The following is a 72,089-nucleotide window of genomic DNA, read 5'->3' as shown; positions in this document are numbered from 1 at the left end:
AATTAAAAAGAGTTTGCCTGAGGCATACGTTAATCAGACATGACGTCTCATCAGAAACTGCAGAAACAGTGTTCCTCATGAAGTGAAAGCAAGGCGACATTTTTCAGCTTTCCCCAGGTCATCCAGTATAATTCTATCCAAAAAGTGGTACGAACTACACAAGTTTTCAGTTTTCGCTAAAAAGCCGACACTGTTGGCGAGGTAATCACTTCGATCGTCCCCAACATCATCTTAGCCCTATACCGACCAACGTAGTGTGTTTACGTTTAGTTCTCTGGTGGCGTTGCTCGCCCTTTTAACTTCTATTTTGTTGACAATCTCAAGCCTTTTTTGCTTCCATAATACACCTTTCTGCAAATTTGACTTTTTCCCTTGCAACTTCAGCAAAATCCACTTCGCTTTGAAAGAAAATAATACACACACATGGTAACATTAGCATCCTGGCCTCAAAAGGCAACATTCTAGAATCTGGACTGAACTCTGGGATGCGGAGGACCACGGTACATTGGAACAAACAACTGCTTTTTTTGATTCTATAAGAGGATTTATGTAAAAACAAACCACGTATTTCAAAAGTAAGGTAACGGGAGTTTCGTTCTTAAAAGATTTTTTCGCCAAAAATGCTCATATTTTTTAATTTCCAACCAGAGGGCTCTTTATAAATGCGATGAAATACCACAAAACCTTCTTTGATTGAACACAGATTTAATACGGGATTCACAAGTTCACTTGTCTGCCGTGGCTCTCGGGTCGAAGATTCTCGTCACGTGATCTACTGGAGTCGGGCAGGGCTATATAGCACCAGCTTCCCTGAGTGGGTGTGACGAGCCCTAAAATTAACCGTCGAACGGTTTAAAGGTCTTTCATATCTCTGTTTCAAGCGTTTGCCACGAACCGAGTTTTATGATTACTGCACAGTCCCCAACGACATTTACTCTCCCTCTTCCTGCTCAGCTTGCAAGCCCAGTATGCCTCTCCAATCAGTTACTTTAATGGAACTCCCACAAACAGACGGGAGCCCATTACTCGATTGGAGTGAGCAACTTCCAAACCACATCTGTGAAACGGTGTTTTCACAAGTAGATTTATATTTGAACAAGACTCCTGCAGATTGGTAACGGATAGACAATGAGACCAAAGGTTGACGGCCGCAAAGGAAAAACAACTTTCTGGAGGTTGATCTTCACGTAAATTTAAAATCTAAAAAGTTAAGCTTATGCCACAGGCCTGGATGTTGAGAAATTTATGATCGTGAGACGTCTCATTTCTGCATGCCCTCTGGAGAGAAAGCGTGCACTATATACGCTCGCAGTAGGAAGTGTGAGAAAAAGGTTAGAGTCTGGTCATTGTTCTGGATTGCTGAGTTCCGATGGTTAGATTTGACTGAAAATTATCGCTCCATTTCCTGTGAAAAAAAGTCGACACTAATTCCAGGTTTCATCAAGGCGAGAGAAAGCGATAAAAAAGGTATCGTAATTCCCTTTTGTCGTGTATAAGACATATCAAAAAGATAACTTTTACGGAATTAGGCAATTTATAGAGTCAAGTTTTGTTGAACGTAGAACTGCCGGAATCGATCCCTGATTGTTGCCATACACTGGATATGACTTCACTAGATATGATAATCACACCGTCCGTACGCGTTTGTTATATGTCCACCATCTTGGGATCTGAGACCGTTACGCAATACTACTGGAAATTTTCATTTAAAATCTGTCTGCATGGTGCATCTGACAACTTCAGAACTCGATCATTTTGTATACAATAGTGGAAAATGCTCCTTAGCTTAAATAACTTCAATTGACCACACGATCCTATAATCATAGAGAAAATTACTTAAAGCAGGGCTACAAATTACTTTGGCGCACTTAAAGGTGAGAGACACTCAACTAAGGTGATTCACCGTACAGTAGAAAAGTCATTTTCGTCCGATATATAGCTGACTTATCTCCCCAAAATATCTCAGCGATATGACAACGAGCGCTCAGCACGTTTTCTCGACGTAAGCGAATTATCTCTTAAACCCGAAAAGAGACCCTAATAGAAACACATGGACTGCGACACGGAGCTTCGACTATTTCTTGATTTTATTGACAATATTTAGATTGGAACGAATTCCAAATGCTATTTAGAGTCAATGGAAACTCAAATTGACGACCTTATGAATTTCATAACTCCCTCCATTGCATGATGGCAATCCGATCATTAAAAGGAAAAAAAGGTGAATTCTGTTTTATTTAAATGATTTCTAGTCATTTAGGTCTATTTTCCTTTCCCATCTTGATCGCTATCTCAGAAATAATTAAGTTCGTGTGCAGTACGAATACAAACTGACAGTGACATCCATTGAAATGTTAGACTGGGTTTTAAAGATCAGAGTATGCGCCATTTATTTACATTTATGTAAGTCTTTCTCACAATGTTATCGACTGCCATTTATCTAGCAACACATTCGGACGGAAGCGATTTGAAGTTGTAGAATAAAAAGATCCAAAACGGCAGCCACATTATCCTTCATAATACATAAAACGCCTGGTTTTTAAATTGTGGCTGGGTGACCCCCGGATCCTCAGTGAAATATTATTAGGAGTTTCTTGTTTGCTCAAATCAGCAACCCCGCAAAAACAATCTTGCTGATTCTTGGAATTTGTCCGTCATTACTGTTTCGGCTTTGGAGACTAGTGTTTCGTTGCTTATTATCAAGGAGCCATAGTGCACCACTCCTATTCCTGAGGAACGAATCTGAGTGCTAAGTTGTTTTGGAGACTCTTCTACTTGCTATTTCACCACTGGCACAAGCCGATGATAAGCAATTTCTTAGCTGGCTATAAACCTTCCAGAAAAATGACGAACATTTAACTCATGTAACCTGTTCAGGTGTCCATAGCATGATGTGGTATTTGTGATGATCTAAACAATAAGTTCCAGGAAAGCAGGTATAGTTCAAAGTACCTTCGCCCTGCCACAGTTTTTTTAAGAGTCGCGAATACATTCTCTTTGTCATAGTTCTCTCATCATGTTCACAAGAGGAAAGCTTTTTTTACCATCATCTCATGTTATTTCCCGTTTCTAGGACACTTTTCTCACCACGGAAACTGAAATTAAACATTCAAGTTTGATTTTAGTTTTACAACGACTAGCCTCAGAACTCTGGAATCATCTCTTTTTAACTCGTTGTTTTTAACCACTGCAATGTGCTGTTGACACGTTGACGTTCCACATTTTGTGAGAGCATTGACTGTGCGTTAATTATTGAAACTATTATTATTGAAATTATCTTGTTTTTGGCAAGGCTTTTTTCGATGACATAAAGACAGTTTAAAATTGAAAGAACTTCCTTTTATATTTGCTAGTCCATGATATGTAAGTTTGTATCTTATTGTACCTAAATAATAAAAATTTTATAACGAGTCGCTCTCGCCTTCATACCAACCTGCAGTGTTGTTGAGAAATCTTTTGTCCTCTTACTTTTTTGAGACTTTTCATTGCTGATATCGCTGTTTTTATTTTTAAATAACATGCAAAAAGTCGAAGTTCAGTTTACGATGATAAATTTTCCAAAGCAAAACGGCAACATTCTCGGGTGAGGGGGGAGGGGGAAAGGGGATAAGCGAAAGCCGGCTGGTCCACAGCTGCACGATGACATCAAAATCTGTGTTGATCCACAAATTCAGAGACGTTTTGGATTATTTCCAAATGTAATATTTTTATCACATAATTTTATTTTGACCATATGCATCGCGAGTCCCACTTGATTTTTTTATAAATACAAAAACATTCCGTTAAACCTAATCAAGCAATCTCATTTAGCGTATTTCCTCGGATAAGCACCGGAGCGCCATTCTATAATTTCGGCTGAAAGGAGAGGCGCTTATTGGAAGGAGGGCGATTATTAAGAAATTATTAACCTGCACTGATTCAGCTGTAGTTGAAACTTAAAAAATTACAGATAAAGTGCCAAAGAAACAGGTTTTCTTTGTATCTAGGAAAGTGAGGGAGGAGTTGGGGAAGAGCTTATTCCATGGGGGGGGGTAGGGGGGCGCTTAAAACGCAATAAAGCAACCTTTCTCCCGGTAGGAGTCATTTGGAGTTTTAAACTTCATCTTACAGCGGACATCTAGCTATCTGTTTTGACTATTTCTTGTTGACAGGGACTTATCCCATAATCAGTTACAGGACTTACCCCCAGGAGTTTTCAGCAGCCTTTATCGTCTCCGAAGACTGTAAGTACCGACTAACATAATCTTTATTCATCACGGTAACGTCCACACGAGTGAGTTGAGGGCCCGAAACAGTTTCACGCAGAATTCCACTACTTGCAAATGAAAACGTACAATCGGTCGAGAAAAAAATAAAGGCGAGCAACAAAACACCGTCTAATTCTTCACACCCCCCCCCCCCCCCTTCTCCTCAAAAACCCCAAGACCCGCCGTGCTAGGACTAGAAACTGGCCTCAAAATCAAACTTAACCTTGTATCAAGGGTGGGGTAGGGAAGGCAAAGACCAGGAAACCAGGTAAGTACAAGTTATACAAGACTTTTTGCCACCTTATCTTAGGATTTCAGCAGTTTGTAGCCCCCAGGAGCAGTTGTTATCAGAGCCCAGTTACGACTAGAAAATCTTGTAATGGGAAATTCATTTGGTTTCGGGTTCGGGTGCATTAATCATTAAGTGACTCGGTAGTTCGTTCAGTTTAGAAGACATAATTGTTATTTATGTAATGTAAATAATACGGACCAACCTAGGCTGGTGAAAACCATTTGTTTTAAAGAGTTAAACAAATGTTTGCTAAAAGAGCCTGTATAACTAAGAGCTACGGTAAGACCCTCCCGGCTATAAACTGAAAAAAATTTCTGGCGAGTAGATAGTATAGAAAAAAAAGAGGTGATGCAAATTAAAGAGAGAGGCTTCACCCAAACAGTTTTATTTGCGTAAAGATAAAGGTAATTTAAAGGGCTTCCAAGCAATCTTTGCAACATGACTATCACGATGATGTTTTCTTTAAAAACAATCAGTGATGTTAAGGAGAGTATTATTCAGTTCCATCGGCGATTAATCCACCTAGATTTACCTCTGTTCAATTTTAAGTGACAAAGAAAGTCAGTGTCACCATTTTTTAATGTATGTTTTGAAGTTGTAAGAGTCTGTTAGTTTGTTTGCTGCACCGACTTGCGCAAATCTTGTCCTCCTTGCACCGAAAAACTGAAGTCAAGTGAGACACTATTCAGACACAAGAGATTTAATACTGCATTTATTCATGCCATGAAAATCCCTCGGTTTCTGTTGTGCAACTTACAATAGAAATGTCCAAATTTCAACGGACTTGCCAAAAGTGTATTTGTAGTAGATCGTAGAACTCAAAACATCGCTTGGCGTTTAAAAACAAGTATGTTGCTTTCTGAGTTGTTGTTGGTAAAGGATTTTTAAGTTGCAAACGGTTTTTAGGCCGCGTGTCAACCCATTTCATAACTCATAATTTGCAACCACAAATTTGTCATTTGGATCCGCCCTTAGTCTTGCTACTTGAATTATTACCCTTCTCTGAAAGTTGTTTCACTATTTTATGACGGGGACTGAAATTCTTTGAAAACTACCTACATCGTAACAGCATTTATTTACGTTAACTTAGCGACGCAATACATCTGAGAATACAATCAATAAGTAAAATTTTGGCACCAAACGTGCAGCTTCGCTATAACTCGATCATCATTCTGGTGATTCATTATCAAACTCACTCCGATCCATATACCAAAAAAAGTTAATTTTTCGACATTTTTATTGAATCCATTCATCTCAAAACAAGAGGTTGTTACAGATATAACACTTATTGAAATTCTACAAGTTTTACGCACTTGTTACTGTAACTATTCATTTATAAAGCCTAAAAATTTCCACTCTATAAAAATACCAAACCTGATGTTTCGATCGAGCGTTAGCCCTTCATTATTGGCTCTGACGAAGGGTAATAACGCTCGAAACGTCAGCTTTGAAACTCTTTATGATGGCTTATTTACGTTATCATCCCTTATTTCCAACGATTTCGCAGAGAGGTATTGTGACAGCTCACCTGTAGACATAGACAATAAAGAGAGGGGTCAAAAGCTTTTCCTGTAACTTTTAAAATGGTGTCAACCTCAACACCAATCTTTTCAATCAGTTCACTGATTCCATATACATCACCCACGAACAGCTGTGGAAACTGATGGGAGCCACACAAGTATATGTAGAGTAAAGAAAACCTCTCTTGACAGGGTACATACATGTACATTTTGAATGGATTAACACACCTTAGAAGCAAATTATTATGAACACGTGTCGGAAACATTGTGCCCTTACCAAAAACAATATGCACTAAAAACTTTTACCAGATGAGGGTAAATTTTACCCGAGTGGACCAATCAGAGCGCTTTGTTTCCATAAGTTTCGCACCGGGTAACGTTTACCTGACTGGGGTAAACTTTGTCACAAGCAATTCGCGAAACAGAGCACCTATGTGGGCTGTAACGGCGCAGAACTATTATATTCTTTCAATTATAGCTTCCTAGAATCGAATTTCGCGATTAAGAGGTGAAATAAGGTGCAAAACCCATCAGCTTTCGAATAGGATGGCGCACTTTTGGATTCGTTGAGATTCATGTCATGAAAGTCATGTTTGTTTTGGCGTTGTATCAAATATTGTTGACATGAAGGTGTTTTATTGAAAGGTTCTAGGTGATAAGTTTGCACATCAGCAAATCAGACGTGTAATCTAATTCTGCAGCAATCCTAGCGTACGTTAGCGACCTAGTTGGCGGCATAACTTACAAGTTCGCGATCGTTCATCGAGCCGCCATGACAATGTGCTCCATAAGTTCCCTTTCCAAAATTCATTTTTCTTTCCAAAATGAAAACAGCCGACATTTCGAGTAGTAATGTAAGATATGCAGCGTTTCGCTCGCCAAAAACGTGACACGTGTAATCTGTAAACATCTAATCCTCCCTCCGAGTAAATTATGTTGTTATTCATCTTGGTTTAGTTTACCCGAAGTAAAGTTTACTCGGAGTAAAGTAAACGCGGAGTAAAGTTTACCACGAGTAAAGTTTGCTCGAAGTAAAGTTTACCCGAAGTAAAGTTTACACGAAGTAAAGTTCACCCGAAGTAAAGTTTACCCAAAGTAAAGTTTACCACGAGTAAAGTTTACCACACGTAAAGTTTACCTGGAGTAAAGTAAACGCGGAGTTGAGTTTACCACGAGTAAAGTTTACCCGAAGTAAAGGTTACCACGCGTGAAGTTTACCCGGAGGAAAGTAAACGCGGAGTAAAGTTTACCACGAGTAAAGTTTACCCGATACTAAATAGTAGCTTTCCCGCGACATCCGATTACCAATGATTGATATTATTGAAGGAATACGTTTTTTTTTTTTTTTTTTTTTAATCGAATCCCAAAGAACACCCTGAAGAAACTTTTCCCTGAGTTAAGTCAACTTTTAATCACTGCAAAATCTATAACTTGAGGAAGAGATAAACTTGAAATCATGGATGGTTTGGTAGCAGTACTGACAAAGACTCGTTTCGTAACATTTTTATTATGTTGATTTCTAATTATATTTATAATATTTTTCCCAACTGAAATTGTGACCTAAATAGAGAAGAGTCTGTTGAGTCCATTCACTAACGTAAGCTCTTTGCTTATGCGGTGCCTGGAAAAGAAGCGAACGAAAGGATTAGAGGACATTGAGCTAAAACGTAAATATAGTTTCAAACCAACCCTCCTTTAATTAGTAAACATCACAATCATACTCACATCAAAAGTCTATAATTTTTTACATTATTTTCCGGATCTTCAAGGAAGAAGGGCCGCAGGTTTTCATCAATCAGAACCACCTTACTGTCTCTTCCGTGCCAGAGCAATGCTTCTTTTTCGGTCAAATACCAGATAAGGAAATTTACTACCTGATAAAGAACAGATTCGATGTTTTAAGGGTGATAGCTAGAGATTATGTTCAAAAGAATAGCAGTTACTGTAATAAACCGGTCACAGAAGAGTGAGTACTTAAGACAGGAGTGCCTCTTTAATTCGCTACAAAAACGCACCCGTAAAATTGATTATCTGTCTACATGCTTTTGCTACCATTTGATTGTTCTAACATAATTTAACTTTACCTTACAAAACACTGTATATTTTCCGTATATTCTGATACGAGTCGGTGCGATAATGACCTCAATAACGCCTAGCAGTTTGGGACTAAGTCTTACCTGCAAATGAAAAAGGACAACTTAGCCTCGCAAGATTTACCTCTGCTAGAGTGCGATCGTGTTTCTCAAAGAAAATCCATTAGAGCGTTCTTGCAATAACAACAACAACAAATAAATCTTATTACGAATTTCAACTTGCGTTTTAAAAATGTTTCATCTCCACTTGAGGTCGCTTGCTTCCAAAAGAAAGAACACAAAGGTATTTCTCTGCGAAAATTAATCGATTCACTAGTAAAGGTTCGAAAAAATATGTACGTCCTCGCCAGTTCTTTTTCCCTCCCAGTGACAATAGGCATGATAAGTGAATCGGTACTTACCACACGATGGGCCGAACTCACCGGGTAAAGATTCATACTCTCCAAAGGCATGACGCTCTACAACTGTTATGATTCTTGATTTCACAAGATGAAATAACATCACAATTTTCATCAGGGGCTATTTAACTTAGCGTTGTATGTTAAATAGCCCATCCCCCTTCCTTATTGCACAGAACGAGTACTGCGGAAGTTTGATTCCCAACGATAGAAAGTGATTCATACACGCTTTTTAAAAGTTGCGGTATAGAGGTGACACTCACAAATTTTTTTGCTCGTAAAAGGCTAATTGTTTTAGCTTAGGAGCACAGGATATGGGATAGTTTGATTGACGCTCATTAGGATGATAAAAAAAACCGTGGGAACGGATGAGATTTCGTGGTATATCAACTTAGCGCATAGGTGCTAAAAGCATTGCTCTTTACGTAATCTGTATTCGCACTATAAGTAATCATATTGAGTTCATATCCAGTTATTTCTAAAATGGAACGTTCATATCAGTGCCTCCTTTGCCCGCGATCTTTTGCAAAGTTCAGGAGATTACGCCGATACGTCCACTATGGTCATTATGTTAAGAAGGGACCGGCTTGGTGTGGTGCCTGCAATCAAACGCTGGAATAATTACCGTTACTCATGATGCACACGCTTAATCAATGTGAGGGAAGGCCCAAATGCATGAGGTAATTGGGGGCTTGATTTACCTCATGTCCTCACCTCTTCCTTGATTTATTTACTCTTGTTTTAACGAAATAAAATTGATTTCAGAAATACCAGAGAACGTTCTGTTTTTCAGGAAATACAGTTCTGGCTTTTAGTTCCATGAGCTGAAGCCCTGTGATTAATTATGTTAATTAACTCAATATATTTGAGAAATATTGTTTATGAGGGCTTTACACTCCCCATTACACAAACACTAGACCTCTGGATAAACACATTAAATAAATGGCAACTGTTCCAAATTCTTGAAATAAATGAATAGTTTCGTCATTAATGGTGCAAGTCTCGCGTGTGTTAGACTCGACCAGTCGGTTTAATGATGAATATGCTCAACCATTTTTCCCCTGCAAGTAGTTACGAAGAGATTGAGTGGGAGAGAGGCAACCAATGTGTACGCCTTGGTTAAACAGGCATCGGTCATACGATCAACATTTTGTCACGTACATAACAAAGAACAAATTTTACGGAATTATGTAGTAACAATCACTTGGAAACGTAAAATCAAGTTGTATTAAGTCGAAAGTTATCATTCCTCACTAAAGTTCCATGGTGGAACTTTATTGACCACAATCTGACACTCAGTCCACATGTACTATAAAAACTGTTTTTTATTTTAATTTGTTTCTACAACAACTTATAACATTAAAAACTCAATAATATACTTTGATTAAGGCGAAGCGTAAAGAAAATGTCTTATTTCAGTTCTGCCCCGGTAAACCTTACGTCAAACGAACACGAAAGGCTTAAGGCACTTCAAGTCCAACAATTCTTAAATCGCTATGTTCTTTTATTTAGACTAAAAGGCAAAATTCCACCAAACTCGAAAGCTGTAAATATACGATTCATTCGTGGGTAGGAATTTGTGCAAGATGTTTTGTTTTTACGTCGCACTATGGTAATATGCTAAACTAGCGAGGACCAATCAGAATCAGTTTTGCACCTTGGGTATATTTATCTATATATAAACATAACCCACGTACCAGAGAATAAACACAGATCAATAGGCCATAGTCTGAAAAGTTTCAGTTTTTCTAAAAATTCGTTATTTAATTTTTGGTAAGCATTACATGATGTTGCCTTATTTTCTTTGTACAAAACAAAAGCAATATTGATGGGTTTGTAATCGCAATATCGAAAATGGCGGAAATAAAATTTCTAACGGAGGAGGAGGTGGCTTGTGAAATTGAAGATGACCTCTAATACAGTCACAAATTCCTTATTTGCGCAGTTATGTAGAAAAGTCGTGGGTGAGGGGGGTGTGTTAATCCATAAATTCAGAGAATCAGTCTTGAATTATTTGAAAATTTTGGGAGCCCATTTTAATGGGCTCCTGAAAACGTAATATTTGTATCAAAGAGCTTTATCTTGACCAGTTGCATCGCGAGTTCCTATTTGTTTTCAATAATAAATCCCTTCCGTCAAACCGAATTAACCAATTTTTTACAAAGCACTTCCTCGAATAATCGCCCGAGAAAACAAACCTCACCACCCGCCAAACGAGGACTAAAAGCGCTAGCATCATAATCAAACTCAACTTTGTATCGGGGGTGGGTAGGGAAGGCAAAGATCAGGCAACCAGGTAAGTACAAGTCAAACAAGACTTTTTGTAGTTTTTTAGCCCCTAGGAGCAGCCATTATCAGAGCTCAGTTATGATATGAAAATCTTTTCAAAATTGCTCACCTGAGGCTAAACTTTGAAGCAAATTAACGATGTTGATGAAAACACAGTGCGTGAAAAGATATGCGTCGAAAGCCTTACGAAGTATTCTCACTTCTTCGGCACGCGGTCATATTACAAGTACTGCGGTTTGGATTTGTGTAATTGTTGCCCTCCATGCTATGGGCAGTTCATTTGGATTCGGGCGCATTAATCATCACTTGCTTCGGTAATTCATCTTGTTTACTCGGTTGGAAAACCTGTCACAAGAATATCTGTTTTACTGAATATAATCGTTAATTGATATAATACATATACTACGGACCGACCTAGGCTGGTGAATAACATTTCTATTTATTTTCAAACACCGAACGAAATGCTTGCCACAATTTGAAAAATTTCTAAGGGAGTAGATAGTATAGAAAAAAGAGGTTATGCAAACTAAAGAGAGAGGCTTCACAGAAACATTTTTATTTGTGTTAAGAAAAAGTAATCTAAAGGCTCCCAAGCAATTTTTGAAACATAACTATCATGACGATGTTTTCTTCAAATACAGTCAGTGATCTTACGGAAAGTATTAATCACTTAAATAATCGATTAATCCACAAAGATTTACCTTTGTGTAGTTTTTAAATGGCAAAGAAAGTAAGTGTAGGTAAATTCAAATCTTTGTTTTGTGAGTGGAAATGGTGTTGTTTTCGAGCATTAAAATTAGCCTGGGGCTTTTAATTTCCGCACGGAAAGACCAGACTTAACTGTGTGAAAATTGTAACATCGTCATTTACGTCATGACATAATATAATTAGGCACCCCATCGTTAAATCCAGAATTCCGAAAAATCTTTTGCAGTTAGTACCGTGTTCGATAAGGAAATCAATACAGTAAGGTAGCCTTGCGTAGCTAACGACGGCGGCTGGTGATAAAACCCGAATAATCACCGAATACTGCGAATAGTCGCGAATAGTAACGAATAGTAGCGAATATTGATATATACATTGATTGCCGGTAAGCGACTAAATCAAGTTCCCCTATTTGTCAAGCGCCCCTATATGTCATGTCGCGTTACCAACTCCAGTCTTCTAGTGACCTGACTAGGCCGTTTATTGTACAAAACAAGACACTCTATAAAGTGCACGCTCGTCCCTAACTCTACTGCGAATGAGCTTTGGTATACATATACTGTGCGCTTTGCATGGCTTTCTTCTCTAGTAGCTTGTGTGACAATAGCGTGACATTTCATAGGTGTCCGAGGTCAAGGCGTTCAAGAACATATCAATCAAGTTTTATGTTTTTCATTCTTGACGTCATAGACCTTCATTGGGATTCCTGTGCAATTCATCGTTGTTCACGGCTGTCATCGAGGGGATTAAATTTCTCGAAGTAGGAATGAAGGTCACGAAATGTGAGTAAGAGTTTTCGGGAAAGGCAACGTTCCTTTACAGGTTAATTTGCGTGTTACTATTCGAATTGAAGACCGTCTACGGGCTGAATTCAGGCCAAGATAATAAGTATGATATCGATAAATTTTCTGGTGAATTGTAAATGGCCGAGGCACGTACTGACAAATGTAGTTCAACAGCAGTGTCAGAATCTCTGTAACAGATTACAATGTAAAGTGTCTTATATTTATCAAGTATATTTTTTCCGCCGCAGGAGAATTTGAAAACATATTCGACGGTAATTTTTTGTAGTATGTTAATTGGTATCTTTATGAACAAAAGTTACTGTCCTCGATAAGTTGTTGTGTATTTTGATATCTCACGGAGTTGGAATTGAAGCTCGTGTACGGGCCGAATAAATTCAGCCCAAGATATTGAGATATCTGACGGAGTTTGAAGGAAATTAGAGTCATGTTTTGCGGAGTTAGTCTAATTTTGGTTCTCCTAGTAAAGAAAATGTTCGTTGCGTGTGTCTTAAAATTGAGTCGTTTCCTTTAACTTAATACCACAGATCGAGAGCATGGAATGCCTTTGCCCCAAGTGAATTTTGGTCTTTTTGACTGGAGGAACCTATCGACGTCTTCGTAGCAATCACAACTTGAACTTTTTTCAAATATGTTGATACCTGATCCAAGTATTACGATATACGCGCAGGTATGAATTCGTCAGTTAGAAAGCGTCGTGTCCCGGTTGCCTTATAAGCTCATATAGGGCTTTCATTTTCCCTTATTCTGGTTTTTCATTGGCCAACGACGGCAGATTGGTTTTCAATCCCAGCTTTCGTTTCAAATTCTCATCCATTTCCCATGGCTAAATTGTTTATAATAACATATTCCGTAAGCTAGCGGCAGGTGTCTGTTTTTCTTTCAAATTCGAACACATTTTTTAAAAAAATTCTTCATTGTGGACTTGAAGGAGAAAAATTCAATCATCTTCGCCTGGAGGTCAGCAGTTCTGTGCCAAAGACGTTAAAGACGGACCGCAATCGGATACCAGTGTAGATGTAACACACTCGGGCGTTTCTCACTCAAGACTGAAATTATTTCAATCCGTGCGGAAATGAAAAAAAACCTGAACTAATTTTTAAATCCTCGAAAATAACACTATTTCCACCTATCATGAGCTTAACCTGAGCCGATTCTGAGTTATACCGCATGGGTAAATTGTTCATTAAAAATTTGTTACGAAATGCAACATTTGTATTTTGAAATATTGGTGATTTTCAAAAGCTTTCCGTGAGCTCCAAATGATATGAAATAGTCCCGTTTTAGACTTGAACAATTCCCCATCCCTCCGATACAAATTTATCAAATTGATATGAGCTTGCTTCCTTTTGCTCTTTTCATGCGCTAATTTCAAGTGCCCCTAGCAACTCGGGGCACTGATTTCCGTCATTTTACTGCTACCGACGCTCGTTTCGGTTTTCACAAATTTACTCGAATACAGAAGCAAGTCCTTTAAGAACTTTACCACGTTTCTAAGTTCACTATAGTATATCTCTGGGGAAATTATGAAGGTTTTCAATTTGACGACCATGTGCCACAAATTTCGATTTTCACTTCGTCCACTCAGACATTCGCTCATAATTTGCTACCAAAAAATTTATTCCGGAACCGTTTTTTTAACCCTTTAACTCCCAGGTCAAATTCGTCATTCTCCTTGCAATCAACCATACAATTCTTATAATCTTAGTTAAGAGAATTTAGTATTATATCAACTAATTATCCCCGAATTAATATGTTTCTTTATTTTCATCACTTATCTAGTTGATACTGTGTTGCTATTGTAAGGAGAAATTCTATCTTGGTCACCCATGGGAGTTAAAGGGTCAAAGGAAACCAAAGTGATTTAAAAGAGAGAGACATGGGGAGAGAGAGGGAGAGGGAGAGTTAGATTGATGTGGGTATTTGCTACGCTATGTGGGTATTTGCTGCGCTATGTGGGTATTTGCTACGTAGGTTGGTATTTGCTACGGTAGCAAATGCGGAGGGTGGGTATTTGTTACGTAACCGTAGGTATTTGCCACCGCAGCATATACGCATTTTGAGTATTTGTTACGGTTTCAATTACTACCCAGACTGAAGGTATAGCGACAATAGGAAGGATATGCACAACAATAGTCAGGAAATCCCTCGTTACTGAAATGCACGCACGTATGCCTGACGTCGTCTTAAAGCTCCGGCGAATAAGCGCGGAACAAAGAAAGGACATCCCACTTTCCAGTGAGAAGATGACAAGCACCGAGGTTAGTAGCTTTTTTCGACAAGCACCGAGAAGGTTAGTAGCTTTCTTTCCTCGACAAGGTTCGAGGGTAGTGTATTTGATTCAGTCAACGCCCCCACAAGCTTCGAGAGTGATGTGTATGGTCCAGTCAACATTTCCGCCCTACAGTCTGATTCCTCACAATTTTGGAGGAAGTTTACCGACGATCAAAACAGTCATTTACTTAGCCTAACTAAAGACCTGATGGAAAATGACTGTGAAGAGGGAAATCGTCTGGGAAAGAGAGCGAAATGTTTCAAGATCACAGGAACTTGGGCTTATAGCTAGTAAAGAGGACCAAGAAGAATTAGAGAAATGCAAACAACGAATAACTAAAGAGGTGCGTCATGAAATGCGTCGCGCGAGGCAAGGCACGCGGAAAAGGAAGTGACGCCATAAAAGACATTGCCTCTGTCCCTTCTTTGACGCCAATTGAGAACGTTTAAAATGAAGGTGCACAAATGGAAGTGGAATTTAAAAGAAAATCCGCACTAACCGCACGCACAAGCAATGCACTTCTAGTGAAGCAAGCTCAAGGAACCTAACATGTACAGGCGCTGTTAAATAGGAGAAAAAAAATACGTCTAGCCAATAGATCGTGGCACCGATACCTTTTTGAAGCGGAAGCACTGAACTGCGTGTGAACAACCGTGACGCAAACAAAAGCACAAGCGCAACAGAGTAAAAAACTTTCCATTCCTCATGTTTTCATCTGGCATTTACATTAGTTAGTTGTTTTTGCGCTTGCATTTACTCTTTTGCTTGGTTTACACTTATGGACTTCGCTAAACAATGACAATGAAGACCAATTCTCTTCGATTTCTTGAAGCATTTAGGTTGGAAGAAGTTCCTACTACAAAGCGCAAAGTTTTCCCCGAGGAAAAAAATGGCCGAAAGCATTAAGGAATTTAACGAGGCAAATTCAGATTCCATTTATTCAAAATTTTAAACTGGTGGGCAAAAACAAATAGCAAATGCTGACTCGAGAATCTAAAGAGGGAGAGAGAGAGAGAATAGAGAGGGAAGAGAATTTATAAATTGTTTATCGGCTAAATGTCGTGACCGAAATATTTGCTAATAAATGCTGCTAGGCGCACTAAGCGACTCGACACGCAACGGATCGGATACCGCCCATTGTGAGGGGGCCGGATGGGAGAATACTGCCCACTCTCGGTACCCATCAGATAGCAGGATTTATAGAACACCGCCCGCTCAAGCACCGAGAAAAAAAAAATGTCATTTGATCTAACGCGTTAGCTTTACGTGCACTCTAATGTTATGTCTATTGCTTTTTGTCATCCGGATCCGCCCTTAGTCTTGCTACTAAGATTATTACACCTCTTTGAAAGTTGTTTCACTATTAGAAGACCAGAACTGAAATTATCTTAAACCACCTACAACGTATCAGCATTTATTTACGTTAACTTAGCGACGTAATACTTCTGAGAATACAATCAATTAGTAAAATGTTGGCACCAAACGTGCAGCATCGCTGTAACTCGACCATCATACAGGTGATTTATTATCAAACTAACCGATCCATATACCAGGAGAGATCATTTTTTCGGTATGTTTATTGAATCAATTCATCTCAAAACAAGAGGTTGTCACATATATTTAATACTAATTGAAATTCTACAAATTTTACGCACTTGATGAAATTAGGAGATCCTCGCAGCTAAGAACACTACTGAAACTAGTAGTTGTAAATAGGACCTGAAAAAAATTCAGGCCCGTACGGGATTTGAACCCATGACCTCTGCGATACCGGTGCAGCGCTCTACCAATTGAGCTAACAAGCCAACTGGGAGCTGGTCAATGAATTGGGTACAAATAAACATACGCACTTGTTAGCTATCCATTTACAGTCCGTTAAAATTTTCACGAAACTTCAGCTTTGAAACTCTTTATGGTGGCTAATTTACGTCATCAACTCAGCCGATAATACTTAATTATTTAATTTCCAACGGACTCAAAGAGAGGCATTGTGACAGCCCACCTGTCACAATGTTGTAATCCTTTAGCAGACGATAAAGAGAGGTGTCAACACCAATCTTTTCAATCTGTTCACTGATTCCATATACATCACCCAGGAAAAGCTGTGGAAGCTGTTAAGAGCCACACACATATATATGGAGGCAAGAGAACCTCTTGACTGGGTACAGGAATGTACATTTTAAATGGAATAGCACCCACACACACCTCAGCAGTGATTATCAAAATAAATTATTGTGATACTGTACTTTCTTTCCTGTCGATGTCTCATCACAACCGAACCTCCTAGTTAACACATTCACAAACTGCTAATGATGTACACTGTTAAATAACCTCCTCACCACATTTTTCATTTATTAATTTTGGTGGTATATCAGTATTCCTGCTGAGAATTCTCATCTGTCACATTTTCATTTCTTGTGAGCTTCTGTGAACAGTTTGAAATTGTAAGAAGAAGTCACATATCAATCACTCAGGGAGTAAATGAGTCAACAAAAGGAAAGAAAGCATTGTGCATTCCAACAATGTGCTCATGTTAATGATTTTTGTTGATTACATTAAGAATTTTGTTCCATTATTTGACTGCTACACCCTGGCACTTTGAGGAAAGCCTAATTTTTTAAATACCTATTGAGGACAGCACAAACAATTCCATCATGAAGCCCTTACAAATGAAAGCATGTTAACAGTTACAAAAGATAGAAGGAATCAATGGCTACCAAGACTGTTGCTGGTCAATGAAATTGATTAACTCTTTATTAATCATTCATTTTCCATAGCAAATAACGGCATACAATTGAGCTGGTGTCAAGATAAAGGTTTCAACCACACATAAATCAAACTGTTGTTGAATTCACAGTAATGTTCATGAGGATGCCTCAGTTCCTAGAATAAAAAGGCCACAATGATTTATAAAGGATTATTAAATAACACCAGATGCATAAGGGGAATAGAATTCTGTTTCTTCAAACTCTTATTGTGTTTGGAAAGGTAAAGGTATGCATAAATTCACCAGCAGCTTTTGAAGTAACAAAGTAGATGCAAATTGTTGATTTGAGACTGAAGCTCAAAAGGAAGTGAACTGAGATACCCTGGGCATATTTTAGTTTACTGAAATCACTCATTGAACTTTGTAACCATCTGTTGGACAAAATTACCAATTGCAGCCTCATTAAAGTCAATATCATTATATAATTCATTAATAAAAGACCTATTAAATGATCAAGAGAAACATATATTGGTTTGATTGTAACTTCCTGCTGAACATATACATATAGCATACAAAAGTAATAACAAGTTCAAACTTAGCACTAATTCTCAAACTAATTGACTCAAATTTTTTCTGATTTTTTAACTTAAACAAAGAGAAAAATATATATATATAATATGTATTTGAACTAAATTTTAAAAAAAAAGTAACTCATAGTTTGGTGCAAAATTTGAATAACTTTCTATTTGGATTTGCTTAGGGTGAAAACATCTTTAATACCATTATTTTTTATTTAGACTGATATTAAGATACAAAATGTAAGCCTCCACCATAATTTCCAATGATTAAAGACAGCCATTGTGTTTCTTATTCGAACAACTTATTGCATTGGACACTTTCTTATTTTGAATTGAATTACAAAGAAGCCATTAACTAAAGTTAGTATGCTTGAAAGTTGAATATCAGCTGTGAGCAATATTTTTACCCCAGTCTTCAGGATTGCTTATCAATAAATCACAACCTGTCAGTCACTTTACTCCATTTCATCAAATCCTTCATGATAGGAATTAAGCACATTCACTGCCAGAAAAAAAATTAATGGAATACAATTATTTTTACAAAAAAGAAGTTTTCTGCCTTTTTGTTACATTATGTTAGCAATATAAAACATGCCCTCTAACTTATGTATGATTAAATTTATTTTAGATTTTAAAGGGAAAAAACAATGGTTTGCATAATTTACCTTGATTTTTTTTCCATAATTGCCAGGACAATGCTGCCAAAAAACTGTAAATATAACAATTAGTAGTGTTGTTTGGTTTACTGTTTGGATAAAAGGGAATTGACACACAAGCTGACTTGGAGGCAAGATGCAAATTAACCACTCAGCTATTAACACAATTCAACAAAATGCAACATAAGTCATAGTCAGTCATTAAATCAGTTAGTTTATTTACATTGGCTAAATTTAGCTCCCAGCATACAATACCAAGTCCACAAGTCAAAGAAAACTTTGAAATTGAATGCTTTTAGAGATGCATGTAGGTGGCAGTCATTTTTATGGTCTACTAACAATACTAAATTTTGTTGCGGAAGAAACCGAACTTTTATTACCAGGCAGTAAGATCATCATTGGAAGAATGCATGTGCAACATCCTAAATTCCCAAAGTTTGGAAAAGGTGTATTCTCTGCATGCACTTTACAAAGACAGTAATCTGTACTTCTCACCTGAGAGAAAGCATATAAACCACCAGCTGACCAAAAGACTGATCTAAAGGTATTTCATGTAGCAGCTTAATTATCATGCTTTTAGCTCAGCTACCTACACTGATCCAGAATGGCAACTTTTTCTCCTACACCTGCTTTCTTGCTTCAGACAACAGATGGGACCGATAAAACACTCAAGTCATCATAGTATGATCCAAAACATTTTCTCTTCTCCTTTTAAATAATAAAGAAAGTAATATTAATGATAGTCATAAGGTATTGACATTGAATAAATGTCTGTGAATCAGAATGGAGATCACCAGCAATATTTGATGCACATCAACAGAAAAGAGGATATTTGAGAAACCTTCAACACAGCCATCATTAACATCAGGTACATGTACCTAAAACAGTTATGCTTCAGAGGCCAAACAAGTTTATAGAAGAAACCCAAAGGAGGGGGAGCCACAGTGACTACTCATTGAGTGCACTCCTTCCTCAAAGTCCTCCAGCAAAGCATTCTTGAAAAATACTTAAGGATTGAAAACATATATCAAATTACAATAGAGACACTTGCAGAATATGCAAGTTTGGCTAACCTTGCCCATAGTTGCAAGGCAAAGGATTAACAAATAAATATTGTCTTTCAATGTATGCATATACACAAAGTATTTTCTTGGTCCACTTTGCCTTTTTCTTACTCTTGGTCTTCTGTTCATTAAAAGCAGTCCATTTTCAGATGAAACACCCTTGTAAGGAATCTTTTTTGGTGACATTCTTGGTCAGTGTTTTTGTAAATTTTCATAATGGTGGCAAGTGTCACAGGCATCCTAAATGCTCTAAACTGCATTATGAGCCTTTAGGTTCCCAACAAAATTCATCCTTGTGTGCCTGATGAAATGAAAATCACTCATTTTCATCATCACAGCCATTTGGCATATTAAATCTCCATGGCAAACTTAGGCGGGAGCCTTTGTAATACCCCTAACACCAACGAATCTGGAATTATTTTTCATGGTGAACAAGCCACAGATTTTGCAAATAACTTTCTGGTATGTTCGTCAGCATTCCCAGCCGAGATAACAAGTCCTATAAGGCATTGATTAGAACGATTTTTCTTTCAATTACTTTGCTCTTCGAATTCACCTGCACGATAAATTAAAGGAAATAACCTATCATTTTCTAATTTAAATCTTAATGGGTTAGCTTCTTCATTGTCATGTTGTGCGAAAATTTCAATTTGCTTACCTGAGGCACATGTTGCACGGGTATGCATGTAACTTTTCCTCAGAGACTTTTGAGACTTTCCATTGATACCAGACGATACAATTACGCTTTGTCCAAGTCATCCAATAAACTTCGAAATTCCATCCAAAGAAGTGGGATGAACTGCACAAGTGTAAACTTTTCGTTAAAAGGACAACACTGTCGGCTTTGGACTCCGTTCGTCCCCAACATCGTTTTAAAGCCCAATACCGACCAACGTGGTGTGTTTATGGTTCTCTGATGGCGTTGCTCGCCCTTTTAGCTCTTTTTGTTTGTTTGTTTGTTCGTCTTTGTCTTTTTTCTTTTTGGTCACCAACCTCAAGCCTTTTTGTTTTCATGATATGCCCAATTCTTACTCACTTTGGACGACACATTTGTAATCAAATGTCAATAAAAGCCACGGGGCTTTGGCATCCTGGCCTCAAGAGACAACATTCAGAAACCTGGAATGAACTTGGGGATTTGGAGGACTTTGGTACAGTGGAACACAGAGCTGCCCAGAGGGAAATGATTATTGTTAATGGCTGGTTACCACAACAACTGCGTTTTTTGATTCCGCAAGAGGATTTACGTTAAGACTAACCACGTATTCCAAATCTAGACAGACATCTTAAGGTCTTCTTTAAAAAAAATTACAAATATCAAAATTCAGGTCTTTGGAAGGAATATTAAACAGTAGCAACTCTAAATCGGCAGCAAATCCCTATTTTCAAAGGAAGTTACCGGAATCCGCCCCAACACACATTCGGAATAACTTGGCACATCACCTAGGCTGTAATAAGGTCAGCAATCAACAATGGTCTGCATATTTGGATTTAGACTGTCCGGATTGTTTGAATATTTTTGCCAGTCGGAACAAAAATCTGAAAAGAGACCGATCCGTACAGCAACTGAACAGCCTGAATAAAACAAGATGGCGGTTTTTTGTAGATTACCTTCAGCCTTTTTACTCCTTGCTGGAAGAACTTGATAAAGAAAATACAGAAACAAGGAAAAACATCAGGAAAATGAATGACTTGCTCATTTTTATGATGCTTGAGAAGCATAAGAAACTCACAGAAATGTTGCAGTTCAGAAGGATGCTTACGCCGTGCAAAAAAATTAATTGCTTTTTACGGTATTAACTTAGCGAATTTCCATCTTCTCCGTTTTATTCTTAACATTCAAGTCCAACTTCTATAATCCTAAAGATTTCTGGGGGAGTACAGCGGTGTGCAAGAACCTGGGCTAACTTGAAATGTCAATGGCTCATTTCCCATTTTTTGAACTACCATGTTAATCGCTAGTGTCCATCACGTAATCGGGATCAAAAGTGATATACCGACCCGTGCGATCCAAGTTTCGGAGGTAGATCGTTCGCTCTGATTACAGTCTTAGACTTGTTTTGTCCATGATGAAGCACAAAATTGTATGTTGATAGGAAAATCAGGATTTAGATTGGCTAATAGAAACGCAACCTAAATCATTGTAAGGGAAGGACTGAACGGTGCTTCTTACATGAGGTTTATACCAGAGATTATGAGGTTTTGAAGAGTGTGCTTTAGTATTTGAATGAGGGAGCGACTCTCTGTAAGTAATGTGCATCGGCGCCTCAGCTTAGATTCGTGGGTAAGGGCGTAAAAAATTGCCTAGTGTCAGCTGAAAGATACTTTATTACATCATACCGTATTTGATAACTAGGTAATTCCCACACACCAGTTTGATCACGAATATATCATTACACCCAGTGTGACATGTGGTGCAGCCATCCGAGGTTTATTTTTTTGGAAAAAGTTCAAAGAGAAGCTTCGCTAAGCTAGAGTGTAGGTTGCCATGGACTTTGGTTTGTAATTCAAGCCGCAATACTCGGACCAAATATAACATTCCCAAAACGTATAACACTGTTCTGACTTTATACAACTAACTTACTGGGACTTGTGGACGATCCAGAGTCAACTCTCTGGTGCTGGAGTGAACGGATGGTAAAGCGCGCAGTACCACGTGTGTTGAATGAACTTTCAAGCTGGGAGAGGCTGGAAAGCTTATGTCATAAAAAGTTGACTTATGTATAGTTCTCTTCAATAGAGAAAATGGACCGTTAGGCTATAATAGCAGTACAAGGATTTCTGCAACCTTTTTTATGAAAGGACTCGTTCATATTTTTGCGAAGGAGAGACTTACTTTTGCAACGAGTCATAGTGAAGTGTGGCTATCTGTGCTCACCTACTCCTTTTCAAACATATGATACATCATGTGTGACGATAATGTGTTGAAGATTGATGTATAGAAATCTTGGAAAACGGTGGAGAAAATGGGATGATTGAAGAAAGAGCAATCGCCATAAGTCATTCAACTAGGCTTGTTTCTTTTTCTTGTTGTTTGCTAGTCTTTTCAAATCGCAATTTTTTTCACCCATTATTTCTCTGTTTTTTTTTTCAACTATTATTTTGAATTAGCTTTAGTCATTAGATAACACATCAGCGATATGGTCCAATCGTAACTTATCTCGTAGGCGGGGCGTCTTTTCTTTTTTCAGCACACTTAATGTCTTCATTAGACATGATTGTAACGCATCTACTCCAATCAAATTAAATTATTTTACAATATTTTTTCCTTAGTTTTTGAGCATCATTTTCTAGCGTTTTACTTTTCGTGGGCAGCTTAGTTCCTGCAGTTGTATATAAAATTCCATGATCTAAATTCTTTTCAAAGTTGAACTTAGGCATTATGGCTGAGTTTATTTTTACACCAGTCAAATTCTTCTTCTAGTTATTAATTCCATCCCCTTTGGTGGGGCTGAAAATACCTGCAAAAATCCAGTGACAAATGCCTTTAAATTCTGGAGTAGGATTTTCCTGATTTCAGTAAGCCACGCACAAAATTGGTCAAAGATGTAGAGTTTCAGCTCTAACCTATGTTCCTTTCGATGCCTGTTGGACCCTTTGTTTCAGTCACAGGAAGCTAGCGACTACTACCCTTTTTTTCCAGAATAAAAGGCCTGGCATCAGGCACTGAAATGACAGGGCGCGAGCTTCATCAGTTCTTTGATTTCGACATGCCACCTTACGTAGTTATTCTTCTCCTTTTAATAAACATTGTTGTTGTTGTGAACAAATGCAATAAAAGGTCGTTTTTACTGTTTTGGAGGCAATAATAAGTCAATCAAAGAAATATTTCTGTGGAAAACATGTGTTATGTTGGGTATTATTTAGTCATATAAGCTCTTCGTATCAATTAGGACCACGCTTAGTTAAACTTCGTAACAAGCTCGCTCAGTAGTCTTGAAGATTCACCACTCCTCCATGAATATATTCAAAATAATTTTGCATTGATGGGAAAACTACATGATTTCTATCAAGAGAGCAAATGAAGCTTTTACTCAACCTTTGTTATTTATCAGCATTACAAGATCTAGTGGGTTGGAGGTGGTCATATGTAGAAATGCAACTTTAAAGTTTCTTGAGCCCGAGAATATTTACTCGTCAATGTTGATTTCAGGCTTAGAGTCACATATCCCTGATCTCTCGTTACTGGGTTTACTTCATTTTCTCTCTTTTAGTGACTTGTCCTATAATGAACTGGAACAGCTGCCTCCAAAAGCTTTCTATGAAATATTTCGACTTGAAGAACTGTAAGTAGCTATAAACCACTTTTGCTACAACTGATATAGGGCTACTGTTTCTTTTACTCTCCTTGACTGAATCTTGTGATGATGTGTTTGAAAATAACTGTTTCATCGTATGGCAAGGTGTCAAAAGGACTGTATAACTAAACGGAGGGGTATGATTGGCTAAAAGCAAGAGATTATAATCATAATCTCTTGTTAAAATCGATATTGATCGGGGTTTAGATTTTTAGACTTGTTTACCGACATCAAGATCGATATTTCTTTTACATTTGTTCTTAAAATATAGCAAGCAACAACAATAACACCCAAAAAAACAAACAAACAAACAAAAAGATAACTTGTTGCCACTTAGGTATATTGATGAGACGATATAAGATATAGCGATGTAGGACACACCTAATGATTGTATGAAGTTGATCCTTTCTATTTCACACAAGTTCAGATGGAATTAATTTTGTCGTCTTACAGTCGATGGATGCCTGAATGGCGATCTTTTCTCAGTTGAATCACCAAGATTTCAAAACAATTAGCAATCTTATCCCAGCCCTACTAAATTTTTTCTGGATACTTATCACGGGCGAAATTATTTTTTTAACGCAAACTAGTCCAGTTCACATAAACTTTTTCTCTCAGTAACCAGTCGTTCTACCTGACTAGCAACCTGTGAAAAAATTTCCGTTTCCATGCGGATATAAAGTGGCAAATAATTAAGAAGATAATAGAGCAAATTAAAAACAGAAGTGAATATCGTATAAACGATGAAAGAAGTAAAGCGAATTTAGACGCGCAGATGGTATTGTCTGCATCAGATATTCATTAAAAAAATAGCACTAATCAAAACTCCTATGTTAAGGAATTCTTTCGTTAGCATGTTAGACACTTTTAACATCCAGAAAGAAAGGATTGCCAAAAGGTTTATAGTTAATTCCTTTGTCCTTTCTTCCTTTCTTACTTTGCTAGCTAAAACCTCTTTTGTTAATTTTACGTAGATTTCATGTTGACTTTATCACCCAGGAGAAAAGTCAAACATTCTGCCTTCTAATCGTCTACTCCTCAATACCTGCCTCATCTTATCACTAGCACTTATAACTCTCATTCAATAAAGTGGTCAGTAACATGTGTGATCTTGTTGCAAGTCTTGTTATCTTCAGCTTTGCAATAACAGTACAAAGTAAATCAGATTAATCCATTTGTTTTTGGACTCTTACGGTTTCTTTCTCACTTTTGCAGTTTCCTGAACAACAACAACATAAAGAACTTGTCCTCTGATCAACTACCTAGCATAACTTGGAGGAACGAATATAAAGTTAAAAACCTGTAGGTTTTGTGGCTTACGAATCTTTCTCCACTCGAGTTAGTAATTCTACCATATCTAAGGTCTGTAAAAATGGCAGCAATAAAAAAAGACCCTCCCATACGACGGCGACTAATAGTAAACCAACAACTTTCAATCCTGATAGGAAATATAGAAATATAAATTGAAATAAGGATACTTTTCTTTACTGTATTACAACCTTTTCTTTCACCTGGTGTGTTTTAGGCCCCATTTATATGGTCCTGAGTATTCGAGACAACCTCCCAACCCCCACCCCCCATGGCACACGGCAAGGTGATCGATAAGCTAAAAGCATCGAAAGATTTTGATGGGAGGGGAAAAACAATTAACCCCTTCTCTGGATTTTGATGTGTCATCTGTTTACGAAGAAATCATCTGCGAAACTTGAACTATAACATGGTTTAGTTAATTTGAAATACAATTGAATCTTCTTTGTTACCAAAGCCATGAACACTGTAATTAGTTTCTTAACACAGCACGCTTTTGGTCTCAATGAAATGAGCGCGCTCGTGTTCAAATATTTCTTACTTCCAATATTAACACTCGTATGCAACAACAGCCTGTCTCTGATTTGTTTTCATCTGTGGCTGAGTCCAAAGAGATTCAAACGCTCCAAACCGAACAATTGAGGACCTTCGAGAAAATAATTATATCTTTTATGCAGAACCCTAGACTTCAACAAACTGGAGACACTTCCTCCTGATATATTCAAACGCTTCAAGCTAAATGATCTGTAAGTATTTTGCTCTGAAGCTTAATAAAGTTGACTGTCGCTGACTTAGTCAGATTATTCTTCCTTTTAACTCAAATCCTTTACTAACTTAATTTTGTGAACATGTAAACGTATACTAACTACCCAATAAACTTGTCCAACAGAAAGCACTTGTGTGAATCCTCTTGAACAAATTAGTCAATCGCCAGATTAACAAAATCCTGCGAGGTGGACTCCTAGGGTTTGTCATTAGAAACACAAAAGTAGATGTACTCGGCCTGCTGAACTCAAAAGCAAAAAGAGCTCTTCAAGCAATCAATGAGTCCATGCACATTTGTACAGTAGTTCCTCCCAACAGGAGTGGCAAGTTTAGTTAAAGCCTCAGGAAAGTAGTCTGCATCTCGCAGGTTCTCGTCAGCAGAGAGAAAGAAAGCCTTTTCAAATACTAATGGTATTCAACTTTAATGCGCTTTACAGGTGGCTTGGAAACAACAACTTAAAAAACTTATCTGAAGATCTATTTACTGGACAAGATAAGTTAAAATATTTGTGAGTACTAATGATTTGGTATCCTTTTAAAAAAATATTTTTCAAGTTACTTGCTCTACTTTGTCTCTGACGCAATAGCCTGTTAGCGGCGTAAAAATGATTTAATCTATTCACATATAAGTAACACTAAGAAATAAGAAACATTTCAGCGTGGAAAATGAATTACATAGTTCGATAATTTGAAAGGCACGATACCACTGTAGCCTGCAGCCTCAACTGATCAAGTTGGACAAACAAAAGTGTTTAACACAATGTCTTTATCTGTTAATTATCACTGCTTGTTTGAAAGGAGTAGCGTTATGTAGCACGTTACTTCATGAGCGTGCGAAATATTACCTCAGATTGACCACGAAGTTTTTGGAACCGCTATGTTGTTTAGCAAAAACCAGTTTCGGTTATTAGATGATTATATAAACGAGTTAAAAATCAAGAGCCGAATAGAAACTCATTAAATTCCCGGCGCCATGTTGGAAAAGAAACTGCCAAAATACCGTAGCGAGACTGACGCTTACGGTGACCGCGAAATATAAACAAATAGAGACCAGTGCTCTTTAGGGAAAATAGTTTGCACTTTCATTCTTTAACGCGTACGAAATGATAATAGTATTCAAAGACAAGAAATCGCAACAATATTCAGAAACTAAAAGTGAAGGATATGAGGAAAAGTTTGCGCTCCAATTCAGACTTTGTGTTAAAAGTAAACTAGAAAACGATACCAAAAATAAGGATAGTGTTGATGATGGTGGCGATTTTAAATACGATTGGATAATCAGAAAAATCCCTGCACTCGGCCGGTCTACACACCTTCGTACCCTTTCCGAACTATATCATGGACAGAAGTACGACTACATTGTCGTATCAACTCGGAAATGTCCTCACATTGTGCTGAAGAAAATTCAACTTAGTCAAGGGAATGTGAAAAAACCAGGAAGTAAAATCTATGATGGAAAGACCTACGTGAAGCCAGAGTTTTGCAGTCGATGAAAAAAAGGCCGTTCAGAGTTGTAGTAGAGTTCACACCTTCATGTGAAATTTCCGATCCCGTTTAGGAGAGCGTGCAGTACTGAGTTTTGAATCGTTCTTAAATGGAAAGGCGGTAGAAGGCTGGGGCAAAAAGTACTTTTTAGATTAAAACCGATTACATCAGATTTGATCTCGTCCTCTGATGAGAAAATTTCCTTGTTTAACTAAAGAACTAGATAATCCTTTTAATGAATGACAGCAGGTCATTTCCGAGCGAGAGCGAGTCAAATGAAGAGTTGTTTTCAGACTATTGTCAGACTTAGCGCATTCAAACTAAATGGCTGTAGAAAAAAAAAATGAATAACGATAAGTCACAAACCGATCCTCACAGGATTTAAGCAATTGTAGAGAGTAATGCCCTGTCTAACACAGAATTCTATTTTTCAGTCTTCGATTTCTGCTTTTGCCTCATTTGCAGTTTTTTTATGTGAGGATCAATTGATACTCCATTACCGATTTGTTACCTTGAAACTCACCCTTAGTTTACCTTTTGTCAATTCAGATTATTTTATTGTTTTCATAATGTAGACGGTTGAGTGGCAATCGGCTGGAAAAGCTGCCTCCAAAAATTCTTCAAGGATTGTCCGACTTGGAGGAACTGTAAGTAAAAATTTCGCGATATTTCTTTCCGAAAATCTTAGTCAATGAGAACATTTCTTTCTTATGCATTATGATTGTTTGAGATGTATTGCTTTCAAGTCGTTCAAAATATGGTTTTAAAACCTTTCGTTCTTAATTGAGCCAGTAGTCAACTCTCGATCATTCGATCATTGAGTTTGATGCGTTGTGCCGTTGTGTAAGAGTAGTTCAAAGTAGGACTGTTCAAATATGAAATTGGTAACTGGTATTTTAACAATATTAATGAAGGAAGTGATTATACTCCATTGTAGAGTTGCTTCAGTCGAACGTTCTACTGGGTCAATAGACGTGATTAGGAATGCATGAGCTGCTCTGATTACGGGTTTTATGGGGTGGTGGGGAACACTGATGATTTCGCTCGTTGGTAATCGTCTAACGCTCAGGCCTTATGCGATCGATACCAGGCTCAGATGAGGCCGGAGGATGTATTACGAAAACTAGAAACCAAGATACTAGAAATTGAAATAATTGAGGAGTGATAAATCCTTTATTCGATGTTTAACACATAACACGATTGATCATTTTGCTCATTGCTTGCATTTCTTTGCCCTCGCGGAACTCGGAAAATAGTGCTACGAAACTCGCAGAACACCCACCCGTATCATAATTATGTTGAATTATCGAATGAGGCGGATTTGTTTACCAAAAGTAAAAGCGAAGAAAAATTGGACCGAAAAATTTCATTATTTTTCTCAACGGAATTCTTTGTGTCAGAAATTACGGGGGGGAAGTAAGAGATAAACACTCATGTGAAGACCTATTCACAAGTTCAAGCCAATACATTTCACTTAAAAATAGGTTTCTTTTTTCATTAATGAGATATATATGTTATTTGCGGGCTGGGAGGTCCGTACGGCCTCGGACAGTATTTTCAAGACCTCGGTCACAGTTTATCACAATACGGACCGACCCTTAGCCGGTAAATAACATAGTTATTTTTTAAAACTTGACGAAATTCTTTCCGAAAGAACCCGAATGATTTAGGGCTGTAAATACGGCAAGATCTTCCTTAAACTGAACTATTTTTGAGCGAGTAAATGGTAGTTAAAATAGAGGTGATACAAATTAAAGAGAGATGCCTCACCAAAACATTTTCATTTGCGTAACGATACAGGTGATTTAAAAGGCTTCCAAAGAAACTTTGAAACATTATTTTTACAAGTATCTGTCACAATCTGACACCTGTCAATTAGAGAGCGCGTAAGAAAAAAAAAACGCAAGAACATTTGAAAAACAATGGAAGTAGTAGACAAGGACTGTCACGACAATGGTTTCTTCAAAAACGGTCAATGATCTAACTGAAAGTATTATTCACTCTCATCGACGATTAATTCATGTACAAAGATTTACCTCTGTTCATTAAGTTAACGGCGAGGAAAGTAATTGTGAGTAAATTCAAATTTTTTATTTTGAAGTTGTGACAGTTTGCTCGTTTGTTTGCTGCAATGGCGTGTGTAAATCTGGTCTTTCCTCTACAAAAACTAAAATCGAATGGCACACTCCAACGAGATACAAGGGGATTTAATGCGGCCTTTTCTCAATAAATTCCTTAAATTTCTGTTGTACAATTTACGGTACAAATGTCCAAATTGAACGGACTTGGAAAGACTCACCGAGAGCGTATATTTGTTATAGAACTGAAATTAAAACTTCGCTCCCTCTTTCATCACGAAAAAATTGTTTGAGAAAATTCAGATATTAAATGAATGAATGTTCCATCGTTCACTTTAATTAACTGTAACCAAATACCTCACGTTTTAACTTTCTAGGTACTTTTTGTGAACGATTAAAATTGATTGCAGACGGTTTTCAGGCCGCTTGTCAACCAATTCTTTCTGAAACCGCTATTTTTCTGTCAACCAAAGTGATTTGAGAGACAGAAAAGAGAGCATTCATAAGTTATTTATCGGCTTGAGGTAGTGACCGACGTGTTTGCTTAAAAATACTGCCCAGCCGGAAAAACGAGATATATTTATGAAAAATGGGAACTAAAGTTGGGATGTACTCGGCGACTCACGAAAGTGTTACCTTGGCCCATGGGCAGAGATAGGAAAACACTGACCGGGTAAAGAATCCATTAGATTGCAGGATTCGTTACCGTGCCCTCTAGCAAAAAAATAAAGTTTGTTATCTGGGACTCTTTTTTTCCTTGGTTTGTTTTCTTACTGATTATCATCTCACTCTACAAATGTCAGGGACTTGTCCTACAATCAGTTGCAGAATTTTCCTCGAGGGATACTTAGCACAAATACCAAGCTGAAAGAATTGTACGTAGGACTTTTTCTTGTACTAAAAAAACAGGTCAAACCTAAACTTTTAAAATTATTTGAAATCTCGCATATTTCCGCTTGGAATGCGGCTTGATTTGGAATAAATTACTGAATCAGGTGTTATTTTGCGGTAGATACCGCACTAATGTACGAGGTCTTTCTGCCATTATTGTCTTAAGGAAAGGTCAATCAGCTTTAAGAATGTAATAAGTAAGTTCGTTGAGTCCAGTTGTTTCATACTAGAGATTCTTAATTATATTTGATGTTTTTAAAGACAGACAGAAAAACTTTTCTTTTCCTGATTCGGTAAAAACAACTGATATTTATTGTTCGTTATCCGGTTTGGCTCCTGTCCGGCACCTAAGAGAAACTTTTAAGGGGGAGACCTAGCCTATTTTCCAAATAACATTTGTGTTCTTGAAAAGCTAGCTAACTCTTTACCTCAATAAATACTCTAAGGGATTTGTCAAACAACGAAATTCAGCGTCTGCCCATAAATGTTTTTGGCAACCTTACCCGGATGGAAAAGCTGTAAGTGGCATTCAGTAGAAACTTCACGGCAAAAGGAATTATAATGTACACTTTTCTAAAGAGCTTTATGTAAATTAATGCATCATGACCATCGTAAAAAAACAGAGCTTCGCGAATTTAGATTTTGTGACTCTTACGTGAAGCTTATCAAAGTAAACACCATAAGCTGAACTAGCTTTATATAATTCTAACTTTCGTGGAGTTGGTCATCGAGAACAATTGAAAAAAAAGAGGTCAATATTAAATTCAATTGTCTCACACAGCCCTTTGCTTCACGTGACTTTCGACTATAATTTTTTCGCTGAGTAACCAGGGAACTCTGTAAAGATTTATTTGTGATGTAACTGACTTATTATAGTTTGGTGCATCAGTATTGAAAAGTGATGTCATGATACGAAAACGCCCATGTTAACAATGAATTTGCAAATGATATCTTTTGCCTAAATTCTCAGGATCAGGAGTAAACAGTTTATGTACTCAGCAAAAATGAGTAGAACGTTGTAAGTCTTCAAAATAGCTTTGCCAGAACCAATTGGGTTTCATTTCATTAAAGTTAAAGACCTGTCTATTCGGAGAGAACAAGAACCTTACCAAGAATCTCAAATTCTATTTCAACCGACTTTTTTTTCACTTTATATATCGCTCACAGCTTACTCTCCAGTAACAAACTTCAGCACTTGCCAAGGTTCAAAAACCTCTCCGAGTTGAAAATATTGTAAGTGATTCACGTTTGTGATATAACTGGCTCAGTACGTGTCTTGTATAATGACCATTAATTGGCCAAAACCAAAGGATCAGCTTGGATACGGACTATTACCCTGGCATCTTCTTATGACTTAAAAGTTTGTTTAAGGATCTTAACTGAGTAAAAAGTTAAAAATAAACATCCACTTTGGAAAGAGATGCATTCAACTAAGAATTAGTAGGGTACAAATGTTTAAGGTGATAGAACAAAACATAATGAAACACATCCCCTGCAATACTTAACAGCACCCTTCCCTTGGGGCTTGACAAGGACCATATGCCAGAAATGATCGCTGATGATTGATGATTAACCCAAATTAAACTGTAACGATCGATTGTTATTTTTCTTGAAAAATGTATTAAAATTCTTTAGCGGCTTTCAAAACGTTTTCGTAAATGGGTGCACGTCCGATCATTCATGCATTTACATCTCACAATAGCGTTACTAAGGTTTAACCGTTGTTTACCTGGCGGCCAGCAGAGCCCTTTCGGTGAAGGCGGAACACGATGGAACTTAATTGTTCTTGTCACAATACACGTGGCAACGTTTTGGTCCAAATACATTTATGGGATGTTTTTTCAGGAAGTGTTTGAGCACACTGACGAGCAGTAGAACAGTTTGCCGAATACCAAGGCGCTAATGCGCTTTCGAAGGAGGTTTCCATAAGAAGCATGTTTAAATCGACAGACTTTTATTAAGGATGAAACAGTTTCTATAATATAAGACAGGGTTCGGGACTAAATTAGTCTCGAGGTCCTCAAAAGATTATGCTGAGTCAAGGTTACTTAAGAATCAATAAGTTTCGCAGTCACTTCTGTGCTACCAAATATCATTAAGGTCAATAATACCTCCCCCATCAAAGACTCTGTAATTATACCGAGCGTCTGTTGCATTTTATTGTGTAGATACCTGTATAACAACAGCCTCGTACACCTGTCACCTGATCAGTTCCAAGGCCTGTCCAAACTGGAAGAACTGTAAGTAAATATTCGATGGAAATCATATCTGACTACACATGTAACTATTCCTGACCAAATATGTACTTAACCAACTCAGTAGGGCGAATAGACCTTTCTTTACTCCTCCCACCACTTTTTCCTAAAGTTTCGCTAAATTTTGAAGCTAGTGTACTTTGATTGGATGAACCTCAGAAACCCAAGCAGAATTCTGAAAAAGATTCTTTGTCATCCATCCAAGATAGTAACTTCCACCTCGGATTTCTTCAGAAAAAGACAGGAAAAGAAGATAATTAGAGATGTAGCAATTCTCTCCCTCACCCCTGAAAAAAATTAACAGATCAGTGAAACAATACTTTTTATAGAAGTCCAAATATAAGCATGCGCTAAGTTTTGACATTTTCAGCGAGGTAACCGCAAACTGCATATCAGTGTAACTTTTACGCATCCCTGGCTGTGAGTTTTTTTTTTTCACCTTTTTATTATGTTTTCAATATCGGATAGCTTTAAAGATATCGTAGGCAGAGGGCATTTAAGAATCGATGAAGATAAGAAGGAAGTTTATGTAAATATGTGCTTACCTCTAAATTTTTCTACATTTCTGATAATAATGATGCGCCCTCTATGTTGTTCTAGGGCTGTTTACGAAAACAATATTGACTACCTGCCACATGAAGTTTTTAAAGGCATGAAAAACATAATGGCTATGTAAGTATCTGTCTCTAAACTATCCTCTTATTAACGGTAACGAGGTATTGTAAAATTAGTAAGGGTCTCGTGAAGATGCAATCATAGCAATGTTAGGAATCTCCGTTATCTAAGACAAACTCCGCTCGGGAAGATCAAGAGACCCACAAAGCTGCACACCAAAAACATGGACAATCTTCTACCCCCGAGGACAGATCATACCTTATGATCAAAACCATGTGTGATGGACGACGAAATATTTACGATAGTGAAAGTGAAAACAGGCTGACTAAGAGATCATATTTACTAGAGGTAGAGAGAACTACCAAAAGGCAAATCAGACAAAACCTTGGGAAACACCAGGTCTCTTTAACCACCAAAAACAAAATCCTGCTAAGGTATCCCCTTCCAGATTCAAACACTGAGTTTACAAAGACTTCGACCGCGAAAACCTCAGTCTTGAGGATAGGTATGACAATACTCATGGGGTTATTTAAATCGGCATCGGCCACGCGGATAGAAATAGATCTGGAACCTAAATAGAGAATGTTTTGTTCATTCTTGATAACTTAACTGTGACTTTGAAGAAGCTCTCAGTAACGTGAAAATTCGTAAAAATACTTACGTGACATTATTGTATGACCCACTGTCTAATGCACGGCGAGGTTCTTTTCTCGTTGCAGACCATTTTGAACAAATGGAAGATATTTCCTTCCATTCTTGGCTAATTTTCTGTCCAGTGTTGTTTTAATTTACGCTTTAATGCTTGTCAGTTGACGCTCTACGCTTTTCATTGTTTCATCGTTCTGTAGGAGCTTTTATTTCAACAATATCCGTACCGTTAGCAACGAACAATTCAAAGATGTCGCCCCAAGTATTCGATTCCTGTGAGTATGAGTAAACTGGTAATATTCCAGGTGTGTTCAAACTACTTCGAGTTCAAGGGAAACAGATATTGTTGGTGCGACCTTCACATGCCGTAAACTCACGGATAAGCGCCCCTCCTCCATTTTAAAGGATGGACAAGTGATCATACCACTGGCCGAATTGCTTAGGCAGGGAAATTGGAGTAAACGACTTTCACATACATACTACCACTGATATACTAGAAGTTAGGATCGGCTTTGTTCACTAATACACAGTTTATACTTTTATTTACGCCCAAATGTTATACTCCTTGGGACGATCATATCTGGTCACAAGAAAAAGTTTGGGAAAAACTTAAGGAAGGGTCCCTCCGCATAAAGTACCCTCTCTGTAATGAGCGACCCATCCTAAATTCGAAATGAGTGCATCAGATACTCATTGCAGTATTAAAAGCATATCAGTATAACAAATAAAGTCACTTTGGCATAGCCTGTGTAAGTATATCGTACGGTTATAGCGGGTTTCGCCCATAACGAGTTTCGCACATATCGTTTCGCCCAGAACAATAAAGGTTTCGCCCATAAGTAAAACTTCTACACTCTCACTCGGAAAACGTCAACCTTATAAACGTTTGTATGCACAGAATGAAGAAAAGTGACTTGACCTGAGATCATGAAATTTTGAAACGAACAAGTTACTGTTGAAACGAACAAGTCAATTATAGCTTTCACTGTGGAGCGGGGATTGTTAAGGTAATTCGCGCACGAAATACTGCAGAGACGTCCGTTTGTCGTAAAAGCATTGCTATGATTTTTTTGCATCACTTTTCTTCTCGAGAATTAAATTAAACGCTTTTGAAAACACTTGCGCGTGGAACATATCATCGTTGCAAATCTTTTGTACACGGAAGATAAGTTCCGCACGCCAGCTTATGAATACATGTGAATACGGTTTCGTGAATACTAAAGCAAAGGAATCGAGAGTTAAAGATTGTATTTCTGACATAGGTAACGGCAACATATAATTGGAAAAGAGATAGAAACTAGTCAAGTTCATGAGTGCGCGCGCGTGGAATAGCTTTACTTCTCCCACGAAGCGTGCGGTACGAAAGCTTTAACTTAAAGGAAATTACCGTCTTGCACAAAAAAATCTCAATCAAACCTTATCAATAGAATTTGAAAAGCTTACTCTTGCAAAAATATCTCACCTGTTCGCTTATCAATAGATTTTCACTCTTGCAAAAAAAATCTCACCTATTTATGCCTGGGCGAAACCATTCTCGTTATGGGCGAAACGCTTCTTGGGCGAAACTCGTTATGGGCGAAACCCGCGGATACCTATCGTACACACTCAATGACAAATTGCTCGTCTTCTGTTTTAGTTTTCAATCAAATAGTTGTTGAGAATTAGGCAGGAAAAGGAACAAGAGAGAGCCGAAAAACTGATTAATACATAACGGTAATAGGACTGAGTGGAGTCCAATTCGGTCTGTAATCATACAAGTGATCAGCAAAATCGGACGACCGCGAGGCGAGAGTCCGATTTGTTAATCACGAGTATGATTAAGGACAGAATTGGACGACAAGAAGTCCTGTTACCAATTAATCATAACCATTTGAATTTCCGAAAAAAAAATGCACTTAAAACAAATATCTCCAGTGGAGACAATGTCTTTCGTTAAAAATTCCTCCATTTTGGAAATCCCCCATTTTTCCCTTGGATAAGTGGTTGTTGCTGTGATTATTTTGATCATTTCTGTGATGGGTGGATTAGCTGAGTGGACTTAGTACGATTGGCTGCTTCAACTGTCCGATTACAGGTTTCCGATTGCAGCCAACTGTCCGATTAAACTGTCCCATTACAACTTTACAGAATGATTAGTGAAAAATGAAGCTGCGGATGCACCAATAACATTTCAGGAATTTGTAATGGTTGTGATTAATAGGCTAAAGATGTCGATGTTATCAAGAATTAGCGAGCAAAGTTTGCCTGAATTGCTTTCCTTTAATTTGCAGGTACCTCCATTACAACGAAATGCGAGAACTACCAGAGGGTTTCTTTACAAACATGAAGAATCTAATAACTGCGTAAGTCAAGTGGAATGTTCTCCACGCGAGGAGTTTAAAATTGAAAAATTTCATTTGTCAGTGCCCAGTTATACTGCGCTTACTATATTACTATTACACTTTCATTTTCTTACAAATTTAGATCCTGTGACGGATCAAATTTGTCTTTTTTTCCCCTTTTGTTGTTCATCTGAACTCTTTTTATGAACCGTAGGACTGTAGACACCAACCTGATGTGTTGCCATTTGACGAAACAGGATGCAGATTGCGACTTTGCTTATGTCGACAGCTTCGCCAGTTGTGAAACTTTGTTCAGAGATCGAGCTCCCAGGGAGTGCCTCTGGGTGATTGGAATTATGTCGTTGGTTGGTGCTGTGTTTGTCATTGTGTGGCGGTTGGTGTTTAGGGAGACGAAGAAGAAAAACAAGATACAGTCCATCATGTTGATACATTTGGCTGGGTCCGATGGACTTATGGGTGTCTACCTCCTAACTATAGGTGTGGTGGATGCCATTTGGGCAGGGGAGTATTATTTGCATGACTATTACTGGCGTTCAAGTTTGACATGTCAGATAACAGGTGCCATTGCCGTGTTGTCAAGTGAGGTGTCTGTAATGACGATTTGTTTGCTCTCCGCTGACCGGATGAAGAATGTTCTGTTCCCCTATCGGGGAAAGTCCCTTACACTTAAGGTTACGCACCTTTTGTGCTTCCTTATCTGGATTGTTGGTGGCATAATTGCATTTATTCCCACGGTGGGCTTCGACTACTTCGGTAGTCGCCAGAAAGGTCATCACTTTTATGGCAGATCAGTTGTATGTCTGCCATTGCAGCTTTCCACAGATAAGCCGTCGGGCTGGGAGTACTCTGTTGCCATGTTTGTGGGTTTAAACTTTACCCTTGTGCTCTTTGTCGTTGTGGCATATGCGATGATAATCTATAAGTCCTGCGCATCAAACAGGCGCATGGCTAAGCAAGGGACCGAAAGAGAGAGGAGAATGAAAGCCAAGGCAAGGGCAGCCGATCTAAGGAGGGAGGCCTCGCTCGCCAAAAGAGTGTTCTTCATTGTTCTTACCGACTGTGTCTGCTGGCTGCCTATTGTGGCGATTGGAATGAGGTCTCTCTTGGAAAAATCCTTCCGTACACCTGGTGACCTCGCAGTTTGGATCGCAGTCTTTGTTCTGCCGGTTAACTCTGCCATCAATCCCATTCTTTACACCTTGTCTACCCCACAGGTACATGTACTCTCAACTTGAGCGGTTGGAAAAGTATATATTCAGCCAATAAGTTAAATTTTACATTTATATCATGTCTCTCAGATCACAGATCACATCTAAATTCGACAAAAATAAATAAGTGAAACACGAACCGCCAAGAAGTGTCTCACTGTGTATAATTTTACCGTATTTTATATCAGCTGGTAAACTTGATTTCCGCCATTTCTGAGATCCCTTTGCCTCAGAACTCTCTTCTGTATGTAAAACGTGCACGTTTTCATTGTATCGCACTCGGTTTGAGAGTGGCTGGAAAGCTGCGCAAACGTAGTTTGCATTCCTGGGGAAATCAAAGACTCGAAGGGTTTAAAAACTGGTGAGGAAGCACTATTTACTGATTATAACCTCGTGTTTTGTTTCGATGTATTAAGGTCCGAGGAGTCATCAGAGCCAAACTCCAACCATTGTGGGATTATCTGGTAGCAAAACTCGGCCGAAATCAAGATGTTGAAGGTAATATTTGACACTTTAAATAATCTTTCATCATTCTGGGGAGTATTTTTCTCGTTCTTTAATTTTTTTGTTTCATGCCATAAAGTTACGTTTTAAACAGGTTTAAGAGCAGATATACCGTGAGTTAATCAATCAGATCGGCTCGTAAGCCAAGAGATACTTTTTGGTTACCCATATGAATAAGAAACAAACAGATCTATTTATTTAGTGGCGCGTGAGCTTGAGTATTTCATTTAAACACATAGGTTGACTCAACCTCAAATGATAAAAAAAGACGTTGCCTCATGAATGAATAATTTGTTATTGCTGATGTTTTGTCCGCTTGCTTTTATTTTTCCGTCAGTTCAAGATCAGGGAATAGAGATGAGAGTCATCGAAGAAGGTACGCACCATTCACTTCTCCACAGACTAAAACAAATTTCAGAACGCAATACCTAGCATTCAAAAACCAAGAGCAAAACAGAAAAGCCAAAGAAAAGCATTGTTGTAACTTTGAAGCAATTCGGTTCGACCTTTTTGCCATTATAAGAAACGCGTAAAAAGTAATTTAGCCTCCAGTTTGAAGTTTACAGACAACCACATTTTGAGTCAATTTAATTACTGTAATTTTTCTTTATGTAATATGCTTAATCCTACTTTGACTGATTCTCAATTATTATTTAGTGGAGGGAAGACTTATAGATTTTTTCATCACTAACAATATTTCGCTTTTTGTCATAAAACACTCACATAAAAAATCGAAATGGGCTAAGAACATCGGAGACTTAATCGGCTGAGTCCAGTGCACCACATTTTTGATGTTACCACATTTTGTCGTCATATGTTATCTATGAATGAACAGACGCACGGCAACATAGGCTACTTGTTTGGTCGACCGTGAAAAGTTTTCAAATAATGGTTTTAATAAGGTATCAAAGCCACAAAGAGATAGTCGGAAAGAGTAAAAGCGGAGCGTAAATGATTGAGGACGGAGAAGATACACGATGCGGTTACCAAATGCAAAAAGCACGGTATAGTTCGTTTTACAAATTTGGCGATTTGGCCAACTACAACCACCTGAGGAAACACTTTTTAACCTTATTCCCTTTTTGTGTTTATTTTATTGAACACAGTACAAAACCAAGAGGAAGTGGGGAGCACTGACGATAGTGAGGATGAATCGCAAGAAGAACAAGGAGATGGTGAGCACCATGCAAGATCAGGCGAAGACAATGAACAACCTTTTGAATCCCAGCAGGTTGAACATGAACAAGACGAAGAACCAAAACAAGGAAAAGAAGAAGCCACTGAACAGCAGCAAGTTGAACGTGAACAAGACGAAGAACCAAAACAAGGCCAAGAAGAAGCGACTGAACAGCAGGAAGGTGAACGTGAACAAGACGAAGAACCAAAACAAGGCCCAGAAGAAGCGACTGAACAGCAGGAAGTTGAACGTGAACAAGACGAAGAACGAAAACAAGGCCCAGAAGAAGCGACTAAACAGCAGGAAGTTAAACGTGAACAAGACGAAGAACCAGAGCGAGGCCAAGAAGAACCCACTGAACAGCAGCAGGTTGAATCTAAAAGAAACGAAGCACCAAAAGATGACCATGAAGAACCAACTACAGAGCAGGAAGTTGAACAAGATCATCAAGCAGATTCAAAGGGAAACAAAGAAGTAAGTGAGACGCAACGAGAAAAACAGGAGCTAAATGAAGCCGATGAAAAACCTGAGCGAAAGCTGAAAGGAGACGACCAGGAATCCAAACAACAGGGCACTCAACAACAAGAAGAAAAAGAACCGAACGTCGACCATGCAGGGCCTGACGAGCTAAAGGATGCAAGTAAAGAGAAGAACAAGTCGAAAAGAAATGAAAACGAAAGTGAACAGCAACAAGAAGAAAATGAACAAGATGAGCAGGAGAAAGAAGAACACCCTGAAGAAACTGAAAAGCAGCAAATTAATTGTGATCAAGAAGAACGAGAACAAGACCATAAGGATCCTAAACTCGAGAAAATTGGACAAGAAAAGCCAAAAGGAGACGATGAAGATTCTAAGAAAGAGCAACTGGATTATGAACAACCAAAAGAAGACCATGAAGAACCTATGAAAGACCAACTGCAGCAAGAAAAACCAAAAGGAGAGAATCAGGAACCTAAACAAGAGCAACTGGAAACTGAAAAGCCAAAAGGAGAGTATGAAAAACCCAATCAAAAGCAACTGGAAGACGAGAAGTCAAAAGGAGCATGTGGGGACTCCTCACAGCAGGCTGATGAGTCCGCGGAAGATAAATCTTCACGACAGCAGCAGCTGATTGCAGACGAAGGTATGTTTTGCCACCCTCCATTTTCGCCAAAATTCAAAGTTTTGGAGCATTAATTTCTCGTTTATCAGTCTGGGTAGAGGAAATATTTCTTCATTACTCCAAAACTCTTGGTTATTTGTTTTAGGCGACAATGTTAACTAAAGTATCATGATAATGAGTTGCTTTGTTATTCAACAGGAGATTATGAAGAAGATGATGCGGTACTGGATACACGTTTGTAATTGCTAGCATTGACTCATCAAGTCTTTTTTAGTTCTAGTTATCGTTTTAGTAATAGAAAGGTTACATACTGTTATATCATTAAAATGACGCATTTATTTGACCAAGAGCATTAGAGGATAACTCATATAAGGTATTACAGTGATTAGTGCGAGCCCGCAATGTTTGTTTTCAGTTTCTGATAGTCTGAGTTGTCGTAGACAAGTTCAAACAGCTATAGGAGAAAGGAAGTTAGTATGGTATGCTAAATAGATAATCGTGAAAGCATATTTACGGTCGTGTTGCGTTTCCAGTGTCGTCAGAAGTTCCGCAACTGATCTTATTTCAATATAATTAGGTTTATTAGTACTTATAAACATGATTTAACTATTTACTCAGCATTCAGTTGCATATATTACTCATTATTTATTGACTTTAGTCTTAGCATGTTATTTAGTAGGTGGCTTAATTGTTTTTACAATGCTACGCCACTAATCGTATTTACTCCACTGCACACATATATCAAGTGCACAGGTCAGATAATGTATTTTCATCTGGCTCCTTTATTTATTCACCTTTGTTGTTAACCTACGATTTAAGTTAAAATTTGGTAGAAGCTTGCACAAAAATATAAGAAAAAAGTATCACAGGAGTGAAACCCAAGTAAGAATGTTACAAAAGTGTTTCATAATTTGTTGTCAAGCCATTTAGTGTCTAATTAAAAAAAATCATAAAATTTTAGCTCTGACTTTTTTTGTCTTCTAATAATTGAACCATCCTGGAGTTCAATAGTGTAAAGAGTATCTTATAACTGGAAAATCACCTTTGATGCTGGAAATCAATTCAGTTGCTGCAGGATTGTTCAAAATAAGTTGAATCAGATTGTCAGTTGACTGATCAACCAATAATACGGGACGTGAGCTCCAGGGAAAGGTTGAAATTCAAGCACAGAAATGGTAGGAGAAGTTGAATGTAAAGATTCCATCAACAAGCTTTCTTGTATCTCCATAAATTTTGAATGAAGATCATGCACTGTTGTCTCCTAGAGTCAGTGACAATCCCTGGCTTAATATTACTACTGCCACCAGGATATATATATATTGTAAGCGCTAATATATGTCGCAGAGTTTGTCTCGTATTTTCTTTTGGGAAGAAGCAACGAGGAATCCGTATGAATAAACTATTATAGTTTTTGGGTTTGGTGGACTCGTGGGAAAAAAAAAATTAAAAAATCGTTAACTATATATTAGTAATCGATGCCTTGTTGGCGCAGTAGGCTGCGCGTAAGTCTCGTGCTCCGTTGCAGGTTGAGGGTCGTGAGTTCGATCCTCATATATAGCACTTTTTTAATTTTTTTTTTCTTATTTCTTAAACAGAACTGCTTGCCACAAACCATGATAAGATACACGACAAAATTTTTCATTTTGCTTGCGGTAAAATAATTGAGAAGTCCTGCAAACGAATTCTGGCCTCAAGATCGATCCCATGAACGATTTTCAGGTCACGCGGCTGACTGCCGAAACCTCATGAAGGTTTCATAGAATTTATATTACAAGGATCATACTTGAGGTAATTAAGCAGGAAAAATTGAAAGGTATCACTTCAAAAGTTTGCGTGTAATTATCTCTTACTCCCTGGACTTCACTATCTGGTTTCCACTCCCCCACAAAATCGAACAGAAGTAGGTTTCCATTCCCCCGCAAATTTGAACAAAAGAAGTAGCGGAAACTGTGGGAACGAGATGACGGCCGGTTTGTTTTGTCTCTCACCTGTATTGAGCGATCACTTAAAGCGATCACTTAAAGTTTAACTACTCAAAGTCGATGTTAACACTATTTTTGAGCGAGTGTTGGTGGTCAATTTACGGTATGAAGTGCCTTTTTGGTCGTTTTTTTAATATCCAGGTTTTGGGACTTTCGCCTCGCTATTCCCCATGGCTGACCTCATAATGCAGGTTTGACTGTACTTCGTAGCGCGACTCAAAACCAAAGTAATAATCAGCTGAAGTTACCGCGGCATAAGGAAAAAGAGAGTTCGTTTTATCTTAGACCGTAGGTTAACAGTGTGGCGTGAGTCTTATGATCTGCATCACTGGTTTTCTTTTAGCTAGAGTTGTTCCTTAATATGTCTCAAACAATTCATAAGCCCAACTTATTATACAGTGAAAAAAAATGATGCAAGTCTTCTTTCTTACAAACTACCATGTATCCTAATTGGAAAGCTAATCGGTGCATCAAATTTGTGAGAAACAAAAACTCCGTATGAAAATTAGTGTATTGTTTAGTGAGCTGAATAACTTTGGTTGGTTTATAAATGAATGAAAATAGCTGCTTAAATTAAGCAGCCACTTGAGACTCAAAAACTGTCTTTGTCCCGTCCTGTCAAGCTTTCGCTGGACAGGCCACGTACTAATCAGAAATCTACATCCTGTACTTTGAGCGTTGAAAGAGATCTTTTCCCTGATAAATATGATGCAACTGTTTTTCAGCCGACTGAAATCTACGATTCGAGGTGGTACTTGAAGCACTGTTGCACCGGCTAGACAGCGCTGACCTTGATGGAAAATAACAACCTCCTTCGGATTGCAGGTCTTCATTGGCCCCCATAGCTACGACAGAGATCTTTGGCACCATCGGCTCGTCGGGTTTCTTCGTAGTCCTCTCCGGGTCCGGTGTCCCAGCGGATTTGGACCCCCCTAGAATTGGACCCCCCGGTCCAAATCCGCTAGCGGATATGGACTCCCCTCCGCGGATTTGGACCCCTTTAACAAAACTGAGTAAAAACATTACCATACATAACTTCCTAATAGAAATAATAAAAATTTAGAAAGTAGGCTTTCAAAGAAGGTTTTTTTTTCAGAAAGTAGGTTTTTATTTTAAAACATTCTCGTAGACGTGATCTTTTTCTCAGCATTGCGTCTCAGTTTAAGATTTTCGTTTAATTAACCTGCAGCTGTAAGTCTGTTGTTTACCTCTGGAATGAAAATGAAACGTAAATTTTGAAATCATTTGTTTGCTTGCCAGTTCTCTTGAAAAAGTGTGAAATATAAAATAATAACAACCGTTGAATGCGTGAAAGCTTCAATTATGATAGTTTTTTTTTTTTGGTTTTGTGAAATACCGATTGCTCGAATCTCGACTTTTCGAAACTTCCGACAACTTCAACAAAAAGCCTTTAGTCAACGCAATTTCTCGAATTAAGCTTTATTTTCACGAAGGTTCGAAAGAATCGGGAAGTTTTTGGCGAAGGGTACGAACGATCATGATTGCATGTTATTGAAATTTCTTTCGATTTCCGTCCAACAGCAGAATTTGGCGGATGCAACTTTGTGTTGATATTTAGACTTCGCCGAATTGTGTCCGCTCGAACGGACGTAGCATTTGACACTGTATGTATCACCTGGCACGTTTGTTCTTTAGAATTTGCGATTGCTTGTCTTTCAATAAAATATTTTTTAGTGTCAAACGGCGGCGCGAAAGGCGAGTGACGTTCAGGAACTGATTGGAAATATCAAACACACGTAAAAATTCTCGTCATTTTATGGCTCTTCTCAGGGCTGGAAAACCTTGCAAAACACCGCACTTTCAATAATAAAGAATGTTGCAGTAAGATGAATTAAATGTAGGTTTTATGACTGCAAGACTTAGTGCAAAACTTCATTATTTGAGTTTAGCTGGTGTTTACAGGTTGGAAAAAAAATATATGTATAGATAAATATTGCCGCCAAAACAAGACTTGAGAGCACTCCTACTCGCTATTAAATTGCATGTTTGTCGAAGAGTGCTGAAACATTGACATTAGCTGACGTTGAATCGATGGAGTCGGAGTTCTTAAATTTGCGTTGTATTTTGAGCTAAAAAACCTCCCAGAAAGGGAGTTAAAAAAGACTTCATTGAGGAACTCGAAAAAAGTGTTGAAGACAAAAGTAGTCTTAATACAAGCATGTCAACGCAATTTGCACGACATACGTGGCAAATAATTGGCTTGAAAAAAGCGATGTTGTTGAAGACGAGAATTAATTGACGGAGTTTACTCGAAACAATAACAGTCAGATTCTGAAGCATTTTCACTGAGAAACACGCGCAGCGTGGAGAGAAGAACTTGAACCATCTACACTGAACAACAATCAACGGGGCGAGTTTGCTGGGAATAAAAAAAATTTGGAAATCATTCCGACAGAAGTTTTAAACACGACCAGATCGCAGTCCGCAGAATTCCTTGAGTTCCAGTGCTGGTGGCATTTTTCTTCAACTCTGATTCCTCCAGCTGAAAGTTTTAAAAACTAATGAGACGAACTGATTTGAAACCTGAAAATAATTTGCATTTTTTAGCTTTCTGTGTGTTCGTTTCCACGTGATGAGGTATGTAAAATAGTTCTTATCGGCATAAAAGGTGATAGTCTTGTTTTTCAACCACAAGTTATCACTTTGTTTGTTGTGTATTGTAACACTCAATCTGAAAATATCTTCCTCATGTGCTTGCGACCCTTGTCATCTTTTCGCGCCGTTTGTTGACTCGTACTATTCTTCTCACGGCCACTCCATAAATGCCTGACGTATTTCATCGCCGTAACTTCAAAATAACATCACTGGAGATTTTATTGAATTTAGAAAGAGTGAATCACTAGACGTACCTTCATGGTACGCTTCGGCACCAAGTCAGGCTCTATGTTATCGCCAGGGGTATATTGGCTCGCCTGCGTACCAAGACCACGTGGTTGATTGTCGCGAGCGATGGCGCTGGCAAGAAGAGCGAGAGTTTTCGACAGGCTGTATTTTAGTACAAAGTAAAAAGGCGAAAAGGTTTAAGAACTTCAGTGCCTTCAGAGGATGAAGTCCAACATCATATCACAATCTGCCGCTTCAATTAAACAATGGTCGATAGTAAGAGTGAGGATTCTGACACAACTGCAAAGAGCGCCGAGGTGAGTCTGTATGTTTTATCATTTGATTTCATCCTGCGATACGATCCTTTAAAAGTTTCAGTACTCTTACTTTAAAAATCTTGCTCGTGCTAAACAGAGAGAAAGCTCTTCGTGGGTAAACAAACCATGCCTTCCTCGAGAGGTCGATTATCGTCGTGGACAAACTCGTAAGAAATACACCATTTGCATGTTAGCTGTTAGTTCTATATGGCCATCGTGAAAAAAACCAAGAGTGATTGTGAACAAGGAGCGTTTCCTACTATTTAATACGCAGTCAGGTTTGGTGAATTTAATTTTAAAAGTGTTGCATTATCATGGCCAACTTTAATTACAGGAAAAGGAAAGTGGGAAGGGAGCATGCCTGTATGTGTCCTCAGCAAACAGTTCAGATTCAACAACAATCATCATCAAGAAGCTGGAGGCCATAAGGATTTACTGTTAACATTAGGAATCAAGCATTGCATCGGCTTCACAGTTATGTGCCTCCATGAGGATGGCTCTTATTGTGTTGGAAGACTGTGAAGAAAACAATTTCATTGAGACTATCAAGTAAGTATCCCCTTTGTTTGTAAGTCTTTCCACTCTTAAAGACTTCATTGTGAGTGGTCAAATAAAGTTCAATTAAATGCATGATAATAAACACAAAAAAAATTAGACACTTCTGATAGGCTGAAAACAAGTGCATTTTTCACACAGTACAAGTGCAAAGTTGTAACACAAGTGCATATTATAAATAGTATGCTGTTAAAATTATGGAAAAGTGCTACACATGTACAAATTGCACTTGCCTTATGCACTCTTGCAATTATGTTGTCTTTGAAAAATTTACTTGTGCTTATTATCATCAAATTGTATTGAAAAGTTATTACCTGAACAGGATTCCTTTAAAATGTTGTATGGATTACATGCAACTGCATGAGTTAGCATTGCGAATATTTCACATCGTGGATTGTGGACAATAAGTGACAATATAAACTAAAGGGTAATTTTCACTGGCTTTTTGAAGCTTTTAACTATAAATTCTCTTTTGCTCTCAAAAACTTTTCCATAGTTTCTCGATTATAAGGCAAACTTGGTTCTAAGATGCACCTCAAACTTAGTAACTTAGTCAAGCCAAGTTCCCAAACTGAAAATTACGTGAAAATACTTGGTTATAAGATGCACCAAAAGGATGAGAGTTAACAAAAGGATTTAATGGAACTGAGAACAATTATTCCTACACAACTGGCATGCAAACACTTTTGTTAAAATGTAAATAAAAGTGAAAAAGTCCCACATTTAATGATCTACGTAAAAACCAAGGCTAAAATTTCACACCTGATTATGAATATTCAATGATCCTGATTTCATTCTATTAACCCTTTAACTCCCAGATCCAATTTGTAATTCTCCTTACCATCAACCATACAATTCTTACAATGTTCATTCAGAGAATTTTGTTTTGGATCAAGTAATTATCCCCAAATTGATCTTTTCCTTTAATCTCATCATTTATCTAGTTGCTATTGTATAAATATTTTAAGGAGAAATTCTGTCTTGGTCACCCATGGGAGTTAAAGGGTTAAACATCAACCAACTGATTTAAAACTCAGTTGCAAAACTAACTGATGTGTTCTCATCCTAAACAGTCAGAGTTTAACTTCGACTTCTTGTTCGATTGCAAATATGCTAAGCACTCACCATCACTGATATGACCTCAACTTCAAGTTGAAAATTGTTGCCAAAGCTGAGGCAGTGAACAATAATCGTGAAATTGCCCATGAATATGGCATTTCAGAATCCATGGTGTGAAAATGATGCAACCAGCAACATGTCCTGTTTTCTGGTGGGCTGCCGATGACAGCAAAGTGTGCATCCTTGCAACACTACAAACCAAAAGACCTGAGTTGGATATCATGTTACCGAGCACGTGTTGTTGAGCACGACTATGCAAATTTCCACTTGTTTGCTTTTCTATAGAAGTTGATTTAAGTGTTCTAAAAGCAGTATTGGTTTTTAATTGATAGGAATAAAAGTTTGAATTTGATGTAATCTTTGCTACACCTCAGACCAAAAAGCTCTGCTTTTTCTCCTTTTTCTCTCAACAGTTAGTGTCCTTTTCTTGTCTTTCTAACAATTGTCCATGAGGATTCCAATCAAAATCTTACTTTTATTTTCTGTAATTATCCTCTGTTTTCGCTTGTTGCATAATTCTCAAAGAAGATAAATTCCTTGTCCCTAGAGCTGTCTATGAAACCGAAACTTTGTGATGGCGATCTTTAAAGAGCCAGGGTTTGGATATTCAAGAACGAAGATAGCGCTGAAGTCTCGTCGCAACGACTGCTAAGTCACTTCTGAATCACAACGGGGCGACGTACCCGACCCAATTCCTTACCGGTCTTTTTACTGCGTACGTCGTTGTCGTGCGGTTAACCTCATTGGAAGTTATCTCCTAGAAGAGATCCTTTTTGGATTTCCCGGAAAAACGCAAAACATAGAAATTAATGAGATCTGGAGTTGGATTTCTTAAATTGAGATACTCTTTGAGGATGGATTTCTCAGCGATGAAAGTCGTTTATGGATTTCATGTTTACCGCAAAATCCGAATTCCCGATTTCAAAATCAAAATCCAGATTCGTAACAGTTAAGCACTCAGATTTCTTTGAACACGGCGTCTTCTTTCTGATTGGCCTAGATTAGCTCTCGACCCAGTTTCGTAGCAGCCACGTTCAAAATGGCGGACGAGCTGCGTGAATGTAGAACTGAAAGCACCGATGTCGCACTGAATAGTCGGTTTATTTCGACAGTTAAGTTACATTTGATGACGGATGATGATGACCTATGCTAAAAACTCGTCTCATCTTCACATTGTACATCGGATGTGCGAAGTAACGTCTTTCTATCATGATGAAATTCTAATGTTTACCAGGAACCACTTGACAGGTGAGAGATCTTCAAAGAACTTTCAACCGATTCAATGTCTATGAAATGTATCTTATCACATAGGAACGATACTTATTCAACTTCTAACAAATGTTGCACTGATTACTAAGGAATGGGGTGATGGCAAAACAATGACCTTCAGTTCATGGACTTAACCCCGTTGGACAACTCAAATGAACTACCATAACATGCACCAATCCTTCGATGTTTTTTGTTATGTTTTCGTACGTCACAACAAACTCCCCGAAATGTAGGCAAGTATTTTAAACATTCAAAATTCTCTCTTCGAAATATAGCGTGATCCAAGTGATGTTACATTCAATATCGGACATGAAGTATGGAGAGAAATCGATAATATTAAAATGCCCTTTAGTATATAGATTGACGCAAATATAAAATATATTTCCATGTACGTGAGTTGGCATGGCTATGTTTGGAAGGAGATTATATTTATAGGACTTGCACACCCATTTTAAGCCGCATTGTAAACATATTTATGGTCTATAAGAGCAACACCTTTTTTTCTTTTCATTTTTTTCTGATTTTCTTATTCTAAATGAATTTAAGGTTCTATCATGGTGATTTGTTGCAAGAAAGGTTGCTTATCATAAGCTCTTAAGCATAGAGCTATAAAATAATAGAAGGTTAATCCCTTTTATAGATTCAAATTTTTGATTGGGTTCTTCAAAGTTGACCTCAATAGCATTTAAATGTAAGTTGGCCAATTCGTCTCATCAGATCTAGTTTTGTCCTTTAAGACGCGAGAGAGCAAGATAGTGAGTCTGAGTCCAGTAAGCTTCTTTGAACACAAACTTTAATTACTTGAGAGGCAGGTTACCTTTAGAGCTAACGAAACAACAACAACGCGATAGCGACTCTCTTATTATAAAAATGTTTTTTGTCGTGTAACCCGAGAACTGACACGTGAGTAGTCCGAAGTGATTACATAACCAGTCCAGAAAGTTACATAACAGTTGAGAGTTACATAAGAAAGAAAAAGCAAACGTTGATGTCCGGAAGGTTTTTTGCATATCATAACAGATCTTTAATTAAGCTAAGGTATGGACATTGAGAAACCTAAGTTTCAGTTGTGTTCTGCAGGCATCAAGTGGTCTCCCCTAAAATTTGTAAAGTTAAATGCAGAAATTGTAATTTCTGTGGCTTTTAGAATATCTCACCAAAGTATCTTTTGCAACAAGTTTCATCATAATCAGTTACAATGTCCCTTAGCGTGTTTCTGTCCTCTATAACACTTTCTCGTAGACAAAGAGACTTAGGAATGTTTTTATTTATAAACTGTGTGGTGTAGGAAATGAATTTGAAAAGAAAGTAAATGAACCTTAATTTGTAAAACTTCTTTTAAAATGAAGAATTTTCGCATAAATTAGAACAAGTTACAGAATGTCTCTGTTATTGAGTGCCTTTTAAACTATAACTGAAGCACTTTGCTTGAAGATTATAGTCACCTTTGCTTTTCTTTGCAAGAGAACTTTAATGAATTGGCATGGTTTATTTTGTGTGAACAAATTAAATCTGGAAAAAAGAAGAGCATTCAGTATCTTTCTTTAAAAAAGACTAATTTAGTTAAGGTAATTCCTCTGAAAAAAAATTTATTGCACAATTTTCCTTAAACTTTCCTTAAATGTTCCTTGTAAATGTCTTTTTTGAAAAGTACATTAATTTTTAAAAAGATAAGTCACTGTGTTTGTTTAGAAGTTTAATGGGCCAAACATACCCCATTAAGTTATGCCTGCACTAATCATGTGTGTCATTTCATCAGTTCACGGGACATTTTGCTGCAGGTGGAAGCAAGGGTTTTTAAAGTAACCCTTTAAAGAAACTTGATACAGTAGGTAGAAAGTTTGGAGCATATGGAACAATCTGATGTATAATTTGTGGGAAAATCAGGCAAATTTAAATGACATAGACTCGAAATGTTCCTTGGGTCGTTTCTTTCAAGATCTTAATTTGCATCCTCAAATAAAGGGCTATGTGCATGCTTTTAGCTTTATCTTTTTTCCCCTTTGAAGAATTTTGGTAAATCCCTAATTTAAAGGAGAGAAATGGTACACCAAAATTATACAATAAACATTATAATTAGGTCACTGTACTCATTCAAGATCTAAAGACCAGTGTACCTTTTTACCTGGTCCATGGATTGAAAAGCAATACCATGTTCTTGGAATGTGCACATCCTCATTCCCCTGATTACATGATTTTAATGCACAATACAGGATGCATGGTGATAAACTGAGGAATCACCTCAATATTTGCATGTATTTTAACTCTGAATCAAGACATTAACAATTGGTTGAACTGCATGGAGTTTTTTATGGTCTCATTAAGGCAAGAAAGTGGGGGTTAGTCAATTTCCAAGTAGGCATGTTATTCACAATGTGCAAATTGTAGTTTGGTACGGTGTGGTTGAACTCACAGCAGCTGAGAACAAATCCTTTAAGTAAGAGAGTGAAGAGCTTGAAGTTGTGCCAAGGACTAGACAACACTGCTTCTTCCTTCATGTAAAACTGACATACATGTATGTAAAGGCTCCTTTGACAGAAACTCACTTTTTTCATGTCTTGCTCTCCTTTTCATTTTTAGTCCTTCAACAAGTTTTTGTTCAAAGTGCTGAAGGAATGTTGGTCAATATAACTGATGCAGAGCAGGAAAACCTTTTTGAAAATTTTCAACAGGTGAGGAAAGTGTAAAGATGATAAAGTCTACATTCATCATTCAACCAGAATCAAATCAGGATTTTTATGTTAAATCAACATTTAAGTCCTGTTATTTTTTCCTCCCTTAACTGTTTTCATTTTACGAACATTTTTCTTAAGTTTGGTTGTTTTTTCCCTTGGTCCAATTGGCTATAAAAACCAGGTATATAATTATATATTATATAATTATATACCTGGTTTTTATAGTTTTTACAGGGTAAGCAGTGGCCAAATTATTCTAGTCATTTGGGCAAATTTTTTTTCGTGGCATAATATATTTATAATAATTATAATAATTAAATGCTGATTTTTTTAAAGGCAGATTGAAGTGATAATGATGCTGAGATGACTTAAGCAGCAAAAGTTTGGGTGCAATGGACAACATGCCAGATTTGTTTGTACTTTTTTAAGGAAGCTACTTCATGAAGGCAAAAATGAAAATTCTTGGGTAATCTGTTCTAAATATTTTGGTAATGTGATCTGTCTGTGATTAAGTACAGCAAAATCACTGTTGAGAATAACAAGAGGAAACCATTCTTTTTTTTTTTAAATAAATGTAAAACTAGGAGAAGAACACAGCAATGAGAAAAGACAGAGTAAAATATGATACAAGTATCATGACTTTTCTGACACACTGATGGTCTCATTTTTAATGACAGGTTTTTTAATCCTAGTGCTCAATTGGCTCAGTTCAAGCCTAGTTATTAGTTAGTTTCTTAAAAAGTCTGCCAATGATCTTTGTAGTGCTCCATGAGCCTTCATTTTACTACACCTTGTATCTTAAAATATATGTGGAATATTATAATTGTAAATGTGACAATCACATGAATTTTGCCAGCATTATTGGAGACATTATGGTCGAGTGGTTGGGGCACTTGACTTGTGCTCATGTGGTTCTGAGTTCAGCTCTTCACCCTGTTGCTCACTGGATTTGTTTTTGGTTGCTCCTAGTTTAACTCACAGGTTCCGCTTTGTAAAAAGCCAACTGCCCTGCCTGTGTCCAAAATATCACAAGTTGTCGATAAGGATTCTCACTTCAGATAACCAAGGGCATCACTGGTAAACATTGCTACCTTTATGGTGAGTGTTTTTTTTTCCTTTGCATCTTAAATTTTAAGATTTCACAAGTTACTTAGGTTCTGCAGACAAATTACAGAGCGTAGTAAAGAAGTACCGTTGGAATCACTCTCTATTCTGGAAGGTTGATTGATTAACACTGTCAGTTTGAAGAACCAAAACAGACAGAGTGTCCCTTATGACTGCTCATCATAAAATAATTAATTATTGATGATACTTTCGCAGAAGATGTAAAACAGTTGGATTGCCTCTTGGATATGTAAAAATGAACTCAAGACGTGTTGCGGAAACAGGAAGAGCAAGAAATGACCATTAAGAAATGTAGGAACAAAGTGGACTGTATGACTGATGAAATTAAAATGTTTCAAAGAATTACGACAAAGGATGCTATGCCTAAACAAGTGAGTAATAAGATAGCATGAACTAATGAGTCAACTGTTAAAATCAATAGCTTTTTTTTACTGTTTTTAAAAACAGGTACTGTACCAAGTGATCAGTACCGTAATGATTCGATTTGGCGCCCTCATGCTAAAGCACTCCTTCTGTGATAGGCACCTCCTTTCTAATAAGGTCCCTCTCTAATAAGCACCTTCTCTAAGAAGCACTCCCTCTAATAAACGCCCCCTCTAACAAGCACCCTCTCTTTAATAATTACCCCCCCCCCTTTGATGAACAATCCCCTCTGATAAGCACCTCCCCTATGATAAGTATCCCCTCTTTAATAAGCGCACCCTCAAATAAGCACCTGCACATTCGAAGGTGGTTCATCTTCCTTTAATTGCTTTCTTCAAACCGATTGTTCCTCGAGAGTCGATCAGATTCCAACTGTATTCATAGAGCTAGTGGCTGACCACTTGGCGGGCCCCCTTACTTGAATCATTAACAGTTGTATAACTGAAGCATACTTCCCAAAGCTTTGGAAGATCGCCAGAGTGTCGCCCATACCCAAGGTAGACAACCCAACGACCAATGACGAACTAAGACCAATCTCGATATTACCGGTGTTGTCTAAGGTGTTCGAAAGGTTGGTCGGCTGGCTGATGTCGGAGTTCGCAAATAGCGTCTCTCTTCTTCGTGATAACATTTCCAGTTTCCGTGAAGGAAACTCTACCACTACTGCCCTTCTTGGAATAAGAGATGATATAAAGCTCGCTATGAAAAGGAAAGAGGTCACCTTGATGGTTCTCACCGATTTTTCTAAGGTTTTTGATACGGTTTGTTTCAAGACGACGCTAAAGAAATTCTACAAACTCGGCTTCTCCAAAAATTATTTAAAGTGACTCCTCAGCTATTTATCTGGTGGAACACAATTCGTACAAATTGATGACACTAAATCACACCACAAATTGTCACAGTTTGGAATACCTCAAGGATCGATCCTCGGGCCGATGATCTTCAATTTGTATGTATCAGACCTCCGAGACAACCTCGATCTATTCACATCTTGTTCTCAGTACGCTGATGACACATCCCTCTACACCCACTGTGCAGTAAGGGAATTGGAATCAACGACGTGCGATTTAAACGAATCCCTTACCAAACTTGGATCATGGTCTTAGGACTCTAACCGTACCTTAAACCCTAATAAGACCAAATTAATGGTTCTCTCCACCCAGCAAATGTCATCCCATCACAAATTAGCAGATTGCGCACTTAATTTCACTGTCGGAGACAACTCTCTTGAGCGAGTCGAATCTAGAAAGTTGCTCGGGGTTAACGTCGACAGTAACCTCAAATGGGACGACCGTATGAAACATTTAGCTGCTTCATGTTATGGTACCTTAGCCACGCTTAAAAAAGTCAAGAACTTCACTAATTATAAGTTGAGGAAGGACCTTGCCGAATCGTTAGTTCTATCACGCTTAGACTTTAGTGACATTGTATTTTACCCGCTCAGTGAAAATCTGCTTTAAAAGCTTCAGTATATTCAGTTTTCCGCTGCCAGCTTTGTCACAGGTCACTATGTGAACTCTGTGAATTCTCTATTTAAATTAGGCTGGTTACCAATGAGTGAGCGTCGGGACTGGCATTTACTTAAAGCAGCACACGAAGCCCTGTATGACGAACATTGGCCCAGGAATATGAGGCTTGAAACTGTACAACACGGTAGATGCTTACGTTCCAGCGAACCTATTAACCTTAAAATACCACTGGAGTCAGGCACATTTCAAGACTGTGCCGCTAAGCGTTTTAACTCCCTCCTGGCTGCGGTGAAATCCTGCCCGGACTTTAGCACCTTTTCGAAAGAAACTCATAAAATTTTAAAAGCTGCAGTAGATATTTCGTAGAGATGCGCATGTAGATATGATTATAAGTAATTCTGATTGATAGCATTTTTTTTTGGTTAATTTTATTGTAATATCCAATTTTATGTTTGTGTAACAGATGTAAAGCCATTTTACCCATGGAAATGCTATTAATAAACCGTTATTACAATTATTATTTTTATTATTATTACTATCATTATTATTATACATTCAAAAACAGTGGTCTTAGTCTTTAGTCTAATTCCAACAGGAAACTCTACACAGGCTGTATTGACAGTTGGACACGAATGGCCAATCAGATTGCGCATTAGCAAGTAATGGGCCAACAAGTTTTAGATTGATGACAGGTAACATGACACACGTTCATGCTACCAAAAACTCAACTGAACTTCGAAAGAGTGTCCATGTCAACCCAATTGTCAAGTTCAAGGTGTCTAAAAAACACGATTAGTTAATTGAACAGATCACCCACGTCTCATGTGAATACCAAAAGATATCATAGGAGAGGAAAAGAGAAAACTCCTTTTCGAAGTATACTTAAATGACCAGGATTTGTAGATACACTTTTTTGACAAAGTGCGAGGTCAAGATGGCTGAATATGAGCTTAAGTCCTTTAGTTTTGAGGTTTTTGTCTCGGTCTATAACAACAATTTGACGAAAATACTAAAATCCCGCAATCCTGTACACCCGAAAAAAATTAATCTGAATAAAAAATAATAATAACAAACTCGCCAACGAAACTCTTTCTTTCTTTTTCTTTTTCTTTTTTTTCTTTTTCGCTGTCTGCAACACTGTCGTATAAACTTTCAAGATAAAAATGTTTGCCATTAAAAAGGGGAAAAGGTAGAGATAAAACCTCAATCCTGCCTTATCAACGCGCTTTAATACAGTAAAAAAGAGGTTGCATGTAAATATACATGCTAGTGGGCTACTAAACTTTCTAATAAATTAATTTTTTCCAGGGCATAAAGATGTTTTTTGGGAAAACGTTGTGGTCAATTTAGCAATGGCAAAGAAGAAGTTTGAAAGACTGCTAATTCACAAACTCATTTGAGCCATATTTGATAAACTTCTTCATGGACATACACAGCTATTGTTCTCAACTGAGGCCCTTGACCTATTGTCAGAGTTAAAAAAAACTGATTTATAAATAAATCAATATCATCACTTCATGATCTCTTGGTCGACTTTGGTTTCATGTGCAGCGCCCTCATTCATTTGTGTACAACTCCCTCAATTCCATCTTTCCGGCTTGTTTGGTTCGTTGCTCAATCTAAGACTACCTGACAGCACTGTCCAATTAATCATTACTTTCATTTTGTCTTTCTAAATTGTTTGTTTGTGTTTGAAGATATGTGAAGAGGAGCCCTGTTGTGAGGGAATTTTGTTTTCAGATTTCCTTTAACCAGCTTAAAGATCAGTATCAGCTGAATGGAAATTCCATCTCCAGTTTTAAAAACCATATAATTTTCGTCTAAATAGGAAGTACATTATTATAAGATAATGACTTTGACTGCGCTTTGTGATTTTCAGATTTCTCTTACCAGCTGAAGAATATCAGCTGAATGGAAACTCCATCACTAATTCCGAAAACCATATAATTTTCATCTCAGCTAGGGAGAAGTACATTGTTATGAAATGATGACATTGACCACGCTTTTTCTCCCAATGATGATCTGCCTTAATAATTAGATGCTACAAAAAATATATTTTTTTTGGTACGACTAATGATCTTTTCTTTTTTTATGGTCAGAGTAGCAGCTGTTTGTGAACCGCTCGATGTGGTTTTCGCGAGTCGATAGCTTGCGGCCAGATTACTATGTTGACTTTGAAAATGGCAGCGTCAATAGTCAACTTCTTACCTCTTGAATTCTTTTGGCTTTGAAATCTGAAAACACGGTAGTAGAAATGTAATTTTAATAAACTTTTATAAACAAAGAAAGAAATCACTCGGTTTCAGTTCCTTTAAGAAGAATAGATAGTATTGTTGTCTTCCACTGCCGTCATCAAACCAATGATCATCAAAGAGGTAAGCCTATAATAGTTGGATCGGTTCTTTTAAACCTCGTCTATCGGCTTATCTGCGTATATCGATCACTCAAATGCATTTTGCTGAAGGTGAATCAAGAATGATTTTAATGTTTCAAGACAGAATAAAGGCCATTATTTTCTCTTGACTATTTCAAGTGTTATTGTCGGTGAGAAAATTTCCCAGAAAGTGGAGACATCGGTGAACCAATTTTGAAGAAACTTACTGCCGAGGATGGCCTTAATTAGATAGTTGAAAAGCCTTAAAGTTGTTGGCTATTTAAAAAAATCATTCTATTCAAGAGTCCAAAATAACCGCGAATACTGGTGGAGTATTGGGAAAAAGGCGCTAATTTCTGGGTGCTTTCGATTGGTAAATCCGAATAAAAATTTTGAAATACAGATTTTGCAGTAAAAAAATGAATAGCAAAATCAGATTTCGACGCTGAAAAGTCTGTCCTTCAGGTCGATTTCCACTAAAAAAATCCAGAGCTCATTTTTTTTTTCGTTTTATAACCTCCGGTTAACCTCATTGAGACCCCTCCTTGAAGAGATCCTTTTTGGATTTCCTGGAAGAACGCAAAACATAAAGATCCATGGGATCCGCGGTTGGATTTCTTAATTGAGATCCACTTTGAGGATGGATTTCTCAACGTTGAAAGTCGTTCTTGGAAAAAATCCAGATCCAGGATCCGGAGTTGGATTTCTTAATTGAGATCCACTATGAGTCGTTTTTAGCTTATGTGTTTTAACGTAAAATCCAAATTCCCGATTTCAAAATCAAAATCCAGATTCGTTGAAGTTAAGCACCCAGATTTCTTTTAACACGGTGACTTCTTTCTGATTGGCCTAGACTAGCTCTCGACCCAGTTTCTTGACAGCCACATTCAAAATGGCGGACGAGCTGCCATGAGTTTATAACTGTTTAGGAACCGATGTCGCACTAAACAGTCAGTTTATTTCGACAGTTTTGTTACATTTGATGACGTATGATGATGACCTGTTCTAAAAACTCGTCTGATCTTCACCTTGTACATCGGATGTGTCAAGTAACGTCTTTCTACCATGATGAAATTCTAATGTTTACCACGAACCCCTCGGCAGGTGAGAGATTTTCAAAGAACTTTTTCTAGATAGAACCGATTCAGTGTCTATGAAATGTATGTTATTACATAGGAACGTTTCTTACTCATGTTTTAACAAATGTTGCACTGATCACTAAGGAATGGGGTGATGGACAAAAAAATGAGCTCCAGTCCGTTGGACTTAACCCCGTTGGATAACTCAAATGAACTACCCTAACATGCACCAACCCTTCGATTTTTTTTGTTTTGTTTTCGTTAGTCACAACAAACACCACGAAATGGAAGCGATTATTTTGAACATTAAAAATCCTCTCTTTGAAATATAGCGTGATCCAAGTCGTGTTACATTCTTCAATATTGGTCAGGAAGTAAGGCGGGAAATCGATAATATTAACTGTGACCTTCAGTATATAGATTGACGTAGATGCAAAATGTATTTTCCATGTACATCAGTAGGCATGGCTATGTTTGGAAGGAGATTATATTTATAGGACTTGCACACCCATTTAAAGCCGCATTGTAAACATATTTATGGTCAAGAAGAGCAACACCTTTTTTTTTTTTTTTTTGGTTTACTGATTTTCTTATTCAAAATGAATTTAAGATTGTATCATGGTGATTTATTGCAAGAATGATTGCTCATCACAGGTTCTTAAGCATTGAAATAAGAGCTAAAAGATAATAGACGGTTAATCTCTTTTTACAAAATTCAAATTTTTGATTGGGGTCTACAAAGTTGACCTCAGTAGCATTTAAATGTAAATTGGCCAATTCGTCTTATCGGATTTTTAATTTAGCTAAGTTAGACATTGAGAAACCTATGAGTTTCAGTTGTGCTCTGAAGGCATCAAGTGGTCTCCCCAGAAATTTTAAATTAGAGGGCAGAAATTGTGATTTCTCTTGCTTTTGCAAGACCTCACCAAAGTTGATCTTTTGCAATAAGTTTCATAATCAGTTATCCCATAGCATGTTTCAGTGTCCACTGGAACACTTTCATGTAGACAAAGAGACTTAAGAATGTTTGTAATTAATAAACTGTGTATTGTGGAAAATTAATTTGAGAAGAAACTAAATGAACCTTAATTTGTAAAACTTCTTTCAAAATCAAGAATTTGTGATTTTTATGTTAAATGAACATTTAATTCCTGTAATTTTTTTTCTGGTTTAGTTTTCATTTTCTATCTTTTCTTAAGTTTGTTTGTGTTTTCCCTTGGTCCAATTGGCTCTAAAAACCAGGTATGTATATATAATGGGGTAAGCAATGGCCAAATTAATCCAGTCATTTGAGTGACTCTTTTACACAGCATGACTCCTCAGACAATTAAATGCTGATACTTTTAGAGGCAGATTGAAGTGATGATGCTGAGATGACCTACCCTCAGCAGACAACATACTGGATTTGTATAAACCTGTTTTAAGGAAGCTACATCCTGCAGGTAAAAATGAAAATTCTTGGGTAATCTGTTGGACTAGAATGTTGGTTATGTGATCCATATTTGATTAAATAAAGCTAAATCACTGTTGAGAATGACCAGTTGATATCATTCTTTTTTTTTTAATAAGTGTAAAACTAGGAGAAGTACCCAGAGATGAGGAATGATAGAGTAAAATATAATAACATGACTTAACTGACATATTGACAGTGTCATTTTGATTAAAAGGTTGTTAAATGCTGGTGCTCAATCAGACTCAGTTTATTCCCAGTAGTTAAATGGGTTCTAAAAAATTCTGCCGATGATCTTTGTTGTTTTCATTATGCCTTCATTTTACTACTAAAAGCTGGTATCTTCAAAAAAAATATATGGAATATTATTGCTGCTATGACATGCATGTGAATTTTATGAGCATTAAATTTTGGAGGCATTGTGGTTGAGTGGTTAGGGCACTGGACTAGTCTTGTGGTCTCAGGTTCAGCTCTTCACCCCAATACTCACTGTTTTGTTTTTGGTTGCCCTAAGTTTAACTCCCAAGCTGTGCTTGTAAAAAGCTTACTGGTCTGCCCCATGACTAGTTGGGATCTTTGTTTGTGCAATGTTTATTTACAATTTGTGTGAATTGGCCCTGAGAAGCCCTACTAGGGAAGTGGTCAGGGATTATTATTATCATTATTATTGTTATTATTTTAATAACTCATTGAACCTTCTGATAACAGAAATTAGGGAAGCAAGAATCTGAAGAGGATCACAAACTTCAGAAAGAGAAAAAGGATATTATAAGGTGAGTCTCACTTCATGGGGAGTTCTTCTACCCTGCAAAAGGTTTTCTATTTGTTAAAAAGATTGTCCATCTTCTGTGCAGACATCTGCTTGAAACTACTTCTATTGATGTCAGAGCCCTTTCTACTTCACACATACTAATATAATAATTTTTTTTTTCATCGTTCTCTTACAAAGTTATAAAGGAAAGTTAAAACTGTTCCCTCATAATATATTTTCAGAACACTGGCAATTTATTAAAGACTATAGAATGGTTAAGGCACAATTGCCAGCTGAAGACTGCATAAGAGACATACAGAATGGTAGAATGTACCAAAAAATTAATCCAGCATGACCCTTGCGCCAGAGGAAAGAAAGCACTTTTAATTGTAGTTAGCACAGATGGGGCACCCTTGATTAAGTCCAAGAAGTTTAAGAAGCCACTTATCTGTTTTCTTGTGGAGTTACCTCCCCAAGAAAGATACAAACTTGAAAACATCCTACTTACTGGACTGTGGCATGGGAAGTCTAAACCACATGTGCCACCATTCTTGAAACATTTACCGGTGAATTATTCAATATGGCAAATGGTAGTAATTTTAACAATGAAACATGTGAACTTGTGTCATCAGTGTGCAAAATCCAATCTGTTATACCACACCTGCCTGCCAAAGCCTTGCTTTTAAAATAATATTAAGCAGCACAATGGTAAATTTGGCTGCAATACATGCAAACATCCAGGGAGGTACAGTCATTCTGATGGGCAAATACATGTAAGGCTGTATGAAAACTGGCCTTCTGGTACTGTGGCTGTCAGAAAAGCACAAGAAACCAGGATGTTTGGGAGAATTGTGGAGGCAAGAGGCACCACAGTGTTTGGCATTAAAGGAGAAAATGTGTTTTGTCAATTGACTGACATTCCAGACAATTTACCTATTGACTGGATGCATTGTGTTTGCAAAGGCATCCTGAAAAGACATGCAGCTATTCAAATGGTGGTTCAATCTTCAGTATGCTGCAGATTCAAACAGTTTGCTAGGAATTAGTCATGAGCTAGACAACATGTTCCTTTCTATCAAAGTGCCATATGACTTTACCAGAAAGCCATGTAGTATTGCTGAATTAAAACACTGGAAAGCATCAGAATTTCGTTTGTTTGCCCTCTTTGCTGGACTGGCATGTCCTCAATATGCTGTACTTTCTGATGAATTTGGCACAGACCACTTTTATCACTTTGCACTATACTGCTCTTCATTTCCTGCACTCAGTTCCTATTTCCAAACCTTGTGTAGAGGAGGCTCAAGTTTTGGTTGATAACTTTGTGAAACTTTTACCAAGTCTTTATGGTATTGAAGAGTGTTCATACAACTCCCATGCTTAATTCCACTTCTCTTTCCAGCCATGGTTCCTTAGCACTTCTGCTTTTGTATTTGAAGCATTTATCGCTCACCTTGTAAATCAGTTCTCTGGAACTAGAGGACTCCCAAAGAAATTAAATGGTGGAAAAACTAGGAGTAAGCCAAACCTACAGGGTGCATGTTTAGTATACAGAAGGGAGAATCCTGCTGTATGAACCTGTGCACTTTGAAATGCTGACACAGTTTCAAAATGTCTTTTTTACAGCATTTAGAAGTGGTCCTGTCCCAGAATACTTGGTTTCCTATAGGATGACAAAAGATCATGCCACCTTCCACAGCATGATGTATCCTAGAAAAGGAAATTCGTGCAGCTACCTTGTCCAGTTTTGTGCACATGGGAGGAAATGCAGTGGTAGAGTGGTTTGCTACTTCCTCTTCTAAAATGTTGCCTATGCATTGATCACAGAGTATGGCTTGAATGGATTGATTGTTTGCCTAGACCTTCCTTCACCACAGGATGTAGTCCTGAAGGAAATTGTTCATCAAAATGTAATTGTCAACATTTTATACATTCAAGAAAGCGAAAGTCTCTTGCATGTGAAATGTGTTGATGTTATCAATAGGTGTCTTTATGTTCAAGGCAAGGATGGGAAAGGTTTCATTACCTTTCTAGAAACTTCCCATGAACATGATTAGTAATTATTGTCAACTATCTGTTTAGTGTCTTTCATACTCAATCATCAAATGTAATCTGAACTATCTGTCCAAATTTAATCTTTTAATACTGTAAATGTTAGGTTTCCTGTGCACTAGGCCCTCTCTCTGCCAAGGTTTTTTCATTCAACACTAAGGTCAAACCTCAGTGCATGTGTGTTTTTATTGCTTGTTATTTTTGCCTTTATTCTTCGGATGATCTTTTAACTGGACTTACATTGAAGGAATAGAACATCACAGAACCATTATGGATATTGTTGGAATTTTTAAGGTCATGGACTTGGACACTTGCTTGTTTGTAAGGATTTCTCATACGGTATTGTATTCAAGCAGGGTGCTGAGTGTAGTTGATCAGATGAAATAAATTGTGGAATTGACACCGAATTGATGACTCTTACAAATACCATTATTCCAGTGGAACAATTACCTCTTTAGAAAGGAGATGATAAGCACTTCCTCTGTAATAAGCACCCCCTCTCTGGTAAGCACCCCCTCTCTAATAAGCACCCCTTCTCTAATAAGCACCCCCTCTCTGATAAGAACCCCCTCTCTAATAAGCACCCCCCTATCTGATAGGCACCCCTCTCTAATAAGCACCTCCTCTCTAACAAGCACATCCTCTCTAATAAGCACCTCCTCTCTAATAAGCATCTCCTCTCCAATAAGCACCTCCTCTCAAATAAGCATCCCCTCTCCAATAAGCACCCCCTCTCTGATAAGCACCCCCTCAAATGAGCACCCCTTCTCTAAGAAGCATCCCCTCTCTAATATGCACGCCCCTCTTATAAGCACACCCTCTCTAGTTAGCACCTCTTTGATAAGCACCCCCTTTCTAATAAGCACCCCCTCTCTAATAAGCACCCCCTCTCTAATAAGCACCCCCTCTCTTCTAAGCACCCACTCTCTAATAAGCACTCCTTCTCTAATAAGCATCCCCTTTCTAATATGCACGCCCCTCTTATAAGCACTCGCTTTCTAATAAGCACCCCCTCTCTCATAAGCACCCCCTCAAATAAGCACCTCCTCTCTTATAAGCACCCCCTCTCTAATGAGCAACCCCTCTCTAGAGAGCACCTCTCTGATAAGCACCTCCTCTCTAATAAGCACCCCTTTTAAGCATCCCCTTTTAATAAGCACCACCTCTCTAATAAGCACCCACTCTCTAAGAAGCAGCCCGTCTCTCATAAGCACCCCCTCAAATAAGCACCTCCTCTCTTATAAGCACCCCCTCTCTAATGAGCAACCCCTCTCTAGAGAGCACCTCTCTGATAAGCACCTCCTCTCCAATAAGCACCCCTTTTAAGCATCCCCTTTTAATAAGCACCACCTCTCTAATAAGCACCCACTCTCTAAGAAGCAGCCCGTCTCTCATAAGCACCCCTTCAAATAAGCACCTCCTCTTTTATAAGCACCCCCTCTCTAATGAGCAACCCCTCTCTAGAGAGCACCTCTCTGATAAGCACTTCCTCTCTAATAAGCACCCCTTTTAAGCATCCCCTTTTAATAAGCACCACCTCTCTAATAAGCACCCACTCTCTAAGAAGCAGCCCGTCTCTCATAAGCACCCCCTCAAATAAGCACCTCCTCTCTTATAAGCACCCCCTCTCTAATGAGCAACCCCTCTCTAGAGAGCACCTCTCTGATAAGCACCTCCTCTCTAATAAGCACCCCTTTTAAGCATCCCCTTTTAATAAACACCACCTCTCCAATAAGCACCCACTCTCTAAGAAGCAGCCCGTCTCTCATAAGCACCCCCTCAAATAAGCACCTCCTCTTTTATAAGCACCCCCTCTCTAATGAGCAACCCCTCTCTAGAGAGCACCTCTCTGATAAGCACCTCCTCTCTAATAAGCACCCCTTTTAAGCATCCCCTTTTAATAAGCACCACCTTTCTAATGAGCAACCCCTCTCTAGAGAGCACTTCTCTGATAAGCACCTCCTCTCCAATAAGCACCCCTTTTAAGCATCCCCTTCAAATAAGCACCACCTCTCTAATAAGCGCCCACTCTCTAAGAAGCAGCCCTCTCTAATAAGCTCTCCCCTCTTATAAGCACCCCCTCTCGTAAGCACCCCCTCTCGTAAGCACCCCCTCTCGTAAGCACCCCCTCAAATAAGAATCCCCTCCCTCAGAAGCACATCTCTCTGATAATCACTCCCACTTTAATAAGCATCCCCTCTCTAATAAGCACCCCCTCTTATAAGCACCCTCTTTCTCCATGTAGTTTTCGTCTAAGGTACTAAGAAGTACATTATTATAAGATGATGACATTGACTGCGCTTTGTGATTTTCAGATTTCTTTTACTAGCATAAGGATAGCAGCTGAATGAAAATTACATTACCAGTTCTAAAAACCATATCATTTTCATCTCGGCTAGTGAGAAGTATATCATTACGAAATGATGACATTGACCACGCTTTGTCTCCCAATGATGATCTGCCTTAACAATTAGATGCCACAAAACATTTATATTCTTCATGCGAATAATGATCTTTTACTTTTTATGGTCAGAGTGGCAGCTGTTTGTGAACCGCGCGATGTGGTTTCCATGAGTCGATAGCTTGCGGCCAGATTAATATCTTGACTTTGAAAATGGCAGCGTCGATAGTCAACTTCTTACCTCTTGAATTTTTTTGGCTTTGAAATCTGAAAACACGATAGTAGATATGTAATTTTTAGATACACTTTTATGAGCTAAGAAAGAAATCACTTGGTTTCCGTTCCCTTAAGAAGGTTAGACAATATTGTTGTCTTTCCACTGCCGTCATCAAACCAATGATCATCAAAGAGGTTATTCCATAATAGTTGGATCGGTTCTTTTAAACCTTGTCTATCGGCTTATATGCGTACATCACTCAAATGAATTTTGTTGAAAGTGAATCATGAGAATAATTTAAATGTTTCAAGAGATGATTAACGCCATTATTTTCTCTTGACTGTTTCAAGTGTTATTGTCAGTGGGAAAATTTCCGAGAAAGTGGAGACATGGATTAGCCTACGTGTAGCCGTACCCTCCCCTCCCCTCGCCAAGTACGGCTACACGTAGGCTGGACATGGATGAACCAATTTTGAAGAAACTTGCTGTCGAGGATGGCCTTAATAGATAGTCGAAAAGCCTTAAAGTTGTTGACTATATAAAAATAATCATATTTCTATTTAAAAGAGTCCAAAATAACTGCGAGTATTGGGAAAACGGCACTAAAGTTCTGGGTGCTTTCGATTGGTAAATCCGGGTTAAAATTTTGAAATACAGATTTGCAGTAAAAAATGAAAAGTAAAAACGGATTTCGACGCTGAAAAATCTGTCCCCAAGGTGGATTTCCATTAAAAATCCCGAGCTAATATATATATATATTTTTTTTCGTTTTCCTTTTTGGATTTCCCGGAAAAACGCAAAACATGGAAATCCATGAGATCTGGAGTTAGATTTCTTAATTGAGATCCGCTATGAGGATGGATTTTTCAGCGTTGAAAGTCGTTTTTAGATTACGTGTTTTACCGCAAAATCCAAATTCCCGATTTCAAAATCAAAATCCAGATTCGTTGAAGTTAAGAACTCAGATTTTTCTTAAAACAATGTCTTCTTTCTGATTGGCCAAGACTAGCTCTCTACCCAGTTTCTTAGCAGCCACATTGAAAATGGCGAAGCTGCCACGAGTTCAGGATTGAAAGAACTGATGTCGCACTGAATAGTCAGTTTATTTTGACAATTGTGTTACATTTGATGACGGATGATGATGACCAATCCTAAAAATCGTCTAATCTTCACTTTGTACATCGGATGTGTTCAGTAACGTCTTTCTACCATGTTGAAATTCTAATGTTTACCACGAACCCCTCGACAGGTGAGAGATCTTCAAAGAACTTTGACAATGAAATGTGTTATTACTTACTCATCTTCACAAATGTTGCACTGATCACGAAGGAATGGGGTGATGGACAAAACAATGATCTCCTGTCCACAGACTTAGTTACGCCCGTTGGACAACTCAAATGAACTATCCTAACATGCACCAACCCTTCGATTTCTTTTGTTTTGTTTTCGTTAATCACAACAAACTCCACGAAATTTGGGCGATTATTTTAAACATTCAAAATCCTCTCCTCGAAATGTAGCGTGATCCAAGTCATGTTACATTCTTCAATATCGGTCACGAACTGAGGCGAGAAATCGATAATTTTAATTGTCCTTAAGCTTCAGTATATAGATTGAAGCAGATGTAAAATGTATTTTTCATGTACATCAGTTGGCATGGCTTTGTTTGGAAGACTTGCATATGTTTTGGAGGACTTGCACTTCCATTTTAAGCCGCATTGTAGACATATTTATGATCAAAAGAGCAACACCTTTCATTCTTTTTGTTTAATGATTTTATACTAAATGAATTTAAGATTCTATCATGATGATTTATTGCGAGAATGATTGCTTATCACAGGTTATTAAGTATTAAAATAAGTGCGAAAAGGTGACAGAAGGTTAATCCCTTTTACAAAATTCAAATTTTTGATTGAGTTCCTTAAAGTGGACCTCAAAAGCCAATGTGTCTCATCAGATTTTTAATTTAGCTTAGTTAGACATTGTAGAACCTAAGTTTCATTTGTACTCTGCAGGCATCAAGTGGTCTCCCCTGAAATTTTTAAGGCAAAAGGCAGAAATTGTAATTTCTGTGGCTTTCAGAATAATTCTCACCAAAGTATCTTTTGCAACAAGTTTCATTGTAATCAGTTATCCCTTAGCGTGGCTCTGTCCTCTGGAACACTTTCTTGTAAACAAAGAGACTTGAGAATGTTTGTTATTTATAAACTGTGTGGTGTAGGAAATGAATTTTAAAAGAAACTAAATGAATCTTAATTTGTAAAACTTCTTTTAAAATGAAGAATTTTGGATAAATTAGAACAAGTAACAGATTGTCTTTGTTACTGAGTGCCTTTTAAACTATAACAGAAGCACTTTGATTGAAGATTGTAGTTACCTTTGCTTTTCTTTTTCATGAATGATTCAAAACTAGAAAACAGAAGAGCATTAAATATCTTTCTTTTAAAAGACATAAATTTACTTAAGGCAATTTCTCTGAAAAAAATTTTTGAATAATTTTCCTTAAACTTTCCTTAAATGTTCCTTACAAATGTCTCTTTAGAAAAATACATTAATTTTAAAAAAAGATAAGTCAATGTGCTTGTTTAGGAGATTAAATAACAGGCCAAACATACCCCATTTATGCCTGTACAGTGGCACTAATCAATGAGTGTCATTTCATCAGTTCACAGTACATTTTGCTTCAGGTGGAAGCTAAGGTTTTTAAAGTAACCCTTGAAAATAACTTGATACGGTACATAGAAAGTTTGGAGCATATGGAACAATTTTATATATAAATTATAGGAAAATCAGGTAAATTTAAATGACATAGACTTGAAATGTTCCTTGAGTCGTTCCTTTCAAGATCATAATTTGAATCCTCAAGTAAAGGGCTTATTTGTGCATGCTTTAAGGTTCATCATTTTTAACCTTTGGAGATTTTTTTTAAATCCTCAATTTAAAGGGGATGAATGGTACATGAAATTTATGCAATAAAAAGTATAGGTCTGCATGCTTGCTCATAGAGCTAAAGATGGTTGTACCTCTTTACCTGGTCCATGGATTGGAAAACAATACCATGTTCTTGGAATGTGTGTGCGCTCATTCCCCAGATTACATGATTTTAATGTGCAATACAGGATACGCGGTGATAAAGCAAGGAATCACCCTAACATTTTCATGCGTTTTAACTCTGAATCAAGACACAAATAATTGGTTGGACTGCATGGAGTTTTCTTCTGGGCTCATTAAGGCAAGAAAATGGGGGTTAGTTAATTTTATTAAGGTAAGCAGTGGCCAAATCAATCTAGTCATTTGAGTGAATTTTTTTTCATAGCATGAGATAATTAAATGCTGATATTTTTAAAGGCAGATTGAAGTGATAATGATAATGATGAAGAGATGACTTAAGCAGCAAAAGTTTGGGTGCAATGGACAACAGGCTAGATTCGTTTGAACTTTTTTAAGGAAGCTACTTCATGAAGGCAAAAATAAAAAACCTTGGGTAATCTGTTCTAAATATTTTGGTAACGTGATCTGTCTGTGATTAAGTAAAGCAAAATCAGTGTTTAGAATGACAAGTAGATACCATACTCTCTCTCTCTTTTTTTTCAATAAATGTAAAACTAGGAGAAAAACCCAGCAATGAGAGGAGATACTTATAATAAAATATAATACATGCATCAAGACTTTTCTGACACATTGATGGTCTCATTTTGAATGACAGATTTTTAATCCTGGTTCTCAATTGGACTCAGTTCAAGCCTAGTTGTTAAATAGTTTCTAAATTAGTCTGCCAATGATCTTTGTAGTTCTCCTTGAGCCTTCATTTTACTTCACCTTGTATCTTAAAATATATGTGGAATACTATTGTAAATGTGACATTCACATGAATTTTGCCGACATTATTGGAGACATTGTGGCTGAGTGGTTGGGGCACTTGACTCGTACTCTTGTGGTCCTGAGTTCAGCTCTTCACTCTGTTACTCACTGGATTTGTTTTTGGTTGCTCCCAGTTTAACTACTACGCTGCACTTTGTAAAAAGCCAACTGGCTTGCCCATGTCCAAAATTTCACAAGTTGTGTATAAGGATTCTCACTTCAGATAACCGAGGGCATCACTGGTAAACATTGCTACCTCTGTGGTGACTCTTTTTTTCCCTTTGCATCTTAAATTTCAAGATTTCATAAGTTACTATGGTTCTACAGACAAATTACAGAGCATAGTAAAGAAAAACCAATGGAATCACTCACTATTCTGAAAAGTTGATTGATTAACACTGTGAGCTTGAAGAACCAAAACAGACAGAGTGTCCCCTATGATTGTTCATCATAAAAGAATTAATTATTGATGATACTTTCGCAGAAGATGTAAAACAGTTGGATTCCCTCTTGAACTCAAGACGGGTTGCGGAAACGGGAAGAGCAAGAAATGGCCACTAAGAAATGTAGGAACAAAGAGGACTGTATGACTGATGAAATGAAAATGTTTCAAAGAATTACTACGGAGGATGCTACGCCTAAACAAGTGAGTAATAGCTTAGAATGAACTAATGAGTTGACTGTTAAAATCAATAGCTTTTACTGTTTTTAAAAACAGGTACCAAGTGATCAGTACCGTAATGATTCGATTTGGCACCCTCGTGCTAAAAGCGCCCCCTCTGTGATAGGCACCCCCTTTCTAATAAGCACCCTCTCTAATAAGCACCTTCTCTAATATAATAAGCACCCCCTCTAATAAGCGCCCCCTCTAATAGGCACCTGCACATTCGAAGGTGGTTCATCTTCCTTTAATTGCTTACTTCAAACCGATTGTTCCACGGGAGCAGATCAGATTCCAACTACATTTATAAAGCTGGTGGCTGACCACTTGGCAGGCCCCCTTTGCCAGGATCATAAACGGTTGTATAACTGAAGCATACTTCCCGAAGCTTTTGAAGATCGCTAGAGTGTCACCCATACCCAAGGTAGACAACCCAACGACCAATGACGAACTAAGACCAATCTCAATATTACCGGTGTTGTCTAAGGTGTTCTAAAGGTTGGTCGGCTGGCAGATGTCGGAGTTCGCAAATAGCGCCTCTCTTCTTCATGATAACATTTCTAGTTTCCGTAAAGGGCACTCTACCACTACTGCCCTTCTTGGAATAAGAGATGATATAAAGCTCGCTATGAAAAGGAAAGAGGTCACCTTGATGGTTCTCGCCGATTTTTCTAAGGTTTTTGATACGGTTTGTTTCAAGACGACGCTAAAGAAATTCTACAAACTCGGCTTCTCCAAAAATTATTTAAAATGACTCCTCAGCTATTTATCTGGTGGAACACAATTCGTACAAATTGATGACACTAAATCACACCACAAATTGTCACAGTTTGGAATACCTCAAGGATCGATCCTCGGGCCGATGATCTTCAATTTGTATGTATCAGACCTCCGAGACAACCTCGATCTATCCACATCTTGTTCTCAGTACGCTGATGACACATCCCTCTACACCCACTGTGCAGTAAGGGAATTGGAATCAACGACGTGCGATTTAAACGAATCCCTTACCAAACTTGGATCATGGTCTTAGGACTCTAACCGTACCTTTAACCCTAATAAGACCAAATTAATGGTTCTCTCCACCCAGCAAATGTCATCCCATCACAAATTAGCAGATTGCGCACTTAATTTCACTGTCGGAGACAACTCTCTTGAGCGAGTCGAATCTAGATAGTTGCTCGGGGTTAACGTCGACAGTAACCTCAAATGGGACGACCGTATGAAACATTTAGCTGCTTCATGTTATGGTACCTTAGCCACGCTTAAAAAAGTCAAGAACTTCACTAATTATAAGTTGAGAAAGGACCTTGCCGAATCGATAGTTCTATCACGCTTAGACTTTAGTGACATTGTATTTTACCCGCTCAGTGAAAATCTGCTTTAAAAGCTTCAGTATATTCAGTTTTCCGCTGCCAGCTTTGTCACAGGTCACTATGTGAACTCTGTGAATTCTCTATTTAAATTAGGCTGGTTACCAATGAGTGAGCGTCGGGACTGGCATTTACTTAAAGCAGTACACGAAGCCCTGTATGACGAACATTGGCCCAGGAATATGAGGCTTGAAACTGTACAACACGGTAGATGCTTACGTTCCAGCGAACCTATTAACCTTAAAATACCACTGGAGTCAGGCACATTTCAAGACTGTGCCGCTAAGCGTTTTAACTCCCTCCTGGCTGCGGTAAAATCCTGCCCGGACTTTAGCACCTTTTCGAAAGAAACTCATAAAATTTTAAAAGCTGCAGTAGATATTTCGTAGAGATGCGCATGTAGATATAATTATAAGTAATTCTGATTTATAGCATTTTTTTTTGGTTAATTTTATTGTAATATCCAATTTTATGTTTGTGTAACAGATGTAAAGCCATTTTACCCATGGAAATGCTATTAATAAACCGTTATTACTATTAATATTTTTATTATTATTACTATCATTATTATTATACATTCAAAAACAGTGGTCTTAGTCTTAGTCTCCCAACTATAATTTTCATGTGTGAGCATAGTTCCTTCAAACGAGTGATCACGCCTTCAAATTTTGCGACGACGATTTCTTGGCTGTTCCGGCGTTCTGGCCAGGAAAGATCCAGGGACAGCATTTCCGTTCAACAGTCTTCTTGGTCGGTTTCAAATAAACATCAAAGCTTTGGTTCGCATAATTTTCTGTTTCTCGAAAATTTAAAGTGCCGTGTCCCTTAATAGCGCCCCGTTTCGAATAAGCGCCTTCCCTTTAGATATCAAGAGTAAATAAGCGCCCCGGGCGCTAAATCGAATCATTACGGTATGTACAAGACTGAAAACTCAATATCTCTGAGCTCTTTTCATACTTGACTTTTTCTTTCAAAGCTAATTCCAACAGGAAACTCTACACAAGCTGTATTGACAGTTGGACACGAATGGCCAATCAGATTGCGCATTAGCTAAGTAATGGGCCAACAAGTTTAAGATTGATGACATGTAACATGACACACGTTTATGCTACCAAAACCTCAACTGAACTTCGAAAGAGTGCCCATGTCAACCCAATTGTCAAGTTCAAGGTGTCTAAAAAACACGATTAGTTAATTGATCAGATCACCCAGAGAAAACTCCTTTTCGAAGTATATTTAAATGACCAGGATTTGTAGATATACTTTTTTGCCAAAGTGCGAGGTCAAGATGACTGAATAGTATGAGCTTAAGTCCTTTAGTTTTGAGGTTTTTTTCTCGGTTCAAGTTTATAACAACAATTTGACGAAAATACTAAAATCCCGCTATCCTGTACACCCGAAAAAAATTAATCTGAATAAAAAATAATAATAACAAACTCGGCAACGAAACTCTTTCTCTCTTTTTTTTTTCGCTGTCTGCAACACTGTCGAAAAAACTTTCAAGATAAAAATGTTTGCCATTAAAAAGGGGAAAAGGTAGAAATAAAACCTCAATCCTGTCTTATCAACGCGCATTAATACAGTAAAAAAAGAAGTCGCATGTAAATATACATGCTAGTGGGCTACTAAACTTTCTAACAAATTAATTTTTTTTTCCAGGGCATAAGGATGTTCTTTGGGAAAACGTCGTGGTCAATTTAGCAATGGCAAAGAAGAAGTTTGAAAGACTGCTAATTCCCAAACTCATTTGGGCCATATTTGATAAACTTCTTCATGGACTTATACAACTATT

At 37.8% G+C, this 72,089-nt stretch overlaps 1 protein-coding gene and 4 long non-coding RNA genes across 9 annotated transcripts; 4 read left to right on the top strand and 1 right to left on the bottom strand.

Annotated features, from left to right (window-relative positions):
* Positions 1-16,473: 16,473 nt before the first annotated feature.
* LOC131797492 (uncharacterized) lies at positions 16,474-20,708 on the bottom strand. 2 transcript variants are annotated; one of them, XR_010718320.1, is made up of 3 exons: positions 20,286-20,708; positions 18,573-19,271; positions 16,474-18,409 (listed from the first exon to the last, which is right to left on the bottom strand). It is a non-coding gene; the product is annotated as an uncharacterized lncRNA (long non-coding RNA). The 2 variants fall into 2 exon arrangements; XR_010718319.1 differs by lacking the exon at positions 20,286-20,708 and adding an exon at positions 19,442-19,960.
* Positions 20,709-23,626: 2,918 nt separating this feature from the next.
* On the top strand, positions 23,627-41,192 carry LOC131769677 (leucine-rich repeat-containing G-protein coupled receptor 5-like). The gene is made up of 17 exons (XM_066171056.1): positions 23,627-23,913; positions 25,141-25,227; positions 25,911-25,979; positions 26,436-26,507; positions 28,059-28,130; positions 30,365-30,436; positions 30,899-30,970; positions 31,620-31,685; positions 32,621-32,692; positions 33,308-33,379; positions 34,171-34,245; positions 36,241-36,312; positions 36,506-37,526; positions 37,937-38,018; positions 38,362-38,400; positions 39,131-40,324; positions 40,502-41,192. Exons 1-17 carry the CDS (start codon positions 23,627-23,629, stop codon positions 40,543-40,545), a joined length of 3,468 nt encoding a protein of 1,155 aa, XP_066027153.1. The 3' UTR covers positions 40,546-41,192.
* Positions 41,193-45,233: 4,041 nt separating this feature from the next.
* On the top strand, positions 45,234-47,532 carry LOC136282640 (uncharacterized). 3 transcript variants are annotated; one of them, XR_010718316.1, is made up of 3 exons: positions 45,234-45,446; positions 45,781-45,995; positions 47,453-47,532. It is a non-coding gene; the product is annotated as an uncharacterized lncRNA (long non-coding RNA). The 3 variants fall into 3 exon arrangements; XR_010718317.1 differs by lacking the exon at positions 47,453-47,532 and adding an exon at positions 47,224-47,371; XR_010718318.1 differs by lacking the exon at positions 47,453-47,532 and adding an exon at positions 47,120-47,153.
* A 9,768-nt stretch (positions 47,533-57,300) lies between these two features.
* Positions 57,301-62,258, top strand: LOC131788482 (uncharacterized). The gene is made up of 4 exons (XR_010718315.1): positions 57,301-57,559; positions 58,882-58,976; positions 59,693-59,757; positions 61,359-62,258. It is a non-coding gene; the product is annotated as an uncharacterized lncRNA (long non-coding RNA).
* Positions 62,259-65,453: 3,195 nt separating this feature from the next.
* Positions 65,454-71,261, top strand: LOC136282632 (uncharacterized). Of its 2 annotated transcripts, none has more exons than XR_010718313.1 (3): positions 65,454-65,651; positions 68,748-68,909; positions 70,394-71,261. It is a non-coding gene; the product is annotated as an uncharacterized lncRNA (long non-coding RNA). The 2 variants fall into 2 exon arrangements; XR_010718314.1 differs by lacking the exon at positions 70,394-71,261 and adding an exon at positions 69,139-69,251.
* The last annotated feature ends 828 nt before the right edge of the window (positions 71,262-72,089 follow it).

Source organism: Pocillopora verrucosa, chromosome 1, assembly GCF_036669915.1.
Source record: "Pocillopora verrucosa isolate sample1 chromosome 1, ASM3666991v2, whole genome shotgun sequence".
Taxonomy (NCBI): Eukaryota; Metazoa; Cnidaria; class Anthozoa; order Scleractinia; family Pocilloporidae; genus Pocillopora; species Pocillopora verrucosa.
Note: the sequence above shows the minus strand (reverse complement) of the source record. Positions and strands in the feature narration are given on the sequence as shown.

Excerpts from the sequence above, each read along its gene's own strand:
- LOC131769677 (XM_066171056.1), top strand. The coding sequence starts at position 23,627 with ATGATTTCTATCAAGAGAGCAAATGAAGCTTTTACTCAACCTTTGTTA. Across the intron at positions 25,228-25,910 it reads GAATATAAAGTTAAAAACCT|AACCCTAGACTTCAACAAAC; the intron begins GTAGGTTTTGTG and ends TCTTTTATGCAG. Across the intron at positions 36,313-36,505 it reads ATGAAGAATCTAATAACTGC|GACTGTAGACACCAACCTGA; the intron begins GTAAGTCAAGTG and ends TATGAACCGTAG.